Source organism: Pogona vitticeps, chromosome 4 (genome assembly GCF_051106095.1).
Source record: "Pogona vitticeps strain Pit_001003342236 chromosome 4, PviZW2.1, whole genome shotgun sequence".
Lineage (NCBI taxonomy): Eukaryota > Metazoa > Chordata > Lepidosauria > Squamata > Agamidae > Pogona > Pogona vitticeps.
In genome coordinates this window covers 95,616,975-95,680,543 of record NC_135786.1, presented here as the reverse complement: position 1 = coordinate 95,680,543, position 63,569 = coordinate 95,616,975, and the positions used below count along the sequence as shown (strand labels likewise).

Below are 63,569 nucleotides of genomic sequence, written 5' to 3'. Positions count from 1 at the left end.
ATATCTTTCAGGTTGCTTGGAGTCATGCTGCTTAAGGCTTTTTAAGTCAAAACCAGCACTTTAAATTGTGCCTGGAAAAAAGGGTCAGCAGCCAGCGCAGCTCTCGTAACATGGGAGTTATGTGATTCCTGTGATCAGCTCTAGTTAACAATCTAGCAGTGGCATTTTGTACTTGCTGAAGCTTCCGAACACTTTCCAAAGGCAGCCGTACATGGAAGGGTATTCTGATTGGAGTCTTCCAGTGAGAACATGACATCAAGTTCTAAGTGCACTGACAATTCAATAGTACAAGCTTGGATCTAGGCCCGTCCAAATGCAAACAGTTCTGGGTAATTATACATATCAACAGAAAATTCTCTATTCGCAACAATAACTTTTTGAACATGCGTTTTTACACGAACAATTTCAATAGCTATTTTTTGGGGGCGGTGGCACCCTTCTTCTGGAATGTCTTCCCTCAGGAAATTTGACTAGCGCCGACACTGGCTGTAATTTCAGTGCCAGGTTAGACTTGATTTGCCACAGTTTCTTACGAAGACAAGATGCTGCCAAATGGAGGTTGTGGGCCAGGAACAGGGAAGCGATGGTGGTGGTGGAAATCACACTTGGTGTGGAAATCAGAATATCTAATGGTCTCAACTTTTGAGCTGAAGAGGGAAGAGGGAAGGGTTGCAGTTACTTACGTGGGGTTCTGTCAGATGATGTTGTGGTTTAAGCTTCACCTGGAATAATTCCTTGAAATATTGTGAGCCAGAAAGGCAGAAGAGCCTGATTCTTTATTTCTGAAATTACAAAAACCACTTGTAAACACGAAAATATCTCCATCCTGGGTGAAGCACACATAGAAACACACATATGGAAACACACAGATGTCAAAGTCAGCAAAGTGCAAACCAGGAGGCACATAGTCTCACAAGCCTCCCCACTGAAAGGAATCCTCAAAAGACTGGTGTCATTTTTCACTTCTAGACACCTCCAGAAGAGACAGTTTTCTAATTAAATAAAATAGCAGAGTTCCAGCCCCCCCAATCCAACCCATCAAAGTAAAACTGGAAGTGAACTGCCAGTAACATTCTGTTTTGATTTCTCGTGCTTTTTTGTTTGTTCTCTGGACTTCTGCAGAAAAGGCCACAATGAACCCTCAGAAGTTCCCTACATGTTCTCCATATTAACAGAGATGGGTGTAATTCAGCTGAAGACTGAGCCCATGCAGACATGGATAGAGATAGCTTACTTGAACACTCTTTTGGAAAATCTAATATGCAACAAACAGGACCTAATGGATTTGATAACTATTCTATTTCACTGTGAATGTTTTTGGCCATGGATGTATCTAGATATATTCAATGCTTATGATCAGAGCACTTAAGGAAATAGAATGCTAAGAAAAGAAGCAGATATGATATTAGAAGTTGGACATGGTATTTGAGAAATTTCAAGGTGGAGTGCATAGGAATTCACCAGATTGCTACAGACATGCTACAGTCTTTGGTTTTCTGATATCCGCTAGCTGTTTATAGTATTACCGTTAGACATGGGAACTTAATACAGTAGTCGTATCTTCCCTGCTTCCCTGAGCAGCCAACTGCTCAGTGACTGCGTGGGGAGACTTCCCATCCTGCCTGCTCACCGAAATGGTTGGCTTTGTGGAGAGGCAGGGAAAGGCCAGCCAGGCTCCTGCCGGGATTAGTGTGCCATTGCCAAAGGAGGACCCCAGTGCTGTGCGGAGCCCAGCGAGTGGGCCGGCCAATTCTGGGGGTCGGTGGGAATTGGGCCGTGGTTCATATTTCATGTCCCTAGATATGAATATGAAGTGTCCATGTCTAATTACAGTATAAAATAAGTCCGCAAGCTCTTAATGTTTCTTTGCTCTCTATTGCTTGTAAATGCAGAGTGTGACATCATTGTTCTATTCCTGCCACTTATGAAGGGGTGGGGGCAATTCCATTGTAGCAGAGGTGGGTTAGGAAGAAGAGGGGGCGAAGGGCTACAGAGCAGTGGCAGCTCTTTATCATGACTTTCAGTTTGGTCCTTACCGACAGTCCTACCTGCTCCTGCCGTGCCACCGCTTTGCCGTTGCCACGCCACCACTGGAAGAGAAACCGGCCTGCTGTCTTTGAGGAGGATGGTGGTGGTGGTGGCGGCAGCGGCAGCAGGACCAGGTAGGGACGTGACAAGGGCAGTGGGAAGTGGATAGGTAGGTATGCCTCTGTTTTGCCAAAGCAAAACAGAATGCCGAGCAGGGGGAATTCAGCACTTCTTTTTGCTTTGGCAAAACAGAATCTCTGAACTGAGTCATGAACCAGCTCAATTCATCAGTTTTTCTGGTTCGTAGTTCAGTGCATACCTGTCTCTAACCACAAGTAACATTGCTTATTCATCTTAAAATGTCGTTTTCTTTAAAGGGGCATTTGAGAACAGTAACCTCAACCCTTTACTTTAAGGACCAAAAAAAGAAAATTAGTTAAAAACGAACATTTTTGTAATATGTTGGGAACCTGTTCCATGTAAAGCAATGATTAAAGTTAATAATAGGTTAGAATTAACAAAATTTAGAATTAACAACTATCAACAACACATGCTTCTTTAAAGTAACATTCCAAGCTCTGTTTTAAGTTTGCTGTATGTGAAATTTCATAATATTCTTGTATTGTCTAACGTCCTTCCAAACCAATAGTAACTACCCATACTTTTAATAATTTCTGGATCCCTATTTTCTGCAAGTTCTCTGCAAAGAAATATAACTTAAGAGAGTCTTTATATCTTTATGGCTGCTCTTGAAGTTCACTTGATTAAAAGAAAGCAGGTTATCACATAAAGTTAATTACTGGGATGCAACACTCTATAATGGTCACCAGGTTTAGATAGAGAAGTCTATCAGTGATCAGCAGGTGTGATAATGGCATGTGCCTTGCTCATGTGTTCAGGGGAGGGTTAACCTGAATTTGTGAGGAGGGAAGAGTGCTCCAGCACCATTCCCTGACTACTGTTTTCTTCATGTGAAGAATAATGATCTGAAGATTAAATCATTTGCTACATGTGGAGTTGCCCCAAGTTGTTAGAGATACTGCCTTCTCCACTCTCTCCCCAGATACATCACACTTTCCTCCATTCTTTCCTTGTTTTCCCATCCATGGAACATGGTGGGTGGGAGACTGGCCGGCAGGAAAAATGCCCATGAGGAAATGTCATATTTTTATTTATTTATTTATTTATTTATTTATTTATTTATTTATTTATTTATTTATTTATTTATTTATTTATTTATTTATTTATTTATTTATATCCCGCCCATCTAGTAAATTCTACCACTCTGGGCAGAATGACAACCACCCATAAACATTGCGGGTTACAGTAGTATGCAACAAAGTGGTGTGGGGTCCACATGAACAGATTGTGCACTGGAGCAAGCCAGAGCAAAGCAAAGCAAACCAAAAATAGAGCACCACTAGGTGATGGTGTAAAAAGCTGAGAAGCAAGCCCTGCCCGCTTTGGCTCTGTTGACACTGGTTTCAACCCTGCAAGGGTAGTGGTATAATGGGTGCAAAGAAGTTCAAACTAATGCTCAGTATGGATGGGCTGTAGCTGGAGATTGTGTGGAACAGGCTATTGAACTAGACTGGACTTTCAGTTTAATCCAGCAGGGCACATATTAACATTTATTTCTGAATTCTAAATTTTCATCCACTGATTGAACTTCTTATTCATCTGGACATCTTCACAATATGTGCAACTAGTTTTGTTTCAAATAGTTCTAAGAAGCGGAGAGCTCAGTAAATCTCTACAGCGATGTATCCAGACAGCCCTTGTGCTCCCTAGAGTTTGTGCATACATTTTTGCAGGTTTTTTACATTCCACAAAACTGATAAGGAATTCCAGGTCCGTCTAGGAACTGAGGTCTGTTTGTAGAAAATGTTAAATATGTTTATTAGCTGAGGGCGTTGAACAGCAGTTTCTTCCACCTTGTAGCGTTGAGTGCAAAGAAGTTTTCATGTGAAAGAGACAAAGTCACAATCTAACGAGACGTTATCTTGCACAAGCTCATTGATAGTTTCACAGCTCTTATTAATGTCAATAGGATTTGGGCAGGAAAATTTCATTAGTGGATTGTGCTGGATTTCTTCTTTTTTCACACATCCCTGCTTGAAACACAAAGCCAGTCTCATTCAAACATAAAGCAATGTACTGCAAGCAACCCATACAATCAACACTGCTCCTCCATTTTGCTCAATTTACATTTAGTTTTAGAAGCTCTGTGCTTCTCCTATACCTGCACTGAACTGGAACATGCACCAATCCAGAAATATGGGGCAAACAAAAAGGCTGAACTCTCTCCCCCCCCCAATTCCTCCCTTTTACACAAAAGACCAAGAAAGCTAATTCTTAAGAGCAGGGTGGGAAGGGTCAGGACAAAACATGCAGTAAGAAGTTCTGATTTTTAAGCCAATCTCAATTATTTTGTTTGGCGTTCAACCTTGAATTCTTTGCCAGGGCTCAATACTGTGTTGGAACATGCACAAACAGAGTGGTAACTAAGGAGCAGACTAGCATGTTAATATTTCGATTGTGTGGCAAAAAAACAAATACATCTACAACAAAATGGAAAGTTTTTATAGTTTGTTTACATCCTATCCAGATCCATGCATTTTAAAAGTGTAGATCCACTAATTTCATAATCTAAAACATTGAGGACATTGAGGTGTGCAAGATGACACAAAAATAGGTTGCTAGATATCTGGTTCATAATCTTCCATACAGAAAGGCCGTAGGTTGCAGTGATTATTTAGTCTGCCAACGTGTGTTCAGGATGTGTGCAGCCACGATCAACGCATCAAGTAGGCATCTTATAGCAATTTGCCTTTAGGGTTGCAGACCAGATCACCTTGGAAACTCATTGTAGCTGCTGTCTTGGATGGAAAGCAGAACCCCTGAAGTCACCTGGAAGCAAACAAGTGCCAGTTTGAGGAAACCTATAGCCTGTAGAAAATCTATCATAATGGCTTCCAGTTTGAAAACTAGATGCTGGCAGTGTTGCAGCACGGCTTAGAACTGTGGCTCATTTTTCAAGCAAAATACTTCAGTTTGAATAGCTACATGCCAAGCAGAAATTCAGTACATGGTGCTAGCTCTGACTCTGGATACACTGCCAGCCAAAAGCTTTAGCAGATGAATTTTCACTCATCTTTTAGCTGTTAAAGGTTCAGGAAAGCTGATAGAGGAAAAATGTAGCAGTGTTGAGAGTATGGAGCAAAGCATTGGACAGGTTCTAGAAAAACAGGTGTGCTGCCAAGATCAGAATGTGTATAGGACCCCTCTCCAACCCCGCCACAAATAATCCCACATGGATATTTGCACAGTAGGTTAAGCTATTATAATATGTGAACAAGAACGGGTATAGCTCACTGGTGTGCAACTCATTTTTTTTTGTAGAAGCCTTGATTACAGTCCCTAATTATTATGAGCAATTGCCTCATTACAAATACAAAGTAAAAACCAAGCAGTGTTTGTTTGTGGCAACAAAAACAAGAGTCTTAAAGACTGATATGTTTTATTTGGCATCCGTCTTGGCAAAAAACTTAAAGGAAGTAAAAGAACACTAATTTAGATGTCTGTAAAGGTAGCAATTCATAATGAAGATAGCCAGGCACCAGCAGAACCTCAAACATCCAGAGATTTTCTTCTTTTCCATGACCTACTGAATTCCAAGAACAGGATTGCATGCCGGCTGAAGTATTTCCTTTGATAAAGCATTTTGTGTAGTGCCCGCCTCTCCCATCCTTGTACCACCGAGGAATGTAAATAAAGTGAATGATTAAGTTCATGTCAACCTCCCTATATCTTCATCTTTGGTAGGGGAAAAAAGAGATCAAAAACAGCACCCCTCATATTTTTCTTCTCTCCACACCAACAGTTTGATCCTTTGATATCTGATTAGCCATAGCATGCTAGCAAAGGTCTTTCTGCAGAGAGCCCACGTTGTTCTATGCCCTCCATACTCTTAGGCTGGATGCTCTGGCAGAGCACGAAGTGCAGTTTGAAAGCAGGATTGCTGTTCGTGGTGTGCGTACGTCTTCCCGATTTTACCTCTGGAAAGGAAATAGATGTTAATGTTTCATTAACCTGCGCAACCTATTCAGTCAGAGATGACTTGAATACAGGGAAGTGTGTGTGTGTGTGTGTGTGTGTGTGTGTGTGTGTGTGTGTGTATGTGTGTGTGTGTGTGTGTGTGTGTGTGTGTGTGTGTGTGTGTGTGTGTGTGTGTGTGTACCTCTGTGTGTGGCCCTTGCCCCCTTTGGGGCCCTGAGGTTCTCCACCCCAACTGAGAATAGAGGTGCTTTGGGTTTAATAGGATTTATTCCCAGGGGAATGAATACAGGATTGTAACCTAAGTCACCCCTTGTCCGAGTTCAGAGCTACAGAAAACTCTCTTTGGCAATAATGATAAATCTTCCTCATAAAACTGAGGGTGTTTGTGAGCCTGACATTGTATATCCCTATCCCACCCTGTCCTTGCTCCTCCTCTGGTTGCTCCACCTGCCAGCATTTCTGTGAGGCCCCAAAAGGCACACCGAGGGCAGAAATCCACTAGAGAGAACAGCATAACCCAGCAATATTTATGATGGTTTTAAGATTATTGTGGAATGTCTGTACAAGAGGTTGTGATGTCTCCACAGCTTGCACCGGCATTCCATGCAGTGTACTCTATGCCTCTCAACATCTACTACAAAACATTTGATGCTAGCTGCCACCCCATGCTCTTGACATTGCCTGTTATTGGGCAAAAAGTATCTGATATACTGTACTTATTAATTCTACTGTGATGCTTCTGACGTCAACAAAGCAAGCATGCAAAGACTCTTTTTTATTGTATCCTTGTTCTACTGTCCTTCAATTGAAATTTCCAAAATGGTTTCCACAATGGCAGTGGCAAGCAATATGTTATGCTTTTAACATATTATGTTTGTGTGTACCACCTGCCACTAGGCAGGCTGACATCTTAAATCATCACGCTTGTGGTCTCTTGGTGCATGCACCCAGTTCTCTTGAAGGATAGTTGCATATGGATAGTATAGTCTTAGCCCAAGATGATGGGCCCCAAAACAAGGGGCTGAACAAATTTCCTTTCAAGAGAATTGGTGTGAAGATAAAAGTATTCCCAGGACTTTGCCTGAGACAGTTAGAGCTGGGCATTTCTCATAGGACCATCTATCCCCAATATGTCACCATGCTCCTTTTTGGATGAAGCACACATTAGAAGTAGCAGGAGGAAATTCTCCATTCCACTTCCAGTTTAAAGGGTATCACTGAGGGTGTAAACTGGCTGGATACCACAGTGAACTGGGTATCTGGCTGGGGAACTAGAGGTTAAGCAATTCAATTCACTGTGCCTCCCAAGAGAAGAGCCAGCCTATGTAGTCTCAGGCAAGCTGCAGTCTCAGGATACCCCCAGAAAAAGGAAATGCCAAACTAGTTCTGAAATACTTTAAACCTAGAAGACCCTGGAAAAGGTCACCCTAGGTCAGAACTGACTAAATGGCATGTTAAAAAGGTGAGGGTGTACTGAGCAAGAGCCACCCAGATCTCGGAGTGCCTTGTCCTACCATACCGTTGCTTTATTCTGTTGTTTCGAAATGGCCATCAGCAGTGGCCAACTCATTGGTGGTGGCCAACATTTATAAACTCCTGTACTATGTGTATTTTTCCTTTTCTTACACAAGTCACTGAGGTGTACTAACATAGTAGTGTTCACAGTGAAAAGAAGTGTGTGGCTATCAGGAGAATGATTAGGAGGACACCGTTCTCTTGAGAGACCCAGTCCTGGGGTTGGACAAATAAGCATTTCCTTGAAACATTTCTCATTGCATCTGGCTATATGGATATTGTCTTGATAGCTGATTCCACAGTTCACCGACTATGCATACGGTACATCAGCACAAGCCTAATGTGTTTTAGAATCAAAAACAAAATGGAAGGCTCTGTACAGCAATAATGTGCCTTTGCTTTCACTGTCAGACATGGGACCAATTTTTTTTAGGATATCAATAACTCAATTTTGTTTACTGCAAGTTTCCATTAGCAAACAGGAATCTAGATTATTTTTTGCCAGCGGGCATTACAGTGCTATCATTAATTTGTGTTATACCAGCACATCAGGGCACCGCTCAGCTGCTTTCTTTTTAATTATTTTTTTAACATGGAGAGGATGTTCTTCAAAGTGGTTTTGAAAGGGTATCAGTAGAGCAGCATTGATTGTGAGGGCTTGTTATGGTAAAATGAAGAGAGCCCTCATACAACAAAGCCAGTGATTAGGTACTCTGGAAGTTGTAGTTTTACAACACTGGGGGATTCATGTTTGGGAATCACTAGTATATATGGTGGCCTCCCAGTTCTAAGTCTGATTTCAGCATAAACCCTGACAAGAAGGGAGATACAGGCCTTAAAGTTGCTCACCAGCAATTAGCACCTAGATAACAAACTGAGTGGGTACACAAGTCACCAAGTCACAATCCTCCCCACTTTGGTTTACATGTATGCATGTTTATTTAAATTATACCAATTTTTCTAAACTTCCACCCATGCATATGTATTAGTATATGCAGTTTAATGCAGACCTGTGCCTTTGGGAAAGGAATTAATAAAAGGCCAGTGTACAACACACCTAGTTGTTAGTGTGATAACAAATCACAGAGAGTCTAGATGCCTTTTTATTCTTAAAAAATCTTACTCTGATGGCAGTGGAAATTGTGAGATCTCTAGCAAATAAGCCTCTAGCCCACAATTTACCACAAAGCCCAATCCTCAAAACAAAACTTGTGATCCTTACTCTTCCTGAAGTTTAAACCCACCCACTAAAATCATTCCATCTTAAGTGTCAGTAATCATTTTGCAAGACTCTAGGCATCTGGCTGCATAAAGCTCCCTGGTTTTATCATGAAAACTTTGCAAAGGTACATAGTTCCTTCTAATCCAACCTTACCACTTTGGATTTATGGTAGGTCCATCGATCAGTCATCAGGAAAAGTTTGAGAATTCCCAGTTCATCACAGCAGTTCCTAAAACACAGCAGGATTTCAGCCATTATTTCCCAACCCCGTCTCTCTAATGTACAGTATGTCATGAACATACTTAGCCCCATGTTATATAATGGTGTGCAGAGAACTTTTGGCTTTCCAGATATTTTGGACTGCCACTCCCAAAAAGCTCTTACCTCTGGCCATACTGGTAGAGGCATCTCATAGCTGTAGTTTAAAATGTACATAAAGAGGGGAGAGCAGGACCGTTTCGTCTTTCAACATGTGCTGGCAAGCTCCAAAATTTTGGAGAACATTCAGGAAATGGGAAGAAGAGCTGTGGCTGTGCTGTAATGACTGTAGATTTTTTTTCTTTTTCCTTTTAATAAATCTCTTACAAAATGATAGCTGTCTCATAGCACTTTTATTGAAATTGACCCCGAACAACACCTGCTTTTTGAGTAATCTCTCTCTCTCTCTTTCTTCTTCCACTTCCATGCTATGTAGCATATCGGGCAGCAAGGATTCTCCAGCTCATCTGGTCTTGTGCAAGTGTTTGTAATATGTAGTGCCCTCGGATCTTGCATCTGTGTTCTTCGCCATGTTATTCAAGGGCATCCTTGTTGTTAAGTGCCGAGGGGGTCCAACTCATTGCTACCTTAGGGATCCGGCTGTTCCCCGTACAAAAATAATGGCCAGCCTGTTGGAGTCTTCTACATGCCACAATGTTATGAAATTTACATGAGTCACCCCTTCGGAGCACCTCCTTGTTTTGGGTGATGATCCTGTGAAAAAAAGAAATAGTTGTCAACTTCTCACACAGGTTGAATAAGTATGCATTTCAACTGAAGATACTAAATGAATACTAAATGAACATCAACAAGGGTGAAGGGTGCAATGTACTACTACTATGTACAATTCATTCCCTAGATAAGAAACTTTATACAATCAAAATGGCGCCAACCATAAATAAGGCAGCAGTATTAGCAGTCTTGAGGGGAATATCAAGATTTTCAAAAATACACACACAATAAAGGAAAGGTGAAAAAAGATGGAGTCAAAATAGCCCAATGGGGACCAAGCATGCCCAGTGGCCATAGAATACTGACTGATTAGGAGGGAAGAACAGAGGAGAGGGGAGTACAGAGAAGTTACAGTGGTGCCTCGCTTAATGGGCGCTCCGTTTAGCGACGAAACCACATAGCGACAAAGATTTTGTGATCACAAAAGTGATCGCATTGCGATGTTTTAAATGGGTTTTTTTTGCTTTGCGATGATCAGTTCCCTGTTTCGCTTACTGATCATCGTAAAGCGATTATTTTTTAACAGCTGATCGGCGGTTCCAAAATGGCTGCCAGGTTAAAAAAATGGCCGCCGGCTGTGTTTAGGGATGGATTCCTCGCTTAAGAGGCAGCGAAAATGGCCACCGAATGGAGGATCTTCGCTTTAAGGTCAGTTTTTTGCCCATAGGAACGCATTAAACAGGTTTTAATGCATTACTATGGGCTTTTTTAAATTGCATAGTGACAAAATCGCTTAGCAGCGATTTTTGCTGCATGGATTAACGTCGCTATACAAGGCACCACTGTACTTACTTGTAACTCTGGTTCTTTGAGTGGTCATCTGTGAATTCACACTGATGGGTTAATCTGCGCCTGAGCACAGCAGGTTCGGAATCTTCTAGAGCTTTTAAGCACATGGTGCTGGGACCTCCCACCTAGGCTATATCACCTCCCCAGCACCAGGTGCCTCAGTTCCGTAGAACTGTCCACCACTGCACAGCACATCATATGAAGGACATGACATAGCGGGGAGGCAGGGCAGGTAGTGTGAATTCACAGATGACCACTCGAAGAACCAGAGTTACAGGTAAGTAACTTCTCTTTCTCCTTTGTGGTCTCTGTAAATGCACACTAATGGGTGACTAGCAAGCTGACTTACCAGGAGGTGGGGGTCACAACAAGACAGAGGCAAGGCCCGCCCTTCCAATGGCAGCTTCCGCTTTACCATGAACATCCAGGCTGTAATGGGCTGCAAAGATAAAGGGTGTGGACCATGTAGCAACCTTGCAGGCATCCATTAATTCTACTCCTTGGAGGAAGGATTTGGAAGATGCAATCGCTCTGGTAGAATGGGCTCGAACCATGAGCCAGTTCATAAGCTAACTTTATCATGGAAACCATCTATCTAGAGAATGTCTGCGGAGAAACAGCAACCCTTTAGACTGTCCATGAAAGGCAATAAAGAGTCTTGGGGAAGAGCGGAAAGACTCAGTCCTGGACAGATAGTATGTAAGTGCTCTTTTAACATCCAGAGGCTGAAGGGATCTTTCCAAATTCGAAGTTGGATTAGGAAAGAATGTGGGAAGGATTATAGGCTGGTTTAGATGGAATGATGTAGCCAGTTTCTGTAGAAAAGAGATATTCAGAAAGAGGGTAACTTTTTCTGGATGGAACTGTAAGAACAGGAAGTCCATTCGGAGGGCCGTAAGCTCACTTGCACGCCAGGCTGAGGTGACAGTGAGAAGAAAGGCTGTTTTTATAGTGAGCAGTTTAAGACAAATGGACCCCAGGAGTTCAAATGGTGGGGACATCAATGTTTTCAAAACCAACTGAAGTGACCACTGGGGCGTGGGTGCTTTGCAGGCAGGGCATATGTTTTTAAGGCCCTTCAGAAACTGCTTCAATGCAGGGTTCTGGAAAAGTCTGGTGGCCTCTGATGACAGTGGCTGATGGGTAACTACTGCCGAATGTAGACCCTGAGGGTTGAATGGCTTAGTCCACAGTGAAAAAGCAGGAGGACGAAACACAGCAGAGCGTCCAGTGAGGTGGGTGAAGTAGGTAGGTTATTTTTGGTAGCAAAGTCCAGGAATGCTTTCCATTTGTGAGAATATGTGTTAACAGTGGATGGTCTTCGAGCATGGCACAGGACATCAGCTATTGAGGGGCCAGTCTCCAGGCTGTCAGGTGCAACGAGTCTAGGTCTGCATGAAGGATCGTGTCGTTGTGCAGGGAAAGCAGGTGAGGAAGTTCTGGGAGCCGAACATGATCGACTGAGTTCTGGTGGAGCGGGGAGAACCATGCGTGATGAGGCCACCAAGGTGCTACGAAAATCATGTTGGATTAGTCTTGTCGAGCTTTAATGATCACTTTCTGGATTAGGGGGATGGGAGGAAACATGGACAGCAGGGCCTCTGTCCACGGTGTCATGAACGCATCACCTAGTGAGCCGGGACCAATTTCTGCTCTGGAACAATACCAGTGGCACTTTTTGTTTGTGGCAGATGCAAACACATTGATGGATAGAGTGCCCCACCAATGGCAAAGGGACTGGAACATGGCATCATCCAATTCCCACTCATGGGTACAGTCCTGCATCCGACTCAAGTGGTCTGCCAGAAGGTTCTCGGTGGAGGCAACGTGAACCACAATAAGGAATATGTGACGCTTGTAGCACTATTCTCAAATCTGAGCAGTAAGGTAAAGGAGGCGTTGGGAATGGGTATCCCCTTGTTTGTTCGGGTAGTATACCACAGTAGTGTTGTCAGAAGCTACCTGTACAACTTGACCCGAGACAAGGCGCTCAAAAGCTTGAAGTGCCTTGAAAAGAACAAGGAGCTCTAAGAGATTGATGTGGAGTTGGCTCTCCTCCGACGTCCAGTGTCCATTTGTTGTCAAGTCCAAGACATATGCTCCTCAACCTGTCATGCTGGCATCTGTAATGATTTGAATTGATGGCGTGAGGGGGGCCAAAGGGCCTGCCAACAAGGAGATTTGTCCAGAGGGACCACCAAGTAAGTTGTGTTGCCAGTTCCGGGGTAACTGTCAGCAGCTTGGATGGGGGATCGGAGAGAGGGCTGTACAGTGTCAAATACCAGGCCTGGAGAGATCTCATCTTTAGTCTGGCATGTTGGATGACTGCAGTAGTAGAGAGACCATAAGGCCCAGCAGCGTCTGGACCTGCAGAGCTTGAACCTTGGCTCCCACCTGGAAAGGAGGGATCAAAGCAAGAATTTTCACAATCCTGTCCTCTGGGATAAAGGCCCAACCCGAAATCGCATCCAGGACACCTCCGATGTAAATAACAATCTGCGTGTGGGACAACGTGGACTTCTTGGGGTTGACCTGGAGTCGAAGTTCAGACAAAAGAGACAAAGTGAGTGAAATGTGACGAGTCAGTTTTTGAGAAGACGTAACTACCAGCAACTAATCATCAAGGTAAGGAAAGACAGTGATGCCTTGTAGGCGAAGGTAAGCCGCCACCGGGGCCAAGCATTTTGTGAACACCCTTGGTGAAGTGGACAAGCCGAACGGGAGGGCTTTGAATTCATAAACCACCCTGTCAAGAGAAAACCTGAGGAAATGATGGTATTTTCACGAATGCTGATATGAAAATAAGTATCCTTAAGGTCAATAAGCGCAAACCAGTCCCCCTGTCTCAATAGCTGGATGGTACCATCTAGAGATGTCATACGAAACTGTTGAGTTGTAATGTAGAAATGTAGAGGACGAAGGTCAAGGATAGGATGAAGCCCTCCATCCTTCTTGGGAATTATGAAATAACGAGAAAAAGTTATGTGTGATATCTGGGTTTGTAACCAAAGTGATAGCATCCTTAGAGAGCAGCTTGTTGACTTCTTCACATAAGACAGGAGAAATGTCTGTGTTTCTGACAAAACCCGTGCAAGGTGTGGAGGCAAACTCTATTGCATACCCTGTGGCGATAATAGTGAGAAGCCAAGAGTCAGTGGTGATAGACCTCCAAGAAGGAAAAAATTGTGCCAATCTAACCAGACGTAGAAGTGGTGCTGGTAGCTGCAAGGCATTAAAGAGGTTGCCTTTTTGGTCCTGTCGGCGGGATTGTTGGTGTGGTCACTGTCTGCCAGACTGCTGTCTGTACTGACCTTGGGAGCCAGAAGTCTGTGCACGTTGGCAATCTGAATAAGGCCTGTAGGACCCAGGTTGGCGCACCCAGGTGGTTCTAGATCAAGCCTGGGACGTGTAAGATCATGCAGTCTTACGATGTCTTAGCAGATTCTCCAGGATCTCGTCGGTCTTAGGATCAAAAAGACCAAGTCCATAAAAGGGCAAGTCTTCAATTCTCACCTTAACATCATCGGAGATGTTCACTGATCGCAGCCAGGCATGTCACCAAAGAGAGATACTTGTTGTAAGCTGCTTCGTCGAGGCATCAACTATATGCCTGGCTGCAATCCTTTCCTGGCATGCCAGTGACATAGCCTCCTGATGATGGGTGAGGGCAGGTGTTCTAAGATCCTCCGGAGCGGCTGCAGCGCAGGGAGGACACTGTTCCAAAGGTGTTGGTGGTATGCTCCCATAGCTGTGGTGTAGTTAGCCACCCTGAGAACGAAGGTTGCTAAGGAATACATCCTTCTGCCCAAAGTGTCCAATTTGTGCCCCTCCTTGTCCAATGGGGCTGCAGATGACCTGCCTCGGGAATGAGTCTAAGTGGCATCAACTCTGAGAGAATTTGGTGACGGGTGTCTAGATGAAAAGTCTGTGTTAGCACCATGGGTTTTATATAAATTCTCTACACATCTGGGAATTTGGTGGGAGGTCGAAGGCTTGTCCCATGGTTCCTTTAAAAGACTAAGAAGGGATGAGATGAATGCCAGGCGAACTGGAGGCACCTGATCCTTCATGATGTCAGCAAACACCTTGCCCACCTGGGGCTGAATAACCGCCAAGTCCAAGACCTCTGCAATCCTTTTTATCAGCAGGGAATAAACTGTGTAGTCCTTAGACGATGATTGGGGGTGGCTACCAGCCACTTCAGAACAAGGTGTAGGGGTGTAAATTAGTGAAACACCCCGATCTCTCCCTCGTCCTCAGAAGAGTCTGACTCGGTGTCAAGGGCTTGTTCTCGAGCATCATCAAATTCAGAAAGCGCTTGAGCCAAATCATTGAGGAAATCTTCATCATTCCTCACGGACAAAGCTTGAGGTGGGGGGGGAGAAGGAACAATATTGGCCTTGAGATGTTGAGGTTGAGGTGGTAGCTCAGAGGAGACTAGAGCAGTGGAAGACTCTGGCTGCCGGTGTCGAGCCCGATGAGTCTGGTCTCGAGAATGCTGTTCCCAGTAAACATTCTTCAAGGAGTGTTGGAATGGAGGTGGTGGTTAAGTTCCAAAAAAGGGAGACCAATGTTGAAACAACATTGGGTTAAATGGGAAAGGGTAGCTTTAGTCTTCAAAGCCAAAACCTCAGGGCCGGTAGAATTCCCAAGATTCATTCCAGCAAGGCGCCCCACGATTTGCCGTTGGAGGTCGAGCACGATCAGTAGCGAGCTTGAGATGATGAGTCTTTTTCTTTTTCTTTCTGGGTGTCTCCGACGCCAAGCCCTTAGAAGATCGAGGGCTGGCTAGAGCCTCCTGCACGATCTCAACTGAGGAATTGTTCGACTCAGGAGGACAGCTTGACCGTGGTGAGAACAGTAACTCTGGGCCTGAGGGGGGAGCACACTCATCCCCTGATGGAATGGGCATCGCGTCGCGCCGTGGATGAGACACCGAACTTGGTGACAACAATGGAGTTGAGGGTTTAGTCAGCGTAGACTTCTTTTTCTTCTTCGACCCCAAGGCTGACAGAGGTTTCAACATCGAGGCCAAAACGGTCGATCTCGAGCCCGAGGAGGTGGACTTTAGGACCCTGTGAACTTCCACTGGAGAAGGAGCTGTAGTCGAAGGGGTTCCCGGTACAGGTGTACTCAACAGCTCCATTTAACAAGTTGGAAATACAGATTGTTCCCACAAGTGAGAATGCAACCACTGAAACCTTTGTTTTAAAGCTGGTTTGGTAAAGGCTTTATAGTGAGAGCAGGAGTCAGTTTAGTGCTTCTCTCCCAAACAAAAAAAGACACAAAGAATGGTCATCTGAGAAGGGAACTTTTTCATTGCAAGTGGTACAATGCTTGAAAGGCCCCGACGTGGCCATAAACAGAAGAAAAACACAGTTCTATGCTTTAAAGTCCAACTCGCAATTACAAAGGGATCATCAAGCAAGCTGTAGGTCAAACACACGAGGAGATCCAAGAGAAGAGAGGTTTTGCAAGGGAAAGAGAAACTCCGGTTCACGATGCTGCTGAAGCGGCGGCAGAAATGGAACTGAAGCACCTGGTGCTGGAGGATATGATATAACCTAGGTGGGAGGTCCCAGCACCATATGCTTAAAAGCTCTAGAAGGTCCCAAACCTGCTCTGCTCAGGCGCAGATTAACCCATTAGTGTGCATTCACAGAGACCACGAAGGAGAAACTGAAAGAGGACATGGAGGAGTCTGGCAGGAACACTGAATAGGAGCATTCAACACCATAATAATATAAGATGTTGCAGGAGCCATTTGTTTTCCTTAATAAGGGAATAAATGTTAATATAGGTGGAACAATATTTGTGAAGTTGATTCAGACAAGGATAAATGTCTCATGCGGTAACTTATCATTATCTTGAGCCCTATGTATCATTTAAGAAGTCTAATTAATGACAGAATTCACTGAATGCGAGATACAAGGACTTCCATAGCCCATGGCTAGAGAACCTACTCAACACCCTGCATCTTAATGGAAAACATGTAATGAACCAATACAATGTTTGTATTTAGTTATATGCAATCCACACATTGCATTCAATTCACATTGTTTGTAAGCTAGCAATGGTACGCATGTGTTGGTGTTTGGTGTGATTAAGAGCCAACTCAAGGCCTGGCTCTTCAGGCAGGCCTTCCCTCCTGTCAATACTTAATTTATACTGCCGTCTTTAATTGTATTAATATTGTTGTTTTATTTTATTCTTTGTATTGTTAGTCACCCAGAGTAGACTTCAGTCTAGATGGGTGGGATATAAAATGAATGAATGAATGAATTATAAGACTGCAAGCATTTTGTTTTTGTTTCTTGTTCTTCCTTTTGTGGCTGATGAGTGCCTAACACAATCCTCTGCCCCATACAGGATCAACAGAACATGTAAATATCTATCATTGTACTGATTCTTTTGCACTTTCTTCTGTATTTCCCATACATATCCTCCAACTCCCAGCCCATGTTTTCACCTTGTTGTCTCTTTTTGTCATCATTGTTAATAATAATACATAACCATGTGCTGTTAAGTTAATTCTGACCATTGACAACCCATTTTCAGGGTCTTCCAGGTAGAAAATACCCAGGAGTGGTTTATCCTTCCCTTCTGCTTGGGGTGCCTTGGGACTGTGCAGCTTGCCCAAGACCACAGAGGTTGGCTCCACTCACAGGAGATAACAGTGGGGAATCAAACTCCTAACTTCCAGTACCTACACCACTGATCTAGCCAGCCAGCTGTCGCCATTGTACAGTTCTAATATTTCCTCCATTCAGCCAAATCAGCACCCTCCATAACCTCCCATGAACGAATTGTCTCTGTTTAGTCCATCATTTTCTGGCTCATTCCTGCATTCTTTTTCTCTGCCCTGGACCCAGTCACATGATGGCACCTTTCTGTTTCTATCTCTCCTGTCTTGATTTCTTGCATGTACTGTTTGTGTACTGTTAGTGCTACAACTACACAAAATATTGCTCTACGGTCATCAATAGCATCTTTTAAGAACAGGTCAATCAGCTTAAAAATATGACATTCTATGTTTTCATTTCCCAGGTATATTCCACACAGATCCCACAACCAGAACAGTCTTATAATATACTAGAGTGGTCCTAGCCGCCTAGAGTGGTCCTGACCCGACCAGATAGGTGCGATATAAATAAAATAAACAAATAAAAATAATAAATAAACACTACTTCCTTTTCTAGGAGGAAATTTTCAGCACAGTGTAAATGGATAATGGCAGAGAGAGAGAGATAAGATCGTATTCTGCATATTTCTTCAAACTTGGTCTTCTGTAAGACTGATTATCTGAACTATTTATTCTTGTTTTAAAAATCAAAAGTCTCGAGGGCAGATTTTCTTGGTCACCAAGTGACATCATGTATATTTCTAGTTTTCAGCTGCTGAACAAAAGGAAATGTTTCAAAAACTAGGTCAGGACGGGATACAGGAAAGGAAGAGTCCTACTACAACCCTTTTTAAAATTAGAAAGGAAGCTAAACTTTGAGAACTTGTATTTCCCTCACAATGTATTTCAGGGAAATACAGGTTTTCAAAGTCCAGTTTCCTTTGTAATTCCAAAAAAAGGTTGGAATAGTGCTTTATCTTTCCTGTATCGAACAGGTTTTGAAACATTTCCCCTCAGCTAGCAGCTGAAAACTAGAAATATAAACAATGTCTCTTAGTGGCTTTGAAAATTAACAGCAAATCGTGAAGTCCCTGGTTTAAACCTGCCTACTACCAAGAGGGTAATAGGTGGACTTCAGTAAACTACTCTCTTTTCAGTTCAGCCCATTAGTTTGCAGAATAGAATGAAGGGTCAGGAAAAAGGTTAAGCACCCCTCCTACCCCACCCATTTTTTCTTTGCCACTTTCACCTCATATGTAAGGATCACAATGAAAACTCTGTGGCTCTCGGTTCCTAGGTGCTGGTAGAAGTTGGCAGGGCCAGTGACAACAGGAAATGCGCAGCTGCTAGCTGCTTTGAAATCAAATCAGTAGACTGAGAATGGGCACTGAAGCATGCTGAGCAGGTAAAACCAGGTGTGTAATTTCCATGAGGAAAGATGGATCCCTGAGGGCCTCTGCTGGGTTTAACATAAAACAATTACAAAATTTGTAGCCAGGTGTTTTGGTGTAGATAATTTCTCCTTTTCTAGCCACAGAGGACAATGCAGCTAAGAGCCTGACTATATGGGCTATTCAGCCTGCTTTTGGAGCACTGCAGGGACAGGCTGGTGCTGTCTCAAAGACAGAGATGAGGTGATGTTTTTGCTAGAGCCCACCAGCCCACCCCAAGAGTATTCCTATTGACATCTTTCTGGCCCCAGTCAAGGGGCTTCTACTTTTCCTGTACAGGTAAGATATCTCTAGTTTCAATGGGTTCCATCACATGTGATTTCTGGAACGGATCCAAAGCAAGCCTTTTTCTTTCAATTTGCCAATATTGTGGCTTAATAAGCAAGCCACTTCAGGATATTGGCAAATTAACCATTTCTCCTGCTCAGTATTGGGTAGAGGAAGTAAAATAAATAAATAAATAACTTGATTGTGTGTAGACCATCACTGATGCACTATATCAGTTATATATATATATTTTTAAAAAAACTTTTTCCTTCCCTCATCTTAAAGGACTGGTCAAGAAACTTTCCATAGTTGAATCCATGGTGGTGGCTTTGACTACAGGCAGTTTCTCAACCAGCCCTTTAAGAAAAGAGAAAAAAAGATACATTTTAAAATTATAACTGGTGCAGAGCATCAGCAATAGTCTATATACAGCCAAAACATTTTTTCCATTTCTCCTGACCTCTGCCGAACAGGGGAAGTGATTAATTTGCCAATATACTGAAATGGCTTGCTTATTAAGCCACTTCATAATATTGGAAGGAACTATTTTTATGTGAACAGTCAGCCTTGATTAGTTCTAACCAAGCCTGGCCATTCCCTGTGGCCTACACTAGTATAGCTGTGAGTATAGCTGTAGCCCCTTTGCTAGCCTTGAGATGGAGGCAGGCCATTGTGGGTCTTGTTCTATCAGAATACAGTAGAACTGTTAAAACATCTTGTCTTCATGTGAAACAAAATAGAATCTCTTTCAGAACACAGACATATTTGCCAACTCCTAGCAAACTCCAGTAAGAAAAAAAAACAGGACACATTCCTTCCAACCAGCCAATGGTTGCTCCAAGCACATTCCAGACAGGCAAGGATACCTTAATTGCCTTTACCTGGATGATCCTGCCAACATTCCTGTGAGCTATTATGACTCCCATGGAGTGGAGCATGCTCTCTTTGGGAAAAACAATCTACCACTGTCAATCCTCAATGGGAAGGACACAGACTTACGGTATATTTATACACAGGTTCAGAAGTTCTTTTACCTGCTTATGATGCACAAGATGTCAGCGTGCAACTGCTCCCTTGCATGAAGTCCTCAGAGGATTCAATCCAGTACAGCTCCATCATGACAAATTAGATAACTGGTAATAAGGAGAATATGCAAGTTGTAGCAAATGTAACACTAGGTGGTTTGAGGCTTTGGTTTTTTATTGTTGGCTGGCTGATTTAGAATTAATTACAGCTAATCAAGTCTGTTCAGAAGAAAAACAGCAACAGTTTAATACATGACTGTGTGCTTCAGTCCTCCAAATATTTAATGCAAATGTGTTAATATGGAACCACTCAAAAAAAAAAAAAGTAATTTAGAGGACTGTAACCTTGGGACATGGGCTGGGCAACTTGCATGAAATGCTATGCCATTTTCAGGGCGGCCTTCCTAACCACAAATCATGTTGGAATGATGGGTATTATTTTCCCAGCGCTGAATATGATTGTGTAATGATGATGATAACACAATACAGAAGACACTGAGTAATGCAAAACTTTGTTAGAGATTGGCCTGTAGGCTTCATAAGCAGAATTAAATATACCAGTCTGAGAGATGAGGCCCCATTCCAAGGTTTAAATCCCCCAAAAGTCTTTGCTTCATTAAAAAAAAAAACTCCATGGGGTGATACATAACCAGAAGGTGTATAACCCAAAACAAGAAACCGCTCTCTTTTTTAAAACTGGTAATGCTGCCAGATGTTTGGGAGGAGTCATCTAGGTCTCTTCCCCCACAGGTATCCTGGTTATTCATTAACACATAACCCCTCACTGTTCCTACAGTCCTCTCCCATTGTTTATCAGGCAGAGGAAGGGGTTAAATTGCTCTCCCCACCCTTTTCCTAACCTGTTATTCAGAAATAGAAATTTTTACAAGCAGGAGTGGATGGTCCTGTAGGCCCACAGGTGTTCAGTGTCCAGAAATTGAAGATGGTTGGCACACCTGCCTGAATTTCACTTTGCAACATCATGCCTGTTCTGTCAGGAAACTAAAATGAAGAAAAGAAAGATTTTATGGCAACTGCTGCTGTGTCCTCTAATCTGCTCTGGTAAAGCTACCAAAACTTCCTTGTGTTTAAGCAGTTACATTTTCGTTGCTAAGAATATTTAAAACTGTTTTCAAAAAAAGTCCAATGTTGATTTTTTTTTTTTTTTGCCATTTAATTATGACATTTGGGGTTGGTAGCTAACAGTTGAAGAGCAGCAGTCGTACTAGCGAATCCACGCGATGGAGTGAGCTCCCGTCGCTTGTCCCAGCTCCTGCCAACCTAGCAGTTCGAAAGCATGTAAAAATGTGAGTACATAAATAGGTACCACCGCAGTGGGAAAGGTAATGGTTTTCCATGTCTAGTCGCGCTGGCCATGTGACCATGGAAACAGTCTTTGGACAAATGCTGGCTCTATGTCTTGGAAACGAGGATAAGCACCGCGCCCTAGAGTCGGACACGATTGGACTAAATGTCAAGGGGAACCTTTACCATTAAAATAAAGCAAGGAAATACAAACAGTCCTGTCTGATATGCTAAATCGATCCATGGAAAGATCTAAGAAACTGGGTATGTTTACACTGAAAAAGAGAAAATTAAGGAGAGGGATGACAGCAGGAAATACCTGAAGGGCTGTCACACAGAAAAGGGCAGAGACTAGTTTTCTGCTACCCCAGATGACAGGACTATCTTGCATGGACTTAAGTTGCATGACAGATTTCTTTCAAATTTTAAGATAAACCTGTTCACAGTAAGAGGAACTTAATAATGGAACCAATTATTGGGTAGGGCAGGGGTTTCCCTTACTGAAGGTCTTCAAACAAGGGATGATCTAGATCTGCATATATATAGTCACAGTTAGAGTAGGCCCATTGTATCAGTGGGGATTTGGTAAATCAACACCAATGTAAGTTCCATGGATTCAATTAGCCTAATTCAGTAGCAATTTACTACTGGATTTCAACCATTAAGTTAAAAATTTTAATTTAATGGATTTCTAATCTGCTTTTCAGGGCAATATAATCAAAACAGGACAACGCGTTCCGAACCAATGTGATGAAAGCTAAGAGCCAAGGAAACTAATCTGGCACAGGTAAAACCTTTAGTCAAAAACACAGCACAGTAAACCTTAATTAAATATACAGTATGTTAAAAACAGCCAAAAGCAAATGGGGAAGGCCAGAAAAATAGAGGCAACATATAATTCCTGAGAAAAGCATTCCAAAGATGTAGGATCACCATGGAAAAGCTCCTGTCCCTAATTCTTGCCAATCTCATAAGTTTTATAGATGGTTTAGTCAGGCTTACATTGGCACACACCCTGTCTGATGACCCAGGCCCAAATTCCTGATAGCAGTGGTAAATTACAGACTTCCGGACTCCAGATAATCTATCAGTGCCATTGGCCATGGCTATGGAAAACCTAGTAACATTTTTTTTCTTCTTCCTCCCTCTCTTTTTTTTATGCCATTATGTGGTTGAAAACTGTCCTAACCTACTGGTTTTCTGCAGGGGGGTGGGGATATAGACTCTCCTGAACCCCCAGCATCCTAGGTTCAGTAACCTCATAGTCGATTTTAAAGTGTGAGGTGGGTGAGAACATATAGACAGACTTGAAAAACACATTTTAGAAGTAACATCCACCCCATTTTGGATAAAAAAAAGTTATAGGGAAGATTTTAGTTTTCACAACTGAGTACCATAGGCGTCTTTGGGCTGGTGCAGTTGTCCCCCTGAAATTTAGGTTGAGCTCCTAAGGGCTGTAAAGCTACAACTCTTCATCTACCTACTTTAAAGTACTTACAACTGAGTAGACACAGCTAGGACTGTAAAATAAGGCCGAATTCTTAAGTGGACTTAATTGGCAGGCCTTACTTCTAACTAAGCATGTATTATAACAATAACAATTACAATAACAAAACAACAGCAACAACAACAACGATGATGATGATGATGTGCCATAAAGTCAGTTCTGACTTATGGCAACCCTTTCCAGGGTTTCGCAGGCAGAGAATATACAGAAGTGGTTTACCATCCCCTTCTTCTGGGGGCATCTAACCTCTGGTTCTGCAGCCAGATACCTGAACCACTGAGCTCCCATATATATATTGTAGCATGTATCAGAAACATGAATGCCTAAAAGAGAAATAATTCAGGTATTCATTTAGAAAAGGAACTGCCTCCTAACTGGGGCAGAAAAATTAGACAAAATATATCCCATACAAAGTGTGTGCATGGAGGCTGCAGCTGAATGACATCTCTAGGGTGTGGAGAGTGACACTGGGAAATTAAGGCCATTTGCAATTCCATTTGAACACAGCATGACAGCTTCAAACTCCAGACTAAATGGGCTACACCCTCTAATCCTGAAAGAGATGGTTACAGAGATTAGCAGCGCCCTAATGGAACCTTTTGATGGCTTCTTTGGATTTGGGGGGATGGGGAGAAGGATAAAAGGCAAAATACACATACCATTCCCTTAGGAAGGAACTACACTTGGGTGGAACCAGGAAATTAGATTACTGAAAACCTTGACACAACAAAAGCAGCATTCTAGAAACTTCAAAAAAATAAATCGTAATAGACACAATCCCTGCAAAAAATGGTCAAACTGACTCCAGAACAACAATCACTTCTGTGTCTTGCAACATACATTATTAAAATTACTTCTGAAATTCAAAAAGAACAACATGACTGAACCAGTGTAAAACATTGCGAAGCTTGGGAAACAGACTACAGAAAGGAAATGGTTTTGCAGCTAGCTAGCAACAGATTGTTCTGGTAAACACTTTGGGGACAGACAGGAAGGAAGCACATTGAATGGATAGCATGACAATATCGCACAGAAATGCATGCGTGCTGTTAAACCCTTGTGTCATCCAAATAAGAAGTACACACACATATATTAAGGGATTTGAATTAGAAATATAGTTGGTAAAGTTAAGCCAACTTGTGACTGGTGTCTTAGACTCTAGGTTGCTGTCAGACAGATGTTACGTACAAGTATGTACATATCTGTATAATTCTCAAAAGGAAAAACAGTTTGCAAGATGGAGGCAGGGAACATTCCTCTGTTCACTGAATTTTTTCCTCATGCAGCCCACTCCAATAGACATTTTTTTAAAAAAAGTTCAGTTGGGCAGAAAAACTAGTTCTGATGCGAGGGTCTTCAGCTCCCACCCTCCTACTCTTTCCCCCTTTAAAACCTATCTTTGTAGGTGATTTACAACGTTTAGGCACAACACATACCTTAGGAGTGTGGCTACATTGGAAAGCTGAATCAGAACCATTTGGCTTTGCTGTAATTTGATTCTCAGCTTGTACTACGACTGAAAGAGCAAACAACACCCACGTAGGGGCTGTGGATTGATTCAGGAGTTTACCGCTTAAGTTGGTTGTGGTGCAAGTTGCATTCCAGCCCATCGCCCCCATTGTTCCTTCCTTCCTTCCTGGTTCCACTTCTGTTGATCCCTTAATGGTTTGCAGCCCCAAGGAGTCCCATACCCAGAGCAGGAGTAGGTGCAGCCGAAAGCCAAGGAAAATGTTGCTTCCATGGGGATGCACACACAGTGCAGTGAGACTTTGCTCGAGGGTTGGGGTGAACCAACTGAGCTGTCTCAGAACACCCCCAATTAGGGAAGGATTCTTATATGTGCAGCAATGTACCCTCTAGTTTTCAGCCCTACTGGGCAGGGCTCTGCCTCTTTCTTGCACAACTCATGTGGGGTTCCATCACAACCAGAACCAAAAGGGCTGAAAACTATCACTGTGCAGGGGAGGAAGAAAGTTGCATGGAGAGAGGCAGAGTTGTCTGCATGCGTTAGAGGGAACTTTGATATGCAGCCAGAAAAGAGCCACAGGAAGGGGTTGGTGGATGTGTTGGCTGAATACCAGGATTCTGGGAAGTGGGGAAGAGTTGCAAGTATCCCATGGTATGGTTTAGGAGAACCCAGAGAGGGGGTAGGTGCCAGCACAAATTTACCAGGTGTTGTTTGCAGACAAGCCACATAGAACTTTCCTGGCTCTTGGCCAAGTATCCTCTACACAGATCCTCCCCACTCAAACCTCACACTATTACATTTCTGAAAAACATTTCTATAGAAATTTTAAAAAATGTGGAACAGGTACTTCATAGTTTCAGAATGATTCTATTCGGGATCACCTCTTTCACACCACTCATCAGTTACTACCTTTCCTTACTTTCAAGTAATGCATGCAATAATTATTGCTCTCTAGTGACATAAACTAATTTAAACTTGTTTAAAATTATATGTGACTACTTTGACAAATGTTCTGGGATTAGGATGGTGATTTTGACATTATTTTCCATTTATGTAAAGGTCATTATGAATCAGCCCAGAGCTTTTCCACCCCAATCCATAGTCTTTTTCCACACCACTGGGGCTTGTACTTTTTTGGAATTGAATGCATTCATATCAGTTCAGACTGTGTGATTGCTCGAGCAGGGGTTAGGACCATTCCAGGCAGCCGCAGGATAAGTGAGAGAGGCAGGGTAGGAGGGAAACTAGCTGCCATTTGAATCCTCTCCTCCCCAAATGTGGCACCTCAGTAATTTTCTTCTTCCCTTCCCTTCAATTTCTCTCTCCCTTCTTTTTCTTCTAAAGGCTTAATATCCTAATGCAACAACTAGGTGATCACATTTTTTTTAAAAAAAGCAAGGATTCAGCTGAGAGAGAAAGAAGTTATCAATCAGCCTTGTTTGTAGCTTGTTAAGATATCTCTAGTCTAACTGTGCCTCCTGAAAATCTAGACAGCTAGTGTAGAGTTGGCTATCTTAACAAGCTGCAAACAAGGCTTTTGAGTGCAAATTTCCCCCCTCTCTCTGTTGATTCCTGTGTGGCAAGCTGAAACCCAACTTCCCAGGTATGAATTCACAGCAGATCTATTTGCATTTCCCCCTGCTGTGTGGTTGCACCATTAGTGCTACAAATTACCCATGAAGTCCAAGAAGAGTATCTCATGGTTTTGCACTCATTTCCAACATGCCTTCCCTGCTGAAAATGTGCAAGGGGAACTGAAGCCAGTTCCTAATGGAACCACAAATTCACAAGGATTACTCTTTGAAACTAAGCAGTTGAGTGCTTCACCCACCCCAGTCTTCTTTCATTGGGAAGGTGCAGCATAAATTAAACCAGCTGTGCTGCAATGGCACGGCTTACAGCAGAAGTCCCAAAGGCTGTGAGATTCACTGCTTTACATGGCACATATCCTGGCCAAAGCCATTATGGTATAAACACAAACTGGAAGAGTTTCATGCAACATTCCAAACAGTAAACTAATTATGTCAGGCAGTGGCCCCCCAGGTGGAAATGTTCCTCCACAACAAAGTTTCCCAGCCTTGCTCTAATCACCACAGCAGCTTGGCACCACAACACTGGTTCTCACTTGCTGTCTTTCAGTGCTGGTAAGAAAGTGATCTGGCAGGTTTGGCTGGCCAGCCTGAGGATCTGTCTGTCAAGATGGAGGCACTCCTCCATGATGGAATCGGGGACTGGAGCAGAGAGAGGAGAACCTCACTGATAGTTGGGACTTTCCATCTGAGAAGCAGAGAAGGGAGCGGATTCAGTCTAAATCTATCCTTGTCACTCTAATATCTTGTTGCACTGCCTTTTAAATGACCTCACGGTTAGAGTGTAGCTAAAGGATTATTCTGTCGTGCTTGACTATAAATCCCATGTGTTGATCTGTTTTTCCTTTGTAAAGCCTACCTTTTTACATATGAATAAGCAGGCCCATATTGACATAGGGATTCTTCCAACACATCTCTCTCACAATGCCTTCTCCTCAACTTTGGTTACTATGTTCAGATTTTTAATCAGTGATGCTTCTGACTCAAGCAGGGAGATGTACCAAACAGAGAATGATGGCAGTGAAATTACTTAAGGAGATATTAGGCATATATTTTCTGTGTTTCAATATTATCTCTTATCGACATTCTTAGGCTTCTCTTACTGCTCTTCCAGGGACTGAGAGATGAAAGCCACCCTCCTCCATTACTTGGGACAATCCTTAGACAAGTTTTCCACAATATTTCTGATAGCAAGCAGACCTTTCTGTACCCAGCCCAGTCCACTGTAATCCTCCAATAAGGCAAGATCTTTGAGCGTAAGCTTGTGTTCTTTTTTTTTTTTTTTTGGTCAGGTTCCTTTTTCAATGGAGTCCAGACACCACCTGCAAGGGACATCAAATGTGGGTGCTGGAATTGAACAGAGCCCTATTCCAGACCCAGCAGAATCATTTATTTATTTATTCAATTTATACTGTGCCCATCTAGACCGAAGTCTAGGTAAGGATCCATCAAACCCCAGTGACATCCTACTTCACACATGTAAGGACCTAACTTCAAAAAGCCATTTGTCGGAATACTTCATAGAAATTAAATAAAAAAATATTTTTTCATTTAATGCTGGACAAACAGCATTTTAAGCATTTTATACAGAAATTCTTTTCCTGAGGTAAAATCTTACATGGTTAGCTCTGATATATTACAGACATGGCAGGTTTCTTCAACGAGTGATAGTCATTCTCAGTGACAAAGCTGGACTGCTTGCCCTCAGAAGTGGCTGCCTCTTGCTTTTCCAAGTCCCAAGCATAGGAAACATCTGGCCCTGAAGATGCTGGACTACATGTTGGCTGAGGTTGAGGACAGAGATAGACCAACAACATCTGGAGGTTTACAGACCCCCCATTACTTACATAATCTACTTGCCCACCCAAAAGACAAACTCACACAGAAACCGAGGAGGGTCTGAAGGCTGTCTTTCCTTGTTCCCTTATATTTATTTATTTATTTTTATTTATTTATTTTATTTATATCCCGCCTATCTGGTCAATAGACCACTTATATTCTACATTAATATTGCCTAACCTGGTGCCTTTCAGCTGTAGTGGACTATAATCTTGTGCATCCTGTCTGATAATGAACAGGAATGCTAAATCAGAGAAACTTGTTCTTATACAACCATACCGCCATCTATTGATTCAGGAAAAAGAACTGGCAAGCCTAGAAACAGGAGCAGGAAAGGTTTACATGTTTTCTGGCGCCATCTCTTGATGAAACATAGCAACTTTTGAAATAAATCCTTGGCCTTTGAATATGAATTTCTATCAATCTGGGAGTTTTATTTGGCAACCTTGTTCTGTGCATCACTCAGAAACATGTTTAATGCTAAGCATGCATAGGATTGCACTCCAAATCAAGAAGTCAATCAAGAATCCACTTCAAAATTCTTCCAAACCCTGTGACATACAGTACCAAATTAACAAAGTTCTCTACCTGGTGTTTAGACAGACAGATAATTGACTGACTGGTTTATTTATTAACCAGAGTTGCCAAGAAAGTATATAATAAATTGAAATATAAAATAGAAATACTAAAAAAAAGTTGATAAAAAGCAGATAATAAAACCAATACAAAACAACATTAAGAAAGAAAGAGAGGGAAAGAGAGAGACAGAGAAAGAAAGAAAGAAAGAAAGAAAGAAAGAAAGAAAGAAAGAAAGAAAGAAAGAAAAGGCAAAACTGTTCAGTATATTAAACAATTAAAAAGGGGTAAAGGCTTAGAAGTAACTGAAAACAATTCTTAAAACAAGTGGAAGAATAAATATATATATATTTACCTGACATGGGAAAGAGCATCACAGAGGCATTCAGCAGGCTTTTCTGACAAAGATATTCTACAAGCAGGGCAACTCTGCTGAAAAAGCTCTCTCTCGGTGGTTTTGATATCTGGCTATGTAGCCAGGGGTGGGAGTTCATTTCTCTACTGTGGGTCCCAGGAGAGGAGTCAGCCTGGGTAGCCTTGGGCAAACTGCACACTCCTGCAGCATCTCCAGAAGAAGAGAAGGGTAAATTACTTCTGAGTACTCTAGGCCTAAAAAGCTCTGGGAAGTGTCACCATAAATCAAAATTGACTTGACAGCACACATTTGCTACTGTTATTGTAGAAGTCACTTACTTTTCCCCCTCTGTCAGGGGAAAGGACTTAGGACCTCAGATTTTAAATAATGGAAAGTAGATAGGAAACGTGTTCAGGCAACCTGGTCTCCAAATGCATTGTGTTTAAAATATTTTTTGAATAAAAAGGTTAAACAATGCAGTGTAGAATTAGGCCCGGCAGAGTAGGAATAAACACAATTCTTTCAGTGAAGGAGTGTAAACAGTGGATCCCCCTCAGAGTCTGTTTTGGGATTAGTACTTTTTGACATTTATAAACAATCTGGAGTTGGGATGAGAAATGTGGTAGTTCATGTTGACTGATAACAGCAAATTATTTAGGGAGGTTAGAACAAAAGCCTAGATTGTAAAGCATGCAGTAACCAAAAAAGGATGCAGCAATGGTTGTTGAAGTAAAAAAAGGAAGTGGCTGTCAGCTGCCTGGCTACTGATCGGGGACTAGTGCGTGCCCCCCAACTACCAAGTACCACAGAACCATGATCTCCACAAGTGGCCAAATACCCAACCCCACAGTGCTTGGGAAAAAATGAGAGGAAGCTAGTGGTTACATGTGAATAAGTCCTAAGAGTGGAGAAAGGAACAGAATGGAATGCTTACTGCATAATTAACGCCTTGGGGAATGGCTGCAGGTTCTGGTTTGCTTTGGGGGCCAACACATAGAAGCTCTCTACTTGAAAGCAAGACAAGGTATCCGCAATGTCTGGATCCATACCTGGAAAATGAATGAAAAAGTAATATTAATCAACAAACCAGGATGAATCTGTGCATGAAGTGCATTACTCTGATTAAGCTATTTGTTAATTACCTAGGGAACTGCCTGGTTGTCACACTGTCAACATACCTTCTTGTTCTTGAAATCCTCCCCTCGGATTTAGACTGCCACTGATATTGGGAAGAATTCTAGGAAAGAAAGGTGTCTGAAGATAGGTGACCTGGTCCAGTGCTCTAGCCATCCCTGGATGCACCGGATGCACCAGTGCCCTGCAAAGAAAACCTGGAAGCTCATGCTTATCAGCTTATCGGACGGCCCCCACAGCATGGTCCTCCCCTTCAGTGCAACTGGTCACAGAAACCCTACTGGTGCTACTAAAACAAACCAACCACAGGTTCAGGTCCACCTTCACTGCTTTGTTAGCTTGAAAAAATGGTAAGAACCTGCCATCCCAGTAGAGATCTCAGCCAGGTTGGCTCCAAAATCTCTGGCAGCAATATTATCCATGTCACAATTATTTTCCACTCATCACTCATTCCCATCCCTCCTCTTCTAATTTCCCCATTCCGCTGCATTCTTTTCTGTTTTTCTAAAAGCAAGTCTTTCTCATCCCAGTCTGTTCCTTTCCATGTGACCAGTCCTATGTCACATCCACTGCACTCTTAAGCAAGAGTTTATATACCATTAGTACAGTGAAAATGGGGCTACTTGGATACAGGACAACTTGTAAGAATTTGTCTATGTAAAAGAGTATAAATCCAAAAGCAATGGTTCCCAGCTTTGGGTCCCCAGGTGTTCTTGGACTGCAACTCCTGGAAATCCTGGCCTGAACAGCTGACAGTGAAGACTTCTGAGAGTTTTAGTTCAAGAACATCTGGAGACCATAGGAACCACTCTCCTAGGGACATTTAAGTGGTTTTGCCAGTTCTATCCCACAGTGAGTTTCCATGACCAAGAAGAGATTTGAACTAAGGTGACTTAAGTTCTAGTCTGTCACTCTATCCACTACATCACACTAGGTACCTCAAACTACAGTTTCAAAAACAAAAGCACAACAATGACGGAGGGGGGGGGAACGTCCTGTTGATCCATTCCTCTCCTGTTCATCTAACTAGTGATGAGAGTGACAGATGAAGACTGCTATTGTCAATGAAAGCTTTCTTCCAGTTATAGCTTTGAGAAACAGTCAAGAGTCTGTCTGTTTAGTTTCAGTAATGGCGACATCTTGTGGACAATAAACTACATTCTTTAATTTTTTAAGGCCAGGAATCTCTCCCCCCCCCCCCCCCCCGTGTATTTGCTGGATGCAATAATCAAATACCCACGTGGAACAGTCCAACTAGCAACTGAATAACCAGCACCCTTGCTTCTCTAAATCAGGAATATGGAACATGCTGTTTTCCACATGTTGTAAGATGCAATGTCCACCACCCCTCACTCTTATCTATGCTGGGTTGGGCTGATGGGAATGGCATACCCATAGTATCTGAAGAATAAAATGTCCTTCATCCCTGCCCTAAATAGGAAAGGATTGTGAAGCACAGAGTGTCGCCATACTAGGCTTTTTGGTGCAGGCTGATGCAGTCTAAATAGGGTTACTTGAGGAATGATATGCCATTTGGTGTTATCCTGGCATTCAAATGGCACACCAACCTTAAGCAACCCTATTTTGGATGTAGTGAAGTGGCTAAACCAGTCACTTTAGGGTATCAGCAAATTGAACACTTCCCTTCTTCATTGCGGAGAGGTATAGGAAGTGAGGTGTGTGTTTTTTGTCTATGCCAGACCCTTTCTGATGTGCTCAATCAATCAATCAATCAATCAATCAATCAATCAATCAATCAATCAATCAATCATCATCATCATCATCATATCAATATCATTTGTCCCTCTGCAGTGGATCAGAAGTGTCTGATATGCTGATATCATAAAGTGGCTCGTTTTAAAGCCGCTTCATGGTACTGGAAATTGACACTGGAAGGAGCCTTAACAGCTTTGGCACCTGCAAGGCTCAATTTTGGTCCATTCCCACTGATTTCATGCTATGGGAACAAATCAAATTAGAGCACACCAACCCGCACCAAAAAAGTAGAAAATGGTGCAGGTAGGGGAACTCTGGGGGTAAATTGGTCTGCTCTAGCAATCATGCAGTGCGGGTCTCCAGAAGAAAAGAGCGAGCCCCCGCAGCACACTAAATAACAGGACAAACACCCACCTGATGGAGTCCACAGGCTGAGAAAGGGAACCATTGAGTCCAGCGTAGTGCAGTGTTGACAGCAGGGAATTGGAATACGTACGAGGCACCACATGAGAATGTGCTATGTGGGAAGAGAGCACAGGAAAGGAGTGGGGGGAAAACTGGTCTGAGTGTGTGGAGGTCATATCAGTTCTGCACTGAGCCCTCCTGCTTTGTTTCCTTCCATCTGGGGAGGAATGGCTGGAGCTGGCATATGTGTTTGGGACAGGTATACCTGCATCTTTCCAGGAGCAAATACCAACAGATGGGGTTGTGCCTTTCCAGCAGCAAATGTTTCTGTTACTTCAGTATCTTGAGTAAATCTCCAGTTGCCACCTCTCTTCTCATTATGGCCCTGGATACTGGAGGTCTGATCCTCATTACATTCATCAGCAAACTTGGGAAAGTCACTTTGTCTCATGACAACTTATCCCACCAGGTTGCTGTGAGAACAGATTAGTAACAGGAAAACCATGTATGCTGTTTTGTGCTTATTAGATGAAACATGAGACATACTGCAACTAATAAATAAAAGGCAGGAGATGCACTTTGGAAAAGAGAAGGAAGGTAAGGGAGGGCCATTATTTATACCATCACCAGTTGTTAATATTGGTCAGCAGGACAGACTACCTGTTGAGTTCAGGCTATATAGAGAGATAGCTCTAGTTTGTTAATGTGTGTGGGGGGAGAGGCTCACAAGTCACACACCCCCCCCCCCCGCAAAGCTTAAAGACTGCAGAGACTGGAGCCAAGATAATATTTTCCTCAGACAGCTGGAGACAGTGTGAAGGAGAAATCCCTGCTTACTGTGTGCATTGCCGGATGGGGAGAATCTGTATTGTCTCAAGAAGTGGCAACACTTGTTTGATCAGCAGTAAAACAGGGATGAATGACACAGTTGTGTACAGCACACAATGGGAGATGGCACCTCTTGCAATCTCACTCTCAGCTCTACCGAGGGAGACAACAGGACCAAGTGTTTTTCTGCTGATTCACCAAGGTTCTCGGACCGAGTTTCCAGAGCCATACAAATCCTCTTAATACTTTAAGAATGAGGCTCCAAGACGGAGGGAAGTGTTGCAAGTACAAATAGGAGAAGCAGATGCTCTAGAATAGCGAACACTTATGAAAGTTGTTTATAAGTCTTTTAGTACTGAACTGAATAGCAACATTTCAGCAGCTTCAGTGATTCCCATTTAATAGTAACTAAAAGACAAACAAAATCTAGCTGGATTATTAGACTGCCAAGTTCCAAGCCTTGCACTAATTGTTGGATCTATGCTTTTGTAGTTTATGTGTTATCCTAGGATCAAAGCTCTCAGCTGAACCTATACTATTATGAAGTAAAAGACAGTAAATTCAATAAAATCCAGTTAAAGACAATTAAAATTAAAAACTGTGGATTATGAAATAATGAACACCGAAAACATTAGTGTAATGACCGCTAAAGATTTAAAAACAATTAAAACATCCCTAAAAACAACCACCCCATTAAAACATCCCTGGTCACAGAAATGAGCACATTTAAAAGCTTGAGAAAATGAAAAGGTATTTGCCATGAACCAAAAATCCAATATAATAGGCATTAAGCAGGTCTCTCTGGGCAGGGTGTTCCACTGACAAGGCCTGCTCATGAGTAACTAGTTGGTTACTCTTCATATTGAGGGGCACTTGGAGCAGGGACTCTGATGGTGATCTGACGTCATGAGCAGGAATATTTTAGAAGAGGTGGGCCATTAGATATACAGTTATAAAGCAATGGAGACATATGTTTAAAGCAATGGAGACATATGTTTAAATAAGTTATCTGAATTGAGCCCGGAAACACAGCGGGAGGCACATTTCACCAGGTTCTGTACAATATTTGTGTGATACCATTGCAATGTTCAGCCCCATTCAGTATTCTAGCTCACATATATTTTTTTTACTATTTATATCTGCTGGACCATTTTCAAAGGCATCTGCATGTACAATAAACTGCAATAGTGAAAAATAAGAATTTGCCTGTTCCTGGATTGTTACTGCTAGGCTGTCTCCATTCAGGTGGGGACATGGCTAATATTATTATGCTAGGCTGGTAAAAGGCATTCCTCTAATAAAAGGTTTGGCTCACCATCTCCAGCCTATGGACCTCATCCTTTCAGAGAAGTAGAACCCCTTCACAGACTAAATACCAGTAACACCAACACTGGATTCTGTGCCAGTTTGTTGGCCTTCTTCCAGGTTTTTGTAAATTAAGCAAGTAGACTCTGAAGTAGATAATTCATACTTCAAACACTACCGCATACACTGGGAAATTTTGCTCTGCTCCACAAATTCTGCACTGCCTTCTGAGTGTAGGAGGAAACACAACGCAAGGCACAGTTCTGGGGATATGGGGGCAGAAATGTGCCTTCAAGGAGTGGCTGCGCTGTGGGAAAAAGCCTGATACCCTCCTACGCTGGGCTGATACAGATGACACAATACTGAGAGCCCTGAAGGTAAGGCACAAAAACAAAACAGTGTTTCCTCCTTGCAAAAAGTGAGCACCTGAATGCCCTTTTTTCTGGATGAACAGTCATGTTTGTTTGGCACAATTAAAAGCAATATTTAAAAAATATGTAACATATTGATTTAAAGAAAGGATGCATATGCCATCAACGAGCAAAGTAATGCTTTATTTTAATCTACTTAACCCACAACTTTTAAACGTTCTGGTGCATTATGAAATATAAATATAGTAATACAACTCTTTTTATCTTCTCTTCTTCATTTCTATCTAATTGCACAATGCTAGTCCCCTGTATTTAAAATTACAGTGGCTTTTTTCTCTATGTGAGCCAGCTACAGCCGGCTTGGGGGGGGGGAGGAGGTAAGTGTCAGGGTGGGCAGGCCCCCTCAGCAAGGGCAGAAGGGTTGTTGGCCTTGAAGGAAATACCTGAGCCAGAGGAGGGTGGAGGCCCTAAACCCTCCCCCAGGGAAACAGCTGTAGCTGTAGCTGAGGTAGATATAGAAGTGAGTGAGCAAGGCGAAGGGGAGGAGGAACTGGACATCTGGGAGTTTTTGGAGAAGAGAGAAAAAGCTTCTAAAAGGGTGGTATCTCTGGAGGACAGTCGGCTAAACTGAAGGCAAGTTGAAAGCTGAAAGAAAGAAGCTCCCAAGGACAGCTGGTGCTACACAGCCTCCTCTTCTTGCCGGACGCTGTGCTGGGGGACTCGGCTGGCAAAGACTGTTTAACAGCCAGGACCTTTCAGCCAGGACGAGCTCCCACAGGAGTGGAGTGACTCCCTCAGAGCTGGGGACAGGGACAGAATATTCCCTCAGCCCTGGAAGGACTGGAATGATAGAAAGTTACCAATTCCATCCTTGCAGATCTGTGAATGGCAGCTTCCCAGTTGGTGATACCAACCAATTCACTAGTTAATTATAACTGGATGGGAGCAAAACATTAAAACCTGGGCCTTCTACAGGAACCGCACACAGAAACACAGATTGTGGTTGCATGCTTTCTGCCAGCCTTTCCAGTCCCATCACCTCGGCTTAGCCTGGAAAAGGCTGAGAAGTTATAACACTATTGTTGTTCTATGTCTTTCAGTTGATTCTGAGTTCCAGTGGCTGTCCTATGTTTTCAGCATATGTGAGATGTTAAAGGAGCGGCTTATCATTGCCATCCCCCAGTGGGTTTCTAGGCCATGTAGCAACTGGAACCTGGTTCTCTACCCCCTATACCACACTGGCCCTCTGTCTTCAAATACTTGATGGACTGCCATGCGATAGACGAACTTAGCTTTTTTTTAAAATGTAGCTCCAGAGTTTATGCATTGAAACGATGGATACAAATTACAAGAAAGGAGATTATGATTCAACATCAGGAAGAACATTAAGATGTTAAGAGTTTTTTGACAATGGGCTGGTAGACAGTTAAAGGGCATTGGCCTTGCCTACACTAGAAGTTTTTAAACAGAGACTGTACACTCTAGTAGTGTTTTTTTTTCCCAACCAGCAAGAGGTTAGACTAGATGACCGTTATGGTATCTTCCATTGTACAGATTTTTGGCCTGGAATGTGTGTCTCTGGAAGTTCTGCAACTTCTTGCGTTGTTCTCATACAATCATAGAATCATATACTGTAATCATGGAGTTGGAAGGGACTTATAAGGCCACTGAGATGAAACCCCTGCTCAATGTTTGACCGATGATATGGTTCTCTTGGCTTCCTTATAAGTTGCTATTTTGAGATTCTATGTAGAGACTTTCAGCCGAAGAAGAATAGAGGTTTGTTTCATCTGTCCCCTCTCGTCTAAAGCAATGACTGAATTTTGTTGAGCTGTCCTACTCAGAAGTAAGTGTCCTGGATTGTTTTGTGCTATGTATTTTTCAAATTTTTATTAAGCAACCTAAGCTACAAAATACAATGAACAGAAATAAAACAACAACAACAACAACAACAAAATGAACCGGGGCCACCCAACCAGAGGGAGTAATGGTACCAGCTACAAAACACCCGCAGAAACAACATTCCAGTATCTGTTCCAGGTAGAAAATCAATATTGCACAAAAAAGCTGTTATACTCAGAAGTCATGATTCCAGGCTGTGATTTGCAGTATTGATTTTCTGCCCAGAACAAATACTAGAATGTTGTTTCTGGGGACAACTGCTGCTTGTTGCATCTGTTTCATCTAACCACATGTGTGTCATGAATTGTGTTGGGTTTCCTACTCAGAAGTTGCTGTTTTGGGCTGTTGGATTTTGTTCCAGTGAGTTTGGGGGCAATAAAGTACTAATGAAAGAGTAATATTCATTGGGTTTGAGGTGTAAAATATTGTTTGGATGTGAGTCCATCGCATTATGCTGGGCATCAAGTTTTATTAAGAAGTGCCCATTCCAGTTTGTTCAGTTCCATTGAAGATTTTACCTAAGCCTACCTAAGCCATTAGGTAATCATACAACGTTTTAGATATCTGAACTAGTATCTTGAAGTAGATCCAAGAATGAATCAGAAGCCAATGCAAGCTTCAATACACTCCCTGTGGGAAACAAGTCCAAACATATGTTCACACAAAGTAGTCACAGCACCTTCGGCTAAATACTGTACAGACATCACACCTTCAGTTAAGCTAAGTGTAAATTTTCATTCATGTACATGTCCCAAGAGTTCCCTAAACACAGGGATACCATGCAGGAGAAGAAACTGTATATAAGAAAATGGCAATAGTAATCTGGTGATCACCATTAAGTAGAGTTCAGGAATTCAGGAGGAGAAGGCAAATTTAAGATTGTGAAGATACAACAATTCATAAGAATGGTTGTAATCTTCATGGTATAATATTGAGTTCATTTCATTGCTACTCATATGTATATGACTAGAATATTTATTAGAATTCTTCATGAGGTGTACATTTGTCCCAGAATCTGTCCACACCAGTTATGTCTCTGCTGTGCTTTTGGCAGCAGTGGTTGTTCCAAAAGTGTTTACCTTGCTGTGTTCTTACTAATACTAAGCCAAATGACCTTAATTTGTCAGCAATGCCTCCTTCCTCTTCAGATTGCAACTCACTCTAGTATTATTCAGACTCAGAAAAATTCTTCTTCTGAGGACTCCTGACAGCAAGTCATAATTTATCTCACAAGTGTAAGAATTTATTTACAGGCAATGCACATGCATGGACACAGATATCTTTTAGGTAAAAAAGGATTAATGGCTTAAGATTAGAGATGGGCACGAATCACTGGGCTGGCATAGTTTGTTTGCTGGCCACACAGCTCATCCATGGTTTGGTGCTCTGCTCCCTCCATTAGGTGCCCCCTCGGAGGCAGCCCCAAGAGGAGGTGGAGTAGGGAAGCCCGGGCACTGCCTCTGTGTGTCCGTTAAATGAACCACCAAATTGGTGGTTCATGCCCATCTCTACTTAAAATACTTAAAATCCTTCTTAGGGCTTGTCCAGATGTGCAAAAGCTCCAATCCTTGCAGAAATAGCCTCAAAAAGAGGAGCAGTGGGCTAGATAAAGATGAATAAAATGAATAGCTTATAATAGGGTATTGAGGAGATCAATCAACTGAAGAAGTGACTGTACCTTAAAGGATTTTTAAGAGTAGATTAACAGTCTGGAAGTACTTGTTTATTGATTGATTGATTGATTGATTGATTGATTGATTGATTGATTGATTGATTGATTGATTGATTGATTGATTGATTGGACTTATATACCGCCCCATAGCGCTACAAGCACTCTCCGGGCGGTTTACAATGTTTATCATGTATTATTCCTGGATTTCCAGGCCTTTCCCCCCTATTCTAGCTTTTTTACAAGCTACACATGTCATCGAAGCACTGGTACCTAAGTATTATGATTCATACCATGGTAGGTTTCATCCTTGTTACAACTGAACTACTGAAAGTCTGATGTTAGAAAGGAACCAAGAACATATCACCCAAGCTGAATTAGGCCAAAAGCTTATCTAGTCCAATGTTCTGTTCAGAGTAGTAAGCAGCTCATTCTTTATGACAAGCTCATAAACAGGGCATGAGTGTAAAAGCTTGTGTTCCCCAATAACACAAGCTTTTGTGTTATTGGGGAACTGTATACCATCTCTTCTACAGAAGTACCTGTGGGGCCAGTTATTAGTCTGAATAGAGGATATGTCAAAACCCAAGGACAAGACAAGATGGAGGGTCAAGAAACAAGTAAGAAGTGAGAACAAAAGAGGAATGAACCCCAAACTAAGCAAGCGTGGCAGAATCAGAAAAGTAAGCCAAGATTGAAAATAACCTAGAATACAGGAATATTTCAGAAACTAGGAAGATAATGTTGCTCAAGCAAGGATCAATAAGGGAATGGAAACTCCTCACATTCTTTTGTTATCAAGAAGGATCCAGCAGCCTGATCCAGCCCTGAAGGTATTTCATGGAAAATATGTTACCTGCTGTTTGCTTCTAGTCCTTTATTCAGCCGCCTGCTTTTATTTATGTATTAATTTATTTTATTTATTAAATGTATACCCTGCCCATCTAGACCGAAGTCTACTCTGGGCGGCTAACAATTAAAAAATGGAATAAAAACAATATAATAAAATAAAAACAGCAATAGCAATATAGTTCAAGATGGGGGAAAGAAAAAAATTCAAGTGATGACAGGAGGAAAGCCTGCCTAAAGAGCCAGGTTTTAAGTCTGCTCTTAAAAATACCCAGCGAGGGAGCCAGACAGATCTCTGGGGGCAGACTGTTCCAAAGGTGAGGGGCCACTGCTGAGAAGGCCCGGTTTCTTGTTCTTTCCCTCCGGGCCTCCCTCTGCATTAGGCCCCTCAGCCGTTTTTCCTGGCTAGAACGAGTGGTTCAGGTAGATCTAGGTGGGAGGAGGCGTTCTGCTAGATATCGAGGTCCTAAACCATTTAGGGCTTTACAGTGGTGCCTCGCTTGATGAGGATAATTCGTTCTGTTGAAATTGCTGTTAAGCGAAATCCTCGTCAAGCGAAATGAAAAAGCCCATTGAAATGCATTGAAAACCGCTTCAATGTGTTCCAATGGGCTAAATACCTGAGCGTCCAGCGAAGATCCTCCATAGGGCGGCCATTTTCGGTGCCTGTAAAGCGAGGAATCCATCCTAAAACACAGCGGGGAGGCATTTTGCACAGCGGGCGGCCATTTTAGAGCTGCCGATCAGCTGTTTTAAAATAATCGTCTAGCGAAAAATCGGTTCCCGAAGCAGGGAACCAATCATCGTTAAGCGATTTTTCCCTATCAAAACATCACTTTGCGATCGCAAAAGCGATCACAAAAACTTCATTGTCAAGCAGTTTCGTTGTTTAACAAGGTAATCATTAAGCGAGGCACCACTGTATATGTCATCATTAAAACTTTGAAGTCAATGTGGAAACGAATGGGCAGCCAATGCAAGGAAGCCAGAGTTGGGGAAATAAGCTGATATTTTCTCACCCCAGTGAGAAGTCTGGCCGCCGCGTTCTGCACCATTTGAAGCTTCCACATGAATCTCAAAGGTAGCCCCACGTAGAGTGCATTATAGTAGTCTAATTTCAAGATTGCAAGCACATGGACCAGAGTGGTGAGTGCCCCAACATCAAGATAGGGACACAGCTGGGCAATCCACCACAGATGGAAATGGGCAGAGCGGACCACTGACGCCACCTGGGTTTCCATGGTGAGTGCCGGATCCAGATGGACCCCCAAGCTGCGAACCTCACTCTTCGCGGTGAGAATCCCTCCCCCAAAAGAGAGGGAGTTTCCCAAACCACCAACGGAGGGGCAACGCACCCTCAGGACCTCCTTCTTGTCCAGGTTCAGCCTCAGTCCATTCTCCTGCATCGATTGTAGTACAGCCTCCAGGCAGCACTGAAGGGACGGAACGGCATCCACTTTGGTTGGAGAAAAGAAGATGTAGATGGGTGTCATCAGCCTACTGATGGCACGAAGCCCCACACCCTCTGATGACCCCACCCAGTAGCCTCATATAGCTATTAAACGGCATTGGGGAGATAACCGAGCCCTGCGGAACCTCACAATTAAGGCTCCATGGGGCCAAAACACTCTTCCCAAGCTGTACTCTCTGAGGATGGTCCTCCAAGAAGGATCGGAGCCAGGCAAGCGCCAGACCACCGATTCCCAGCTTGGAGACCCTCCCCAAGAGGATACCATGATTGATGATATCAAAGGTGACTGAGATGTCAAGGAGGACCAATAAAGACATTTTGCCCCTGTTAGCCTCCCTCAGCAGGTCATCAAACATCAAACATCAACTGGAATGGATCCAGGGCATTGGTTTCATCCAAAAGAGCCTGGAGCTGGTCAGCCACCACTCTCTCTACCACTTTGCTAAGGAAAGAAATATTGGCGACAGGCCTATAATTGCCAATGTTGTCCACTACCAGACTTGGTTTCTTCCTTATGGGTCTAATGAGTGTTTCTTTGAGAGCAAGAGACCCATTAATTATTGCCACAGCCCATTCTGTTGTTGTAGGCCTGGCTGCTTTGATTAGCCAGGCCAGGCAAGGGTCAAGGGAGGAGGTGGTGGCACGACAGCGGTCAAGTGCTTTGTCCACCAAATCTGGTGTCACAGGCTGAAAGAGATCAAGTCTCATCGGGCAAGGTGGAGTGCTGGATGTCTCTGCTTGGTCTACTGTGTTCAAAAAAGGAGAGAGCTCCCAGTGGAAGGCCTCCCCTTTAGATTTAAAAAATGCTGCAAATTGGTCAGGTGAAATACTAGTAGGAGGCCCATCACTTAGACCAATTCCGGATAGATCGGGAACTATACGGATAAGTTCCGCCTGCTGATTTGAAGCTTTGCTTATCCAGACAGCAAAGTGAGCTCAACTGGCAGCCCACACCTTAGTAAAGTAGTGGTTAGTTGCGATCCTGACAGCTTTCCAATTATAACCCGTCAGGTTCCATTTCCAAATGCACTCTAGCCTTCTCCTGTTTTGCTTCATAGCTCACAGCTCCTGGTTAAACCAGGGTGCTGGCTGGGCTCTGCAATGGAGAGGACATTTAGGAGCGATTGTGTCAACAGTCCTGGTGGCAGCAACAAGCCAGCCATCAACCAGAGCCTCGACAGGAGCGCCAGTCAGATCAGCTGGAATCCCTCTCATGGAATCCTGGAATCCTATAGAATCCAGTACAGTAGCCTTCGAGGACAGACCATTAAAATAGGTCTTTGCTCTCTGCGGAGAGGGAGAGCCACTGAGAGGTTACATTTTATTAGGTGGTGATCCGACCATGACAAGGGAACTGACACAAGGTCAGTTACCATCAGACCACACTTCACTCAGTGGAGAACACCAGGTCTAGCGTGTGACCACCCGCATTAACATGTTGGGACATGTCCAAGGAAGCCATGGTTTCTAAGAACTCAAGAACTGGACTGGAAACCTCTGCCTCCACATGGATGTTGAAATCAACCAAGACCAAAAGCCTTGGGGATTCCAACAATGCAGTGGAGACAAAGTCCACCAGCTCCAGTAAGGAAATGGCTGGGTCACGGGGAGTGCAGTAACCCAGCAAGATCCCAATACCATCCCTGGCCCCAATAGACACGTGGAGGGCCTCCAGACCTCACTTCACCACTGTAGAGCGCCTAACAACCTGCAGAGTGTTTCTATAAACAATGGCTACTCCCACCACGCCCCTCCAGTCTACCCTGGTGCTGGACTGCATAACTGGGAGGACAGGCCCCTTCCCCGCCCATCCAAGTTTCGGTTATGCATGCCAGGTCTGCATCCTCCTCCAGAATAAGGTCTTGGATAATCTGGGATTTGTTGGATACAGACCTGGCATTCAACATTTTCCAAGGCTCTTCTCTTTCTGTCACCAGCTACTAACTGCCCTCCTGCTAGTGCAGTGTCCGACCTTTTTATTTCTTCTGGCCATAGCTTCAGGACAGTAACATGGATGAACTTTTGTGAACTTCTTCCAGTGGTGTTTGCCTAACAACCCATATAAGTTCTTCTAGAGTTATGTGCAGAACACTAGTCAGTTTATATCTGTGAAGATTCTCAGTCATCCAGGTGAGGATACCTGGAGTTGAGTCATGGCACTGGACTTCTTATTAGGTTGAAACGTTTCATTACTCATCCAAGTAGCTTCTTCAGTCATATGATCATATGTTCATCCCTCCCTAGAAAGATCAGGACTACACATACCACTACTTGGATGAGCAATGAAACGTTTCAACCTAATAAGGTAAAGGTAAAGGATCCCCTTGACATTTAGTCCAGTCGTGTCCGACTCTAGGGGGCGGTGCTCATCTCCGTCTCCAATCCGTATAGCCAGCGTTTGTCCGTAGACAGTTTCTGTGGTCACGTGGCCAGTGCAACTAGACACGGAATGCCGTAGCCTTCCCACCAAGGTGGTACCTATTTATCTACTTGCATTTGTATGCTTTCGAACTGCTAGGTTGGCAGGAGCTGGGACAAGCGACGGGAGCTCACTCCGTCGCGTGGATTTGATCTTATGACTGCTGGTCTTCTGACCTTGCAGCACAGAGGCTTCTGCAGTTTAACCTGCAGCACCACTGCATCCCTCAACCTAATAAGAAAGAAGTCCAATTGCTATGACTCAACTTCCAGATGACCAGTCAACTTAGTCCCTTCTGGTGTCTCCGATCAATAAAAAGAGCAGAGCCATTCATTTCCAGTGCTTCTAACTTCCTTTAGGAAGTTGGCTTTCACCAATTATTGTACTAAGGCCTCTGTTATCTATCTTAGCAAGACATATATAGTTTAATTACATACATGTTTTTAATGTCATATTCTTTTTCAATACACTTTTTAACTGTGGGACCAGACTTATAAACCTTTTCTAACAGTAACATCATGTCCTTTCACATTTCATAATAATAGATAATTAATGCTGTCCCTACAGGTTGTTACTGAGCATTCTGCTGCCAGGGCAAGTCGTCAAAGTATATTGTATTTTCCTTTATCTTGATTCCATAATTGGCTTTCATTCCTCTTTTACTCATAACTACATACTATGATTACTTATTCCTCTATAGTATTATGTGACATTAATAATGTTTGATTTCACCCAAGTTTCCACTGAAAAAAAATTAATAATTGCCTAATCGTGTACTATAAATGGCTTGTGAATGTTTTGAAATAGCTGAAGAAAAACATCTGATTACTCAGTTACCACAGTGTGCGTTCTAAACACAGCAAGAATGGAGGACAGAGTAAAATCAGGCAAAAACTCTATCAGTCTGGGAACATTACACTTAAAAAAAAAAACAATAGCAGGGTATGTCATACTGTTATGTTTTAATATTGAAAATGTGGTTTGAACCATGTAGATTTGTCATCTGTCACAAATTTGTCTGAAACTTCAAGCAATCTAGATTAAGTAATCAGAAATAATTACTCAAATAATAGGGATCAATTATAGATCAACACGCAAATTAAACCTGTTAGCTTTAGTCTTAAATGTGGTTAACAAAGAATATGAAAACTTCATAATTAACCTTTTCACAGCAGAAAAGATTGTTTACATTTTTCATTAAAAAAAACACTTCAGTTCCTTTCCTCCTACTAAAACAAAGCTGGGGAGGGGAGGACAGCATTTGCTGATGTACTACTTCCATCAGGCCTTGCCAGAACAACTGATAACGGAAGAGGGGTGGTGCAAGTCCTTCAGTCTCTGAATAATCATGTTTCCCATTTCTGCTCTAGAACATGGCTATCAAAGGTACTGAAAATTGCACATGTGAACAAATGAACCAATACGGCTCACTCTTACAGGAAAAATTAGCATGTTTTGCAATATATAAATAGTACAGTATAGTATTGTAAAACGTGCTAATTTTTCCTGTAAAACTCTCTCTCTTACTTTCTGGCAATCCATGGTATTTGTAAAGTTCTTTATCAACACCTCATTTGGATTAAGTCACTCCCCCGCCTTACCACCACCATTGTTCATTTTCCAGCTTTCATGAGTATATTAAAACACTATAAACATTTCTTGTCATATCTCCCAGTGAGATTGCATTTTACCTCTGTAGTGGTACTGGACTTCTAAAAAAATAAACGACAATTAACTTGAGATTATAAAAATGATTTCATGAGGTTCACACGATGAGAAGCATATGTAGATTCCAAGATAAAGGCCAGATCAACAAAGCAAGCCTGAACTGGGGCTTTAGCAACAACTAATCCTAAAGAAGTCTTGGAGCCTTAGAAATCTAGCTACAAATGTCCTGTTCAGCAGGAAAAACTGCCTAGTTGGATTATGCCAACTTTGTTTGCAAACCTAGATATGTGAGAAAAACCTGTATGGCAAGTTATATTTCTTATCTAAACACTGAACATCTCATGTTGTACTATTTTAAAGCTCGGCTTACACAGTACTTGGTGTAAGTAAAGTGTCTTTTCCTATGATGGGGAGAAAGACATTATTTGTCTCAGAGCTGAGACAAATGTTACATATAGTGCATGATTAGAGCTGAAAGTACGGTTGGCATTGGAGAAACCACAACTGAGGCTTTGACAGAGCTGTGTGCAATTTTTCCCCTCTGCCACCCCTCATGAGTCCTTCACAAAACCTGAAGCCTGTTTAGGAATTTTAGAAAGATGAATGTAATCAAATTTGAAAATCTTTCTCTTGAACTCCATATTAAGACTATTACAGATTACAGATTTTGGACTTTTAGCAGCATATCCCCCTGTCACTCCTTATACCCTATTTTAGCTTCCATTTATCCTGAAGACACTCTGTGATATTCACGTTTGCCCTACTTTTGGGTATTCTGAATGGGTTAGCATAGATATTTATAAAGTTTGTATTAGAATACCAGTTACTACAGTATCTTGTTGATGCTATATACACCTCTCTGCAAGACCGGCCCTTTATTTTGCTGGATTGTAAGGCATCCTTCTTCCCTCCCATTGACTTGTGCTACTTATTTAAGAAAGTACATAAATCTAAGGGTCATGTGGGGGTGGGCCACCAGAGTTGCCACCAAAGCGGGTTGCTCTTTTGTAGGGCAATGAGAGTGAGAGCAGACACCCTGCTTAAGAGAAGGGAGGAAGAAGGGACTAAGTTAACTTGTCCTGTTGTCATGACTTACTTCACAAACTCCTCCTGAGAGGAGGGCAAGCTTTAGCTGGAGAGTTTTGGGGATGAGGAGGCTCCAGCTAGCAATCCCAACCCAAGGACAGTAGACACAGAATCTGGACTGCCCAGAGAAGACTCAGTTAGTCCAGAGAGCGATGAAACCTCAGAAGAAGATTCCATCTCCCCCACTGTCCTCAGTAGCGTACAAGGATCAAGGCCCATTTGAGGCTAAGTCAGTATCTGCAACAAAAATATTCCAGCTGTGGTGAGTAGCTCATGTGAGAGAGGTATCCATGCTGCACACTGAGAAGAGCAGAATCCATACACTCATGCAGTGCTAAGAACCAACGTCTGTTTTTGGCTGGCCTTGCTCCTTTGCTCTTAGCACTCCTTATTCCCTGACTGACAAACCTCCAGAACACCTGACCCAGAGTGCTTTGTGACTATTCTTTTTTTTTTTTACTGTACCATTGACAAAGTATAACCTTGGTTTATGGACAGACCCTGACTGATATTCGAGCTATTCTTCTTCTTGCTCCTTGGACTTTGGTTACTGATTCTCCGGTTTCCCAACTCAGCTCTGCTTTGGGCATTCTTGTTTGCACCTTGACCAAGTTCTGCCTCTGTACAGAGGCGAACTACTGCCTCACAGGCACCTGTTGCATGAAAACAGGACAGGGAACATACAGCTTCCCTGTTACAGCAGCTCCACTGGCTCATGATCCATTTCTGGGCACAATTCAAAGTGCTGGTTTTAACCTATAAATCCCTAAATTGCTTGAGTCCAAGCTATCTAAAAAACTGCATCTCCCTCTATGAGCTTGCCCAGGAATTAAGATCAAGAGGCCTTTCTCTTAGTCCCACCACCAATATACCCTCTGATTTTCAGTCCCACTGGGTGGGAATCTGCCCCCTCTCTCATGACTTCGTCCCTGTGCGGACAACTCCACCCCCCCGGCTGCATGTTGAGTTCCATCACGACTTGAACCAACATGGCTGAAAACAGTCACTGTGCAGAGGAGGAGGAAAGCTGCGTGGAGGGAGGCAGTCGCCCAGGCACACACCTTAGAGCAGACTTGGGCAACCTTGCCCACCACCTTCTCTATCACTGCTCCGACTCTGGAACTCCCTCCCACAGAAAGCTAGGCTGGACCCATCTTTGCTGTCTTTCTGCAAGCAGACCAAGACCTTTCTCTTCAGTTGGACTTTTCCTTAATGACTGGCAGACTGAGAGGGGTTTTTAAATTGGATTGTTGTGCTCTGTTGTTTTTCCAGTGTGTTTTTGGTACTATTTTATCAACCATTTTTAATACTTGTTTAATTCTTTTAAAATATTTATATATACTGTATACTGTTTTTAGCTTTTATATATTCTCTCTTAATTGTTGTAAGCTGCCTTGGGCCCTTTTAAGGAGAAAGGCAGGGTAAAAATATTTTAAATAAATAAGTAAAAATGGGGCATCTGCCCTGCCTGACGTATTTGCTATGGTCAGGCGTCAGGGAATGGGCATGTTTCCAAATCAGAGAGGGTGCTGCATCATGGTAGGAAGCAGCCATTTAACCTGTGGAAGGGAGTGGGAGATATGGAATTCAGGAAAAGCAATACCATCATACGATGAAGGCATGGATAGAACTAGATAAGGGTGTTGGTTACCCCTAAAACATATCTCAATTTAAACAGCCCAGAAAGGTTTGGAAATAGGCCTCCTGGGTTGGAAATGCTCTTGCTAATTGCCAGGTGGTTGAAAGGTAAAATGACTAACATACAGTAGGTGTCTTGTGACTATGAGGTTGGCAGCTACACTTACTCTCAGCGTGAAGACGGCAGGCTGAATCACAGATAGTTGTGGACGTTTTTGATTACATCTACCCTTATATATATTGATGATTTTAAAAAAAAAACTCTGGTTACTCTCAATTTCTGATGAAAAAGGGACAGTTAGAAATAGAGGGTTTGTCCACTGCCTTAGATGAAATATACATGTTCCCACATCAATGCACAGTAACAATGCAATCTTTATGTGAGCAAATACAAAGATTAAATTTAGGTGATACGCCAGGTTAGAATAATCAATATGTTGGAATCAAATTGTGAGTTTTACATATCATAGGGGGATGGAATCATCCATGCAGTGTAGTCCTTCTTCAATGGTGGAAAAAATTATTTTTGTGCTAGATTCTGCCCTAACCTCCAGGAAAGGTTTTTGTTTGCTGATTCACATTCAGGCCCTTGCTGATCCTGGACAATAGATCAGGTTTCTATTCAAAAAGAGCAGTGGAGAAAGTACAACACTGTTCATGGAGATAGATGTGTCGAGGAGAACTGGCCCCTCATGCATTGCTCTTGACAGCTGAATATAAATCCCAAGTCTCAATTTATCTGTGATTCAGAATTGATTTCAGCCTGGTCATTCATGGCTCAGTTTGAGGGACTCGGTAGAAGGATGTAAGTTACCTCCACAACACAAAGTGTACTGTAGTTTACACACCATCACCGCATATAGGTATCACACAATAATTCAGAACAGCTTTCTACTGACTTGAATACTGCATCTAAAATTACATCTAGCTTTATTAATAAAAAGACTGCCTAGATTCTGTTCACTTGTATATCCAACCACTCAAGGAAACTTCCAGTGCTTCTCAAGGTTGGAAACATTTCTGAGTAATAGCTAGATGTTCATATTATAAAAATGGGGGTATGTGTCATACTGTTCTTGTTTCCAGCAGACCAAGGAATGGATGCAGGTGCCATCTGGAACGACCACAGGTTTTGAATGCCTGCATTGCCCTTTCTCCATGTCATATTTAGACAAAGTACAAAAACATATCTTCAACTTCTTCTCCCTCCCTGTTGATACATAAAACAAGACATCACGAACAACTATGTGTTTCTGAGTACTTTGAGCTGGCTTAGCAAAGGTACTGCATCAGTATGGATTCTGGATTTTTCTGCTGAAGTCCAAACAGCAGGATACATAATCGAAAGGATGGGTACGGCGGCCCTTTGCAGGATTTTCCATGGAGTACATATATACTCAGAAGTGGTGTGTGTGCCCTTCCCTTCTTCTGGGGCCACCCTGGGATTGTACAGCTTGCCAAAGGCCACGCAGCCTGGCTCTTTTCCTAGGGTGCACCGCCGGAAATCAAACCCCCAACTTCGACTCGGCAGCCAGGTACCTAAACCACTGAGCCATCCAGCCAGCTGGGAGACTATTAGCAGTCAAATAAAGGTATCGTCTGCCCATGGGTTCGTCTTGTATAAGGGCTACGCAGCTTCGTTGGTTTTCTAAAGAACCACCTTCGTACGTTTGACGTTTATAACGGGTTTTAAGAAGTGACTTCACTCGGCAGACACCTTGACAACCAGTTTTATTCCCTCAAGAGGCGCCTTCATTGACTTTCCGCTTAAGGCGGCACCTAGTTCGGGGGGAAAGGCCAAACCCTCCTTTCCCTGCGAGGAGGCCACCCGGGAGGAGGCGAGGCGAAGAAGAGGAGGAGTCGCCGACACTCTCGTCGTCATCATCCTTCCCCTTCGCCGGTGAAAGAGGCCACCTCCTTTTCGGGCCCGACATCCTTTGCGCTGCGGCGAGCCCCTTCTTCGGTCGTCCGGCCGCTGTTGCCTTTGCTCCAGCTGCGCCGTTCGTGGTCTCGGCTGCTGCCGTTGCTGCCGCCGCCGCCGCCATGGCCGCCTACAGCAAATTCCTCACCGCGCGCTACTCCACCATGGCCGGCGCTACCGCCGCTGCTTGTGCCGTCCTCTGCTTGCTCAGCAAACGGCGGAAGGCGGCCGCCCTGCACGGGTTAGTTCCTCAGGCCGGCGGCAGTAAAGGGGGCGGAGGGGGGCGGACAGGCGGGCGGGGACGAGGGTTGGCTGGCTGTGGGGTAGTCGAGACATTAAACCTCAGGCTGCCGCCTCAGGGTTGACGGAAGAAGATGGAGGGAGTTGTGGCTTGAGGGGGGGGATACTCTCCCCCCGCCCAGGGGGTAGAAAGAAGGGAACTCCGACCTTGGATTTTCAAGCATTTTTGTGAACTTACGCAATACAGTAGATACTTTTCAGCTTCTAAAACCTGCAGGGCAGACAGCAGTTCAACAAGTGTGCTTTCCCCCTGCACTTGTTTTATTTCTGCAGCTCGAGTCTCTTGCAGATACCCAGATCCATGCCTGTTTTGTTTGAACGTTGCTTGAACAAGTGGTATGTCATCAGTTGCTCCCCCACTGACTAGAAAATCTACTTAGGAATCAGGCATAATATTTCTGGTATCTACATACGGCTTTTTTTTAGTGTGTCGAAACGTTTCACAATTGTGACAAAAAGCTCTACTACATGGTAGATCGATGTTATTGTGTGCGTGTGTGGAAAGGCTGAATTGGAGGATGGCTTCCCTGAAACTGCCCAATGGTTGTATGGTTGATGTAAGATGTGGAAACAGGTTATAAAACTTCCAGGTGTCATCCAGCAGTGAAAGAATTATAGTGTCCCATATTATGCTGGTTGAGACTAACCCTTGCTCCAAGGTATTGTTTTTCTTCAAGAAATAAAACTGCATTCTCCACCCATTTCTCTGGGGGGAAAGGGTTTTTCATACTGACTTTTCAACAAAAGATATACTGCCTCGAAGTTTGGACAATTTGGTAATGCTCATAAAATACAGGGTGAAGTAGATTCCATTTATAGCCTTATTCATCCATATTGCTCTGGGTGAGGTTTGATGAAGAGGAAGTAAGCACTTTATTTCCAAACTACAACAGGTGTGCACATGCGTGCAAGGAAAAACTGTTTGAATCTGGATTTTCAATAGCTGAAGACTGATTGTCTGGCAAGACAGCTTGTTGTATGGATGTCTCATTGCTCCACCTAGAAGACAACCTTAAATACTTTTAAAATTAAAACTTCAGATAAGCAAGGATTGGTGTTTAGATATGGCTTGCAGCTTTAATGAGGGTGGTTGGAGTAATGTGCATGGTGGTAATGTGTAAGGGAATGCTAGTATCTGCACATCACTTAATTTTCGGGGTGTGCACAGTCATATTCAGGTTTCCCTTGTGAAAGATACGACCATTTGTAATCTGTATCTTTATACAAGATATCTGAAATACAAATACAGCGATCAATCAGCTTAACTGTTGGTCATTTTATTAATGGTTTCAAAACACTTCCATGAAACTGAGCATTGTATGTTCCAGAGCATGTACTGTACATGCTAAAATCTGATTGGTTGTTTTATTCTTCATTCTATAAACAATTTGTAAGTATGCTTCATGAAGTATCTGTCTTACTGATGTAATATGAACAAGGTTTTATCTGATTTTAAAGTTACTACAATAGTCCTGCTTTAAAAATGAAACAGTCCTTGAATACTGTACGTATATTACTAGACACCATCATACAGTTCAAATGAAGTTTGAGCATATAGTTTGTTGTTTATTTTAGAGCACATTTTCTGTAGTCAGTGGCTCTTCCACAATGATTTGACAAGACACTAATATATGGATGCTAATGTATACTGCATTTGCTGAGAGACATGTTTTAGGAATGATCAAAATGGATAAATACCCAGTTTGGTGCAGTGGATAGGATGATTGATAAGGATTCATGAGACCTGGGATCAAATCACAGCTTGATATTGGAAGTTACTGAGGGAGTGGAACTTGCAGAACCAGTTTAAATATTTCACTTGTCTTAAAAACCCTATTAGAGTTGCTGATGCCACATAAAATAGTTATAAAATTCATACTGAAAGAATGGCGAAAAATAAGCATTTTCTACAGCCGAACACTAACTAGGTGAACTGAAAACTTACGTTTAAAAATATAGAATTTTCAGATAAATGTGTTTAGAATTACAAGTGAATGTATTCTGTGCACACTTATGGAATAAATAAAATATTAATTTAAAAGGACTCATGCATACCATATGTCAGTTTGTATCAGTGTTGGTTGTGATTAGTTTTAATGCTAAATTCAACATGCGTGTTTATATACACACGTGTGTAGATATGTATGCATGTCTTGACACCTGCAGTATTTGGTTTTGGATTTTTAATCATTTAGTCTGACATTTGTGAGCTTGGGCTGCAGAACAAAAGAGAAAAGATTATGACCTTATCGTCTAGCAGTATTACCGTATTTTTTGCTCCGTAAGACGCACCTTTCCATAAGACGCACCAATTTTTTAGGAGAAGAAAACAGGAAAATATAATCTGTTTTCTTCGCTCCATAAGACGCACAGACTTTCCACCCCCCCTGTTTTGTGGGAAAAAAGTGCGTCTTATGGTGCGAAAAATACGGTATTTCATATGTTTGTAGTTTAAACATAGAACAGTGAAATTATATAATCTCTGCTAAAACAGGAAGACTAGTGAAATACTCTAACTTGGAATTTACCTGCCTGTGATTTTTAAAAAGATTCCAAAACAATCAGTTCAGCAAAAATGAAATAGAGAATGAAAGTAGCTGTGGTGAATTCACTGAAGAACTGTAGTTTTCCTACTATGAACATGTGGTTGGATATGAAATAGCAGAATTTTCATTCCAAAGTCAGTTTGTCATGTTGATCTAGGTGGTGTTAGAAATAGCCGGATCTGTTCAATCAGATGAGGCAGTACAAAGTCTGATCTGAGTTCTCATCTGACCAATTGACTCAGCTTATTTTTGATCTTCAGTAACCCAGGGTCACTTGCTTTTAGATGCTAACAGATTTTTGTGCTTTATCAGACCCAGGACTTCCAATACAGTAGTTATTTGTATGTAATATGTTAATTCTAAAACAAACTTTACTTATTTTACTTTTTCTTTCTATAATGCATGTTAAACTGTTATATCACTTATTACTGCAATAACATTTTTGTAGTGTTGATCCTTTGTAGTATTAAAAAAAGTGTCTTGAATCTTGAAGAATCTAATTGTTTATACATGAAAAGGGGTGGCCAAAAAAGTGCAACTGAGTGATTGACAGAAAAGCTTACTGTATAACTGCTGAACACACAGTGGTTTAAGGATCTGGCTATGGAGCCAGAGGATGGGAGTTAAATTTCTCACTGTGTCTCCCTGATAGGAGCTGACCTTGATGATTTATATGGTCCCTTCTATCTCTGCAGTTCTAAGATTATGTTTAAAACAGCAATTTCCTGTCAGGCTACTAAGTTTGAAACAAACACTTAAATTAGTTCAGTCATGATTTGTGGATGAACATTGGATAAAATGAAGTGTTTTTATAAATTGAAATATTTTATTTTTTTAAAAGGCTAAAATCCCCATGCCAGGTTACTCCACCTTAAAGCAAGCAGTGTATCTTTTGGAGATGAATTTCCTGAAGTTAAGCAGCCTGTGTAGATATTATCTACAGAGCAGCTCAGCATGCAGCTCTCTTTATTCATACCAGAACATCGCACAATTAAAAATCATGGATGTATACAAAATATAGGTAAAATTAAAAACAAATTAAAATGTCTAAGATAATTAGACTGTTTTTGATCAGATGTGAGCTACTTCAATAGAATTATCTTGTGCATTCGCTCATTCTTCATTTGTACATGTGGGGCATAAGTATTGAATTGATTGAATTTTTTCACAGTCACAGAAAATTTGTCTTGTGTCCAAGTAGCCCCATTTTACTCGAGACTCTTTGACATTCGTCCACTTGGCAAGATACGTAGTTTTTGTTCTCCCTAGGTTTAGTCTAGCCTCTTCTGGGTCAATATTTAGAACTTGAGATGTGTATAGAAACCTTTTCCTCAATTTTAGTTGTCATCTAGGGCAGCGGTTCCCAACCTTTTTGGGACCGCAGACGGGTTGATGTGTGTGGGGGGGGCAGGGGCTCCCCCATGCTTGCGGATGGGCGTGGTGCGCTCGCAGAGGGGTGTGTTGCTCTCACTGAGGGGCGTGTCGCGCTCACAGAGGAGTGTGTTGCGCTCGCGCGCATGTAGTTCTGGAGGGGCATGCCAGCCAAAAAATAAACTTTTTCAATAAGGGTAGGTTTCAGGCAGTCAGTAATAATCCTGCATGATTCATTAAGAGTTACGTCCACTGGTTTGGCATGTGTTGATTTATACCAAGTGACGCTAACATATTCTGCTTTGGAGTAGGCACAGGGACAAAGCTGTTGTTCTTATTGCTTATGGGTGTGCACCCCAGTCTGACCTATCCAGTTTCCTAAGTATGTTATTTCTGATCGCAACTTTGTGTTTGGTGTTTAGATAATGGTTTTTAGTAGGTCAGAGTTCAATCCAGAGTGAAACTCAAATAGTTTTGGGTAGGGCAATGTTCCAAAATCTTGCCTTCCCAGCTAACTCAGAGCTTCCTTTCTCCTTTTCTGTTCTTTAAGTGGAAGGCACAGAACTGTGTTTTTAAAGAATTTGGTTTTTACTGGTTGTTTTTATAATATAAGGAAAGATTTTTTAATGCAGAGTGCTTGATAAACTTAAAGGTTTCCCCCTGGATTGTCAAGGCAAGATCATAAACATAGATGAAATTCCTGGAGTATTCGAAGGATGGTTGATCATTTAAAACAAATAATGTCTGCAGATTTTTTTTTAACTTCAGCCAGGTTGTATCTCAGAGTTATGCCATTTACATAGCTATGCAGGAGAATTTTGGAAAAAAAATCATGAACAAAAATTGAAAGTCGCATTTTATTGTTACGTTATATTATTTTATTATTGTATTAATAAAATAAAAACCTGTACTTTCAGCCTTATGAAAATGACATAATAGCTAAAATCCTGTTGGCCTAATTTACACTAAGCAAAAATGATGATGTCATCAACAGGGATGATTTTTCAGAAATGAAACATTTCTCACTTTGGTTCCAAAGCTTGCTGCCAAGTAAGATGACTGTTGATAATTAAATACCCTTCACCTATCCTGCAGCTCCGTGGCTTCCTCACAATGATAGGGATTACATGGGAATCTAGGGAGCTTTGGGACATAAGTTGGTAATGTATAATTTTTGGGGAAAAAGCCACTGCTTCTCCTGTGTCAGGTTTTCAACTTTCAGCTTTTCGGTTTCTTAGCATGCAAAAGCTACATTCTATACAGAGATTGAATGGCATGTTGTTCATGTTGGTGGATCTGGGACAAGCAAGGAATTTTTTTAGTTAAACAGAGAGACAAGGAAGAAATGAGGATAGACAAATCCCCATGCTTTTTGTTTATACAGTACTTTGTCATGGAGGATTTAGTTGTTCCCATTAGTGGAATGATCTCCTCAGCCCCTCTGTTTCCCTCAGAAGCTGCTCTGTTATGGGAAGACCGCTGGCACAGAATTTGAGTGATGTAGAACTCAAGTGGTTCCTAACCTTAGGTCACTACAAATCCCAGAAGCCTTCACCACCAGCTGTGCTGCCTGGGGTTTCTGTGTGTTGTAGTCCAACAACACCTGGATTATCCAAGGTTGGGAACCTCTGATGTAAAAGATTAGCTGGTGGAAGGAGAGGTAGAGATGCTGGTGTGATACTGTTTTAATCCTAAATTTTTATAAAGCAGTAATCACCCCTTTTGCCCCAGTACATGGGTAGACATCAAAGAATACAGGAGGTAGAATTAATCTGAGCATAGTGAATTGAGGGCTTTTTCTGTGTTACAGAGAGTATGAAATAAAGTGTTCTGGGACCATCGGATAAAAAAGTTTAACTGCCAGGAATACTTGAAATGTCATAATATGGTAGAGAACTGTTCTGGTTTATGTTGTAGCTTTGGAAAGAAAACAGTGACATTTGGAAAAGGAGGTGTAATTAGCGAGTAGTTTAGTGAGTGCACTGGCTCCATAGCGAAGGTAGGGAATTGGTAGAGATGATGCAGTGATTGTGCTGGTGAAAGGATTTGAGCAAGCAAAGTATAAGATAATGGAATTTGATTTCACAGATATTTTTAGAAGTTAATCCATAGTTATACTGTCTCTCATCTCCATTGTAATAGGTCATTTAGATGCATATGTGTGCAATTTAGGACAAAATTCCTGGGATTTTTGCTAAGTAGGGAGATTAGTTTTACTGCCCATTTAAGTTTGATGTACAGTATTAAACTGTCTTTTGCTTTCCTTTATAATAACACATTTGGTTTACGATAGTACATTTTTGTTTTAAACAGTATGTGGTGTTTCTGTTTATACTGCTTTTCATTTTTAAAATTGTATGTTTTATTTATAACTTGAAGAGGCTTTCACTCAAGTACTTTTCACTCAAGTGGCAATAGTGTTTATTTATTAAATAAATGAACACTAAACACGTTTTACTTGACTTTTATGTTGCTCTCTGTTTACTTACCATCTATTCCCGCTTTTCCCTCTCTTCCCCATAGTCCTGTGGCATGCTCATTAGGCTTCACATAGAAGAAAGGATTTTTCATTTAATGTGGGAAATGGAGAAGTGGGGAGGGGGACAGTGACAGGAGAGACTCCAACTGTTTCTTGCCTTGTCTAGCCATTAGAACAAGTGACAGAAATTCCATCCTGTTATTGAGACAGAGGATTTGCTTTTCCCTCACTTGCAGTGAGGTTTGGAGAAGAAACAAGATACATGTTTTGCAAACCACAGATAGAAGATTAAAGGCATTTTTTGTTCTAGAGGAAAAAGAAACCTGCCACTGGTGTGTAGATTTGTGGACACCCTTACCTGGAAATCTTTCATTATAATTAATAAATTAAAAGCATTTATCCTCTGTTATTCCAATAAGTTTGAACTTTCTCTTTGACTAGAATATTTTGCCACATAGTACACTCATCTCCTGACAGAATTATGTAAGTGTGGATAGGTTTGATAATCTTTGACCTACTAAGCTGAACTATTTATGACTATTAAACTGAAGTACTTTTATTGTGATTATTTGAGTCATCCTATATTGTTTCCTCCTACACCCAAAGGTATAAAAAAACTAGATGAAAGTTGAGTCCTCACATCTTGAGAAATATTGTTGTAGTCTTACGTATAACAGCATTACAATATACAGTGGTGCCTCGCTTAACGAGTGCACCGTATAGCGATGTTTCCGTATAGCGATCCCTTTTTCGGGATCGCTATACGGAAACATACCCGATCTTCGCAATGGGGAAAACCCGAATTGCGAAGATCGGGTATTGCGGCGGCCATTTTGGAGCCGCCGAACAGCTGATCGGCGGTTCCAAAATGGCCGCCGGAAGCCCGGAAATGGCTGCCGGCAGCCGTTTTCGTGCCCTGCCCTCGCTTAGCGAAGGCGCGAAAATGGCTGCCGGCACCTGGAATCCTCGCTGAACGGGTAAGTAACGAAGGTATTGGAACGCATTAAACGAAGTTTAATGCGTTCCAATACCTTTCCCCTACCCGTTTAGCGATGATTCCGTATAGCGAGGGTTAATCCGGAACGGATTAACCTCGCTATACGGGGCACCACTGTACATGTTTGCCTTCATTAAACAGTTACATATATTCTGTGTAGTTCCTTGCTACTGGGTCTTTCATTGGAAGTTCCAGTGCTTTGTCATGATCAGTTTCCACCCAAATAAAGACAAATAGGCTGAACCCTTCTAAATGGATACCTATAATAGAGCTATTGTTGTCAAAGGCATCCAGATAAATGGCAAAATGGTTCTGAATACTTAGAAATAAGTTGCTTTTTCTGTGAGAAAAGCTAACCCAAGTTGTCAGAGATGGGACAGGAAATGACATTTGCTTTTCACTGGTCAAGAACACAGTAGCTAGTACTGACAAAAATAGTAGATATGAGAAACAAATATTCCATAAGCATTTCTCCCTCGGGATAAATAAATAAATAAATCCACAAAAATGTGGTAAAAGTGCTTTACCATTCCCTTCTTCTAGGGACAGCCTGGGATTGTGCAGTTTGCCCAGGGCCACACAGGCTGGCTCTACTCACGGGAGACACAGAGGGGAATCAAACTCCCAACCTCTGGCTCCACAGCTGCCTAAACCACTGAGCTATCCAGCCAGCTTAGTAACTAGCAAAGAGCAATGAAAACTACTGCATTTTATCTTTTTTTTTTTTGCAGTCTCTAGAAAGAATATTGTGAGACTTGAGTAGTACAAAGAATGTAACTTTACACAATGGCCTACTGTGTTGCATCCGTATATGAATCTATGGAATAACAGCTAAAATACCAAAATACAGTGGTGCCCCGCATAGCGACGATAATCCATTCCAAAAAATTGTCACTATACGGATTTGTTGCTATGTGGAACAAAAAAGCCCATATGGGCAAAAAACTCACCGTTCTGCGAAAATCCTCCATGCGGCCGCCATTTTTGATGCCCGGTAAACGAGGAGAGGGCACGAAAACACAGCGGGCGCCCATTTTCTTTACCCTGTGGCCATTTTGGAACCGCCAATCAGCTGTTGGAAAAACATCGTTATGTGATAATCGGTAAGCGAAACAGCTTACCGATCATCGCAAAGCGATTTTTTCCATTGAAAACATCGTTATGCAATCGCTTTTGTGATCGCAAAAACTCAATCGCTATGCGGATTCGTTGTTAAACGAAGCGCTCGTTATGTGGGGCACCACTGTAGAGTAGAAAGTGGACAAGATGGTAATCAAACTTCATTCCTGCTGTGGCGATAAGCTGATGTTTTCTGTTGCAGAATAACAGATCCAAAGTATTTCGACCAACTATCCTTTCAAGGAAAAATTGTTTGTTGCAACGTAAATACAGACAATCAGAAATCAAAACTTTCCTTTTATTCAGAGCTGTGTTTTCTTATATGCAGCTCAATTTATGTTTTATCAGCTCAACAATCAGTTACATTTATACAGTTAGTTGATTAAGATTTGAGAAGCAGCCCTGATAATCGGGATTGTTTATTTTCATGCATTGATTTCTTAACTTTTTACAGAAAATACTTTGGAAGCAGAATGTTACAAAAGAACCTCACTGAGGGTAGTAAAAAGTCTCCTCCTGGGACACAATGTCTTTGCAACATGCCCATCTAAGAAATTATGAATTGTGAGCAAGTGTGTGTAATATATTAGTTTCTAAATGTGTGCCCTCATTTTACCTCCTGAGAAAAAACAGTAATTCTAGGTGAAAGGCAGTGACTTTATTACTTTGTAATTACCTTTGTACTTTGTTTCCTAACCTGTATGGGGTTGGTGGAGCAGGAAGTGTGGAAAAGCAGCCAAAGGTGTACAGAGGCCTTAGCAGCTATGGCAGAAAAGACAGAGTTTCTGATAATCTAGAGTTCTAGAGGTACAACTTCAAGGGTCATTAATGCCAACCCCCTGCTCTAGTAGGAAATGTCCCTGACGTATGGCCATCCAACCTCTTCACTGGTTTATTTTTTTGTTGCTACATCACAGTGTTGACTCACGTTTGGCCTGTAAAATTTTCCTAAGATGCCTAGATCACTTTCCCAAATACTGTTGGTAAGCCAGGTGGTACCCAGGCTGCATTTGTGCATCTGATTTTTGCTGCCCAAATATAGAACGTAATATTTTTCCCTGTTGAAAGTTATATTCTGAAATGTCTTCTGATTTAGCATAAGTGCAGATTTTTGAGTATCCGCTCTACTCTTCATTTGTGTCAGTGATTCCCATCCTTGGGTCCCCAAATGTTCCTGGACTGAAACTCCCAGAAATCCTGTATAGTATAGCTGCTGGTGAAGGCTTCTGGGAGTTTTTTGTCCAAAAATATTTGGGTACACAAAGTTGGAAACCACTGATCTCAGCCATCCATAAAGATGTGGAACAGCACCAGGCTGAGAACCTTGCAGGGTGTCACTTGTCACTTCTGGGATGGCAAGGAACTCCAGTGAGCATTTATTGCTATAGCTCATCAACAAGCTAGGAGGGACGTGGTGGCACTGCAGGTTAAACTGCAGAAGCCTCTGTGCTTCAAGGTTAGAAGACCAGCAGTCATAAGATCGAATCCACTGACGGAGTGAGCTCCTGTCGTTTGTCCCAGCTCCTGCCAGCCTAGCAGTTCAAAAGCATGCAAATGTGAGTAAATAAATAGGTGCCACTGTATTTGCAAAGGCTTTCACGGCCGGGATCTAATGGTTGTTGTGGGTTTTTCGGGCTCTTTGGCCGTATTCTTAAGGTTGTTCTCCCTAACGTTTCGCCAGTCTCTGTGGCCGGCATCTTCAGGACAGCACTCAGCACACTATATACCAGAATTCTCTAGCAGAAGGAAAATAACAGACAAATTAGAAAAAGAGTTAATGGAAATATGGGAAATAAATGATAGGGGAAGCTGCAATCAAGGTAATATATGGGATGCTATGAAAGGGATAATGAGAGGAATTGGTATTAGCGAATCACATAACTTTAAAAGATAATCATCATTATTATTATCATCCTCTTAGAAGTTCAGAACTAGAAGGGATCCTATATAATCAAGTCCAGCACTTGTCAAGGAGGCGCAGTGAGAAAAACATACAAAAAAACTTGAGGATGGAATATGGTTGTTGGATAAAAAGTAAATGATAGATAAAGATAGCAGAATTATAGCAGGAATATTGGCAAGAAGTAGAGATATGGAAATGGAAAGAATTCAGAGGTATTATATTTGAAAAGAGTGTACTTTGAGTTTAATAATAAAAATTCAAGAATACTGGCCAGAGCAACACAAACTTAAAAAGTGAAGAATTTTATAGGAGCAATTAAAATGATAGAGGCATAATGGACAATTTGATGAGGGAAAAACACATTTGAGTATTTCTTTCATAAATTATGAACTGTGAGAAGATAATTTCCAGAAAGAATTAAGGAATACATAAAAAAGAATACTATAGAGAATAGATGTCAAGAAATTGCTAGAGATGTAATAGAATAGTCCATAAAGGAAGAAGAGGAAATAATTAATAAAATAAAAGTAGGGAAGTCACCAAGAGTTGACTGATTGGGACCAGAGTATTATAAAAATTTTAGGAAATCCTCCTGGAAACAATTGATAATTAATGTATTCTCGAAGGCTTTTATGGCTGGGATCTGATGATTGTTGTAGGTTTTTCGGCTTCTTTGGCTATGTTCTAAAGGTTTTTCTTCCTAACGTTTTGCCAGTCTCTGTGGCTGGCATCTTCAGAGGACAGGAATTAGAACTCTGTTAGAACCAGACAGAGTTCTAACTCCTGTAGCACCACAGAGACAGAGTCAGCCCGAAAAACCTGCAACAACCGATTGATAATTAATTTAATTTTTAAAAAGAATAAAGATCTCACTGATCCCAAGATTTAATACACATATCAGTCTAATAATTCAGGATGCAAAGATATTTTTGGTTATACTAGCAAAAAGAATGAGTAATTTTATTACTAAATATATTAAAACATATCAAGCTTTCTTTATTCCTGGAAGGCAAATGGTAGTCCTGACTAGGAGACTGTTAAATATAATAAATGGAATATATAAACAAAAGCTTACGGCAGGTTCAACTTCATTAATTTTTTTTATTTAATGGCATTAGACTTGATGGAATGTCCAGCAGTAAACATGAGAATTAAAGTATTACGTAACTGAACAATTGTATTTAGAGAATAGTAAATGATATATTAGTAAATGATGGAATAACAGAACAGATATCTCTAAGCTGAGGAACTAGACATGTTTCCTTTCCTCTGTATTGTTGGCTTTAGTTATAGAACTATTAGTGAACTCTTATTAGAGAAGATGCTGGGTAGGTAGCTATGGGGTCAGAGGCTGGGAGTTTGATTTTCCCCTGTGCCTCTTGGGGATGTTAATCCGTTCTGGCCAAAGGGGGGGGGGGAGGAAAAGCAAACAAACCATGCAAGACCTTTGGAAATGCAAAAAAAGCAAAGCAGAAAGCAAACAAACCATGCAAGACCCATCGGAAATGCAAAAAAAAGCAAAGCAGAAAGGAAACAGACCATGCAAGACCGATCAGAAATGGGGAAAAACCCCAAAAGCAAACAAACCCTGCAAGACCCATCACAGCATAGAAACATAATCGTACCACCCAGCCCAAAACCACGCTGCAAAACCCACCAAGAACAGTTTTTAAGAAGTAGAAAGCAGCACCTTACCTTACTAGGCAGTCCGAAGCCGCCTCCAATTGCGCACACTCTAACCGTGAAAGAGCTACAAAGAAGCAGCCTCTTCACCTACCAACGGTTAGCAATTTGAATTCCCTGCCTTTTCCCCCTGCCTTTTTCTGTTTGTAACTCGAAGCAAAATTTTGCAGCTGGAGCTGGTCGTAACTCAAAATGGTCATATGTCGGAACATTCGTAATTCGATGCACCACTGAATTTAGGTATACGTAATTCCAAGTAATTTAGAAAAATTGAAAGAAGAAAATTTTAAAATATTGAAACAAGTAACCATGAATAAGTTTGAAGACTTAAAAATTGGACTGTAATGGTTTGGTAAAATTGCGGCATATAAAATGAAGATCTTACCTGAAAAATTTATTAATCATGATGGTACAGATACAGATTAGTTAAAAAGAGCTAAAGGTAGGGAAAAAAAAGAATAAAAAACAAAAGAAGTTAGGTCAGGATGAATTGTCGTGATATAATATTATTCAATTAGAAAAGTGGACAACGAATAATAGGCAGTGGCAAATGTAGGGAATTTATCAAATATGAATAAAATATATTATAAAAAGAAAGCAAAGGTGATAACAAGGTTGTGAAGGATATAGTAAATATAATTTATATTACTGGAAGTAGAAGGTCAAGAGAGCCTACCTAAATTATTGTGTGAATTTGATATGGGAGAAGAAATAAGTTTTATTGCTTGGAAAAATATGGGACAGTAGAATATTGAAATCAAATTGCCAAAGGATATTAAAAATTAAAGAGAGCTACAGCTTCATTAAATCAGTAGACCTTGTATTCACAACTGAAATGCACTTTACATGTTACAGGTGACATTGCCTGAGAATTCTGTGAAGGTGTCATACCTAGTAATTCAGGTTATGCCATTCATTATCTTTTACATCTTATAAGCGTACTTAATCAGCAAATCTAGCTACCTTCCTAAATTTAAATGAGCTGCACAGTTGCCCCAGATAAACTGGCCAATTAACTGCAAAACGGTGAGAAATTCCGAACAGATTTCCCAATGCTCTTTCACCACAGTGCAATACTGCCGTTCCACACCTGATAGGGTGCTTTACTCTTCCCCCACACCTGCCTCTGTAAACATAATTGTTACGTTTTGTTTTGATCCGAAGTGTAATCTAAATATTATGGCTAATTTTAAGGCAGGTTATTGCTTATGGATAATTTGGTTAAAAATATTGCAGGATGGGGGTTATCATCCAGTCAATGAATCATCCAGTATAGTAGTGATAGTTGGTGTCTAAGTTCAATTGTGGTTGATTCAATTAATCTTTTGAAAAGATATATCAAGCATAATCTATGAAAATGAAAATACCTCTGATCTCGAAACAAGAAGTTCAATATAACAATGCACCGTGCATGGAGACTCTTCAGATTTTTAAACTCAACATGTGTAGGTCATAGGCAGGGTATTCTTATTTTGGCAGCATGCAGCACTGGAAAAGCAGCTCCTTGACATGTGCTTGCTTCTTGTTCTATTTGAAGACCCATTTTAATGTATGAAGGTGACTGACAAATCAGACAAACATGAAATACCTAACTCTGACTGGGCTGTTGCTCTTGTTAGTTTTGTGTATATGTATACTCAACTGAGCTTTAAAATTTTCTTAGACATTTATCAAACTCATAACAATAACAAATGGACAGTCACTGGTAACCTGATATGCAGAACTTTTTTCTAGTTCCAGAAAGAGAGCAGAGTTAAAACAGTCTGTAATAAAAATAATATTAGTCGCAGTGGAGGCAAACCTTTTTTGGCTCGAGTGCCCAAAATGAGGGGGTGGGGAAGAAACCAGTGGCTGCCGTGCCGCCCGGAACAGGAAGTGGTAGTTTCAGGGGGAATCATGGGGACGGACAGGAAGTTAAAGGGGGAATCATGGGGGCGGACCGGAAGTTAAAGGACCCAGAACAGGAATAGAAAGGGAATCCCAGCTGCAGCCACTTCAAAAGGTTTGTCGTGTGCCAGAAGGAAGGGCTTCGCGTGCCAGCTGTGGCCCGTGTGCCATAGGTTTGCCATCACTGGTATAGAGAGTAGTAGAAAAAGAAGCTGTGTTCATCTGTGCAAGCATCAGAGGTGAAAACAAAAAAAGGTTAAAAAAACATGGTTGCACCTTAAAGACTAACTTTTAT

General features: G+C 41.9%; 1 protein-coding gene and 1 long non-coding RNA gene across 2 annotated transcripts in view; one reads left to right on the top strand and one right to left on the bottom strand.

The window, feature by feature from the left end:
* Nucleotides 1-2,926: 2,926 nt before the first annotated feature.
* On the bottom strand, nt 2,927-29,465 carry LOC140706332 (uncharacterized). The gene is made up of 3 exons (XR_013544285.1): nt 19,978-29,465; nt 9,209-9,796; nt 2,927-9,053 (listed from the first exon to the last, which is right to left on the bottom strand). It is a non-coding gene; the product is annotated as an uncharacterized LOC140706332 (long non-coding RNA).
* A 19,442-nt stretch (nt 29,466-48,907) lies between these two features.
* Nucleotides 48,908-63,569, top strand: part of ABCD3 (ATP binding cassette subfamily D member 3) — a 55,604-nt gene continuing 40,942 nt past the window's right edge. Inside the window, exon 1 of the mRNA XM_020788662.3 lies at nt 48,908-49,230. Coding sequence (XP_020644321.1) covers nt 49,112-49,230 — 119 coding nt within the window. The 5' untranslated portion in view covers nt 48,908-49,111. The remainder of the gene's footprint in view (nt 49,231-63,569) is intronic.